Source organism: Triticum urartu, chromosome 4, assembly GCF_003073215.2.
Source record: "Triticum urartu cultivar G1812 chromosome 4, Tu2.1, whole genome shotgun sequence".
Lineage (NCBI taxonomy): Eukaryota > Viridiplantae > Streptophyta > Magnoliopsida > Poales > Poaceae > Triticum > Triticum urartu.
In genome coordinates this window covers 546,671,435-546,743,523 of record NC_053025.1, presented here as the reverse complement: position 1 = coordinate 546,743,523, position 72,089 = coordinate 546,671,435, and the positions used below count along the sequence as shown (strand labels likewise).

At 46.1% G+C, this 72,089-nt stretch overlaps 2 protein-coding genes across 2 annotated transcripts; one reads left to right on the top strand and one right to left on the bottom strand.

The window, feature by feature from the left end:
* Positions 1–34,309: 34,309 nt before the first annotated feature.
* On the top strand, positions 34,310–36,341 carry LOC125554092 (cyclin-D5-3-like). Its single transcript, XM_048717700.1, has 5 exons — positions 34,310–34,965; positions 35,057–35,143; positions 35,278–35,566; positions 35,651–35,805; positions 35,896–36,341. Exons 1-5 carry the CDS (start codon positions 34,669–34,671, stop codon positions 36,115–36,117), a joined length of 1,050 nt encoding a protein of 349 aa, XP_048573657.1. The 5' UTR covers positions 34,310–34,668; the 3' UTR covers positions 36,118–36,341.
* Positions 36,342–44,833: 8,492 nt separating this feature from the next.
* On the bottom strand, positions 44,834–51,478 carry LOC125552571 (calcium-transporting ATPase 10, plasma membrane-type-like). Its single transcript, XM_048716173.1, has 7 exons — positions 50,875–51,478; positions 49,249–49,303; positions 47,212–49,163; positions 46,967–47,125; positions 46,499–46,670; positions 45,751–46,049; positions 44,834–45,418 (listed from the first exon to the last, which is right to left on the bottom strand). Exons 1-7 carry the CDS (start codon positions 51,049–51,051, stop codon positions 45,170–45,172), a joined length of 3,063 nt encoding a protein of 1,020 aa, XP_048572130.1. The 5' UTR covers positions 51,052–51,478; the 3' UTR covers positions 44,834–45,169.
* Between the last annotated feature and the right edge of the window lie 20,611 nt (positions 51,479–72,089).

Below are 72,089 nucleotides of genomic sequence, written 5' to 3'. Positions count from 1 at the left end.
TTTTGCTTTTATACTAACTAGAAGTCTAAAATTGCCTAAAGAATGAGAGGAAGAAGAGACCACCAATACCTAACAGTTGAAGCCATTTGTTTTAACCACCGGGTCTACTAATGAGAATGCAGAGCAGCATGTATATATTTTAGGAGTGAAATCACTACAAAGCTTGACGTTTGATGGTTTGATGGGCCTGTTGTTCATAGATATAATTTAAGCTAATAAAAAATGTAGCTATTTCAATATAATTGCAAGAAAAAATTGGCATCGTTTGTTTGACATCGACGCTATATTTAAGAATCGATACACTTTGGTCCTGCATTTCTTGCACGTGCATTGTTCTCTTCGCCCCCCCCCCTATGTTGAAATCCTGGCTCCGCCCTTGTATGCAAGGAAGAAGAAAGAAATAATAGCAATCTCAACATAATGAGAGGTAGTTTAGGAACATGTAAATTTGTACAACCATATTTTCCTCTCTCATAATAATTACATGTAGGATCATAATCAAATTCAACAATATAGCTATCACATAAAATATTCTCTACATGATCCACATGCATGCAAAGTTGACACTCTTCCAAAATAGTGGGATTATCATCAAATAAAGTTATGACTTCTCCAAACCCACTTTTAATATTATTGCAAACATATTCATCATGAGGCTTAAATAAATTTTCAAGGTCAGAAGAAGAATCACCCCAATCATGATCATTACAATAAGTAATGGACATAGAAAAATTTGCATCCCCAAGCTTAGGGATTTGCATATTATTAGCACAATTGACATTAACTTAATTTATAATGACATCATTGCAATCATGCTTTTCATTCAATGAGCTATCGTGAATCACTTCATAAATTTCATCGCAATTTTCAGATTCACGAATTTCAAGCAAAACTCCAGAAAGATAATCTAGTGTACTCAACTCACTAGTAATTGGTTCATCATAATTGGATCCTTTAAAATATTAGCAAGTGGATGAGGATCCATAAACTTTTTGGTTCCTGGTTTTCAATAAACACACAATTATACCAAGAGAACGAGCAAACAAACCAAATAAGACATAAAGGCAAACAAAAAGACGAACGAAAGAAGGGCAAATATTTTTGTAATTCTCTGAAAAAGTTTTAGAAGTGGGGGACAAGAAAACGAGAGGAAAATGGCCAATAAAGTAATGCAAGATATGAGAGTTTATGATGGGTACTTCGTAGGATTTATGTAGATCTCCCCGGCAACGGCGCTAGAAATTCTTCCTGCTACTTCTTGAGCTTGCGTTGGTTTTTTCCTTGAAGAGGAAAGGGTGATGTAGCAAAGTAGAGATAAGTATTTCCCTCAGTTAACAACCAAGGTATCAATCCAGTAGGAGATACAAGCAAGTCTCCAATCAATGCACCTGCACAAACAATCAAACACTTGCACCCAACGCGATAATGGGGTTATCAATCCCTTCACGGTCACTTGCAAAGGTGAGACCTGATAGAGATATATATATAAAAGATTACTAAAACGTAAAACAAAGTAAAAGTAAATAAATTGCAATGAGATATTTTTGGGTTTTTTGGTTTATAGAATATATGATGGAAAATAGACCTGGGGGGCATATGTTTCACTAGAGGCTTCTCTCTTGAAGGAAAATAATACGGTGGGTGAACAAATACTACCGAGCAATTGATAGAAAAGCGCAAAGTTATGATGATATCCAAGGCAATGATTGTGAATATAGGCATCACATCTGTGTCAAGTAGACCGAAATGATTCTGCATCTACTACTATTACTCCACACATTGACCGCTGATACGTCTCCAACGTATCTATAATTTTTGATTGCTCCATGCTATATTATCTACTGTTTTGGACAATATTGGGCTTAATTTTCCACTTTTATATTATTTTTGGGACTAACCTATTAACCGGAGGCCCAGCCCAGAATTGTTGTTTTTTTTGCCTATTTCAGTGTTTCAGATAAACGAAATATCAAATGGAGTCCAAACGGAATAAAATCTTCGGGAATGTGATTTTCTCACCGAACGTGATCCAGGAGACTTGGACCCTATGGCTCCCGGGTCTATTCTCATCATATCAATCTCCATCACTTTTATATTGTTTTGCTATTTACTTTGCTTTTACTTTTTACTTTGCATCTTTATATCAAAAATACCAAAAATATTCTATCTATCAGATCTCACTCTCGTAAGTGACCGTGAAGGGCTTGACAACCCCTAATCGCATTGGTTGCGAGTAGCTATCACTTTGTGCAGGTACGAGGGACTTGAGCATGGGCTCCTACTGGATTGATACCTTGGTTCTCAAAAACTGAGGGAAATACTCATGCTACTCTGCTGCATCATCCCTTCCTCTTCGGGAAAACCAACGCAAGCTCAAGACGTAGCAAGAAGGATATCTGGCGCCGTTGCCGGGGAGTCTACGCAAAAAGTCAATATACCAAGTACCCATCACAATCCCTATCTCTCGCATTACATTATTTTCCATTTGCCTCTCGTTTTCCTCTCCCCCCAATTCACCCTTGCCGTTTTATTCGCCCTCTCTCTCTATCCTCCCTCTCCATTCGCCTTTTTGTTTGCCCGTGTGTTAGAGTGCTTGTCGTCATGGCTAGTATCATATCTTCTCCATTGTCTCCCGAGAGTGAAGTTCTAAATTTTAAACAAAGGGAGGGAGAAAATCTAAAAGATGCTTGGTACAGGATTTGCAATGCTCAAAATAGATCTACCAGGAAACAATCTACCTTAGTTCTTCTCCGCAATTTTTATGTAGGTATTAATCCTTGGAATAGATATATCCTCGATACCATTACCAGAGGGAACTTCTTGGGTAGCCATACTTTTGATTCTTATAATGCTATGTTATATTTATTTGGCTCACCACCTCTTTTGGTTAATGGAACCATGTTAACTTTGGAGCATGTTATGCAAAGACTTGAAATTATTGAAAATAAAGTTGCTACTATTGAATCAATTGAAAATATAGATAAAAAGATCCACAATCAAATCAGTCAATATGGATCTAAGGTAGGAATGACTTTGAAAAATATTAAGGAAAATGAACCCATAGTTAATGAGAAGATGAACTTAGATTCTACTATAATTGATAAACTTGAGGGTATCATTACAAATTTTGGAACCGCTTTTTCTTCCGTAAATAATACTCCTAGTCCTCCTACTAAAATTGCCAAGCTCATGTATGTTCCTAAAAATAAGGGTGAATCATCTAGTAAGGAAACTGCTGATCTTAAATCTATAAGTATTCATCCCAATCTTTTTGCTATCATTAAAGAACCATTTATTACAAATGAATTTTTCGATCTTGTGCCTAAAAGTTTGATAATTAATAAAAATAAAGAAATTCCTAAAGATGGTAGATGCCTAATTGAAGAATTTCCTACCAAAGATGGCAATACCTAGATCTATCCTTGCTTGTTATGCCTAGCTAGGGGCGTTAAACGATAGCGCTTGTTGGGAGGCAACCCAATTTTATTTTTATTCCTTGATTTTTGCTCCTGTTTAGTAATAAATAAATTATTTAGCCTCTGTTTTGGTTGTGTCTTTTGTGTTTAATTAGTGTTTGTGCCAAGTAGAACCGTTGGGAAGACTTGGGGAAAGTCTTGTTGAACTTGCTGTAAAAACAGAAACTTTAGCACTCACGAGAACTGCTGTCATTTTTATTTTAAGAGTGATATTTAGTTAATTATTTTTGAAGATGATTAATAGATAAATTACACACGTCCAGAAATTTATTTTAGAATTTTTGGGGTTCCAGATCTTGCGCTAGCTACAGATTACTACAAACTGTTCTGTTTTTGACAGATTTTGTTTTTCGTGTGTTGTTTGCTTATTTTGATGAATCTATGGCTAGTAAAATAGTTTATAATCCATAGAGAAGTTGGAATACAGTAGGTTTAACACCAATATAAATAAATAATGAGTTCATTACAGTACCTTGAAGTGGTCTTTTGTTTTCTTTCGCTAACGGAGCTCATGAGTTTTCTATTTTGAGTTTTGTGTTTTGAAGTTTTCAAGTTTTGGGTGAATTCTTTTGATGGATCATGGAACAAGGAGTGGCAAGAGCCTAAGCTTGGGGATTCCCATGGCACCCCCAAGATAATCCAAGGACACCAAAACGTCAAAGCTTGGGGATGCCCTAGAAGGCATCCCCTCTTTCGTCCACTTCCATCGGTAATTTACTTGGAGCTATATTTTTATTCACCAACATGATATGTGTTTTGCTTGGAGAGTCTTGTATTATTTGTGTCTTTGTTTGTTAGTATGCCACAATCATCCTTGCTGTACACACCTTTTGAGAGAGCCATACATGAATTAAAATTTGATAGAATACTCTATGTGCTTCACTTATATCTTTTAAGCTAAGTAGTTTTGCTCTATGAGCTTCACTTATATCTTTTGAGCTAGATAATTCTGCTCTATGTGCTTCACTTATATCTTTTGAGCTAGATAATTTTGCTCCATGTGCTTCACTTATATCTTTTGAGCTAGATAATTTTGCTCTATGTGCTTCACTTAGATCTTTTAGAGCACGGTGGTGGATATGTTTTAAAGAAACTATTGATCTCTCATGCTTCACTTAAATTAATTTGAGAGTCTCTTAATAGCATGGTAATTTGCCTAATAACAATATGCTTGGTATTCAAGATTTGTGAAACTTTCTTTTGAGTGTGTTTAATACTAAGAAAAGATTGAAGCATGATAATTGTTTTGAGATATGGAGGTGATAATATTAAAGTCATGCTAGTTGAGTAGTTGTGAATTTAAAGAATACTTGTGTTGAAGTTTGTGATTCCCATAGCATGCACGTATGGTGAACCGTTATGTGATGAAGTCGGAGCATGATTTATTTATTGATTGTCTTCCTTATGAGTGGCGGTCGGGGACGAGCGATGGTCTTTTCCTACCAATCTATCCCCCTAGGAGCATGCGCGTAATACTTTGCTTTGATAACTTCTAATTTTTGCAATAAGTATATGAGTTCTTTATGACTAATGTTGAGTCCATGGATTATACGCACTCCCACCCTTCCACCCTTGCTAGCCTCTCTAATACCGCGCAACTTTCACCGGTATCATACACCTACCATATACCTTCCTCAAAACAGCCACCATACCTACCTATTATGGCATTTCCATAGCCATTCCGAGATATATTGCCATGCAACTTTCCACCATCTAGTTCATCATGACACATCCATCATTGTCATATTTCTTAGCATGATCATGTAGTTGACACAGTATTTGTGGCAAAGCCACCGTTCATAATTCTTTCATACTTGTCACTCGTGATTCATTGCATATCCCGGTACACCGTCGGAGGCATTCATATAGAGTCATACTTTGTTTTAGTATCGAGTTGTAATCATTGAGTTGTAAATAAATAGAAGTGTGATGATCATCATTCAATAGAGCATTGTCCCAAAAAAAAGCAAGGCCAAAGAAAAAAAAAGAAGGCCTAAAAAAATAAAAAATAAAAAAGGGGCAATGCTACTATCCTTTTTCCACACTTGTGCTTCAAAGTAGCACCATGTTATAGCAAGTCTCATATATTGTGCTTCAAAGTAGCACCATGTTCTTCATATAGAGAGTCTCATATGTTGTCACTTTCATATACTAGTGGGAATTTTACGTTATAGAACTTGGCTTGTATATTCCAATGATGGGATTCCTCAAATTGCCCTAGGTCTTCGTGAGCAAGCAAGTTGGATGCACACCCACTAGTTTCTTTTGTTGAGCTTTCATACATTTATAGCTCTAGTGCATCCGTTGCATGGCAATCCCTACTCACTCACATTGATATCTATTGATGGGCATCTCCATAGACCATTCATACGCCTAGTCGATGTGAGACTATCTTCTTCTTTTTGTCTTCTCCACAACGACCATTCTATTCCACCTATAGTGCTATATCCATGGCTCACGCTCATGTATTGCGTGAAGATTGAAAAAGTTTTGAAAAAGTTAGAGTATGAAACAATTGCTTGGCTTGTCATCGGGGTTGTGCATGATTTAAAGACTTTGTGTGGGGAAGATGGAGCATAACCAGACTATATGATTTTGTAGGGATAACTTTCTTTGGCCATGTTATTTTGAGAAGACATAATTGCTTTGTTAGTATGCTTGAAGTATTATTATTTTCTATGTCAATATAAACTTTTATCTTGAATCTTTCTAATCTGAATATTCATACCATAATTAAGAAGATTTGCATTGACATTATGCCAAGTAGCACTCCGCATCAAAAATTCTCTTTTTATCGTTTACCTACTCGAGGACGAGCAGGAATTAAGCTTGGGGATGCCTGATACGTCTCCAACGTATCTATAATTTTGATTGCTCCATGCTATATTATCTACTGTTTTGGACAATATTGGGCTTTATTTTCCACTTTTATATTATTTTTGGGACTAACCTATTAACCGGAGGCCCAGCCCAGAATTGCTGTTTTTTTGCCTATTTCAGTGTTTCGGATAAACGGAATATCAAACGGAGTCCAAACGGAATAAAATCTTCGGGAACGTGATTTTCTCACCGAACGTGATCCAGGAGACTTGGACCCTACTGCAAGGGATCAAAGAGGTGGTCACAAGGGTGGGGGGCGCCCCCCCCCCCTAGGACGCGCCCCCCTGCCTCGTGGGCCCCTCGGTGCTCCACCGACGTACTCCTTCCTCCTATATATACACACGTACCCCCAAACGATCAGAGCAGGAGCCAAAAACCTAATTCCACCGCCGCAACTTTCTGTATCCACGAGATCCCATCTTGGGGCCTGTTCTGGAGCTCCGCCGGAAGAGGGCCGTCATCACGGAGGGCTTCTACATCATCCTATCCCCTCCGATGAAGTGTGAGTAGTTTACCTCAGACCTTCGGGTCCATAGTTAGTAGCTAGATGGCTTCTTCTCTCTCTTTGAATCTCAATACAAAGTTCTCCCCCTCTCTTGTGGAGATCTATTCGATGTAATCTTCTTTTTGCGGTGTGTTTGTTGAGACCGATGAATTGTGGGTTTATGATCAAGTCTATCTATGAATAATATTTGAATCTTCTCTGAATTCTTTTATGCATGATTGGTTATCTTTGCAAGTCTCTTCGAATTATCCATTTGGTTTGGCCAACTAGATTGGTAGTTCTTGCCATGGGAGAAGTGCTTAGCTTTGGGTTCGATCTTGCGGTGTCCTTACCCAGTGACAGAAGGGGCATCAAGGCACGTATTGTATCGTTGCCATCGAGGATAACAAGATGGGGTTTATTTCATATTGCATGAATTTATCTCTCTACATCATGTCATCTTGCTTAAGGCGTTACTCTGTTTTTAACTTAATACTCTAGATGCATGTTGGATAGCGGTCGATGAGTGGAGTAATAGTAGTAGATGCAGAATCGTTTCGATCTACTTGTCACGGACGTGATGCCTATATACATGATCATGCCTAGATATTCTCATAATTATGCTCAATTCTATCAATTGCTCAACAGTAATTTTTCACCCATCGTAGAATGCTTATGCTCTTGAGAGAAGCCACTAGTGAAACCTATGGCCCCCGGGTCTATTCTCATCATATCAATGTCCATCACTTTTATATTGTTTTGCTATTTACTTTGCTTTTACTTTTTACTTTGCATCTTTATATCAAAAATACCAAAAATATTCTATCTATCAGATCTCACTCTCGTAAGTGACCGTGAAGGGCTTGACAACCCCTAATCGCGTTGGTTGCCAGTAGCTATCGCTTTGTGCAGGTACGAGGGACTTGAGCGTGGGCTCCTACTGGATTGATACCTTGGTTCTCAAAAACTGAGGGAAATACTTACGCTACTCTGCTGCATCATCTCTTCCTCTTCGGGGAAAACCAACGCAAGCTCAAGACGTAGCAACCGCTATCCAGCATGCATCTAGAGTATTAAGTTCATAAGAACGGAGTAACGCCTTAAGTAAGATGACATGATGTAGAGGGATAAACTCAAGTAATATGATGAAAACCTCATATTTTTACCCTTGATGGCAACAATACAAATACGTGCCTCGCTATCCCTACTTTGTTACTGGGTGAGGACACCGCAAGATTGAACCCAAAACTAAGCACCTCTCCCATTGCAAGAAAAACCAATCTAGTTGGCCAAACCAAATTGATAATTTGAAGATAAATACAAAGATATCAAATCATGCATATAAGAATTCAGATAAGATTCAAATAATATTCATAGATAATCTGATCATAAATCCACAATTTATCGGATCTCGAGAAACACACTGCAAAAGAAGATTACATCGGATAGATCTCCAAGAACATCAATGAGAACATGGTATTGAGGATCAAAGAGAGAGAGAGAGCAAGCCATCTAGAAACTAGCTATGGACCGGCAGATCTGTGGTAAACTACTCATGCTTCATCGGAAGGGCAATAGAGTTGATGTAGAAGTCCTCCGTGATCGAATCCCCCTCCGGCAGGGTGCCCAAAAGTATTTTGGTGGACGCTTCTAGTTGTTTGGGAATATTTCTGAATTTATAGGCCAAAGATTAGGGTTGGAGGACTCCCATGGGGCCCACAAGCCAGGGGCGCCCCCCTAGGGCGCGCCCTGATGGCTTGTGGAGCGCTCGGGACTCTTCTGACTTCCTCTCCAAGTCCTTCGTGTGTCTTCTAGTCGAAGAAAAGTCGTCGTAAAGTTCCGTTTGGACTCCGTTTGATATTCCTTTTCTGTAGAACTCAAAAACAAGGAAAAATAGAAACTGGCACTCGGCTCTGGGTTAATAAGTTAGTCCTAAAAATAATATAAAATAGCATATTAATGCATATTAAATATCCAAAACAAATAATATAATAGCATGGAACAATAAAAAATTATAGATACGTTGGAGACGTATCAGTGGGTCCCACTAGGACCCACTCACTTATCCTAGACTCCCACTCCCTTCTTCCTCGAAAAAATCACTTGCTTGCTCAAACCCGTGTTCTTGTTCATTTCGCTACAAATTTGATCTCCTTGCTCGGAACTCCATTTCCAAAACTGTTTTGGGAGATTGTTCTTCGGTATGTGACTCCTCCAATGGTCCAGTAGTTTTCATTCCAGTGCTTTACATATTGGAAATTTTTGGTGTTGTAGCGACCTTGTTCTTGAGCTTGCATGTCAAATTTATATGGTCTAAAGTAGTTTTGATGCATTATATAGCCTCTAGATGCTTGTGGGAGTAGTTGCTATCATTATTGTTGAGTTGGTTCACTTTTATTTTGAGTCACTAAAAAATTCAGAAATATTTTAGAGGAAGAAAATGCTTACGAAAATATTCCAAGGTGGTTCCTCCAGCAAGAGCTCTCCTAGGCTTGCTATACGTGAGCCAGATCTCGAACCTCCGCGGGAAGCCCTTGTGCGACCGTGTGAGTGGCTGTCAGATTCTTTTTTGACTCAAGTCGGCATTAAGGAGGAGTTTAACATGTACGTGCATAATGCTGGATTGATGGAATTCGTATCAGATAAGTGCCCACAGTTCTACAACCTCACTGATACTTTTGTGCAAAAAATTGCTTATGTGCCTCATCGAAACTCTCATGTTGTGTTCTTTAACCTATATGAAAATCCTTTTTGCTTAGACCTCGAGGAGTTTTGTGAAGCATGTAGAACTCCCTATTGGGGGGTATCCACTGAACCTTGTAAATCTGATTGCAATGAATTATTGTTGAATATTAGTAGGGGAGAAATTAGAGTCATAACACAAGCTACTATAGGGAGCATCCATTTTCCTGCTATACATTATTTTGCTCTATTCATAGGAAGATGCATAAATGGTAAACAAGACCCTAGCCATCTTTGTGCCCCTGATTTGAGCATTCTTAAGAGTGTTGTACTGAGCGATTAACAATTTAACATGGGGTTACTATTGCACGCCGTTTACACAACAATGCCTTAGTGGGTGATTTCTTTGGTGGAATTTATGCCACTTGCTTAGCTGCTCATCTATGGGCACCCATTAAGGAAAATGATGCCATGTTGCCACCTGTTTTCTGGATTATGATGCTATGGTACGCCACCAGTTCCTTGAGAGGGACGACCCTCCGCTCAGATACAGGCTAATCTTTAACAGATGTTGTGTCTTCCATATTACCTTGCCTGCTCCCTCCTTCTATAATTTCTAGGAAAAACGGTAGACACTTCATACTTGAGGAGGAGATCGAGGAGTACGAGAGGGCGGTAGAGACCGCCTGCCTTGAGGCAGCACGCCAAGCAGTGGCAGCTGCATATCAGTACAACCCAAACTTTGATTACGGGTATTACTCTGGCTACGAGGGACCGTAGACCTAGGCCAAAAGCCTAAGATTGGGGGAGTACATATTTCTCAACAACATTACATTCATGTACCACACATTTCATTCAAGTTGTCGGTGCTCATCCTTTTTCATTGTATATCTGTGTTAGCTTTATTTTCACTTTCTTCTTGTGTGTTTGAAAAACTTTGAAAATCCAAAAATATTTCCCGTTTCTTTTCAGTTTTCCTTTCTTATTTAAGTAGTTTGTAGTATTAAAAAAAACCCAAAAATATTTCTCGTTCTTCTTTCACTTGTTGGGAGCTTTCCTGTGTAAATAGTTTTTCTTGTTTTCATTTTTCTTTAATTTGCTTTCCTTGAGAAAAATAAAAACTCCAAAAATATTTCAGTGTGCTTCTATGAATTTCTTTTCTTTCCTTTGGGTTGAGGAGAAGACCAAGATGAACATGTTGAGTGGCTCTCATATGCATTATTGTTGATCTAACAAAGAGCCCAATTACCTTGTCTTCTCCCCTGAATAAAATGTTTACAGATTCCAGCTTAGTCCACGACACACTTGCACTATTATTTTCATATCATTCGGTCATGCAAGTGAAAGGCGATAATGATGATGATTCGATGAAGTGATTGAGGTGAAGAAAAGCTGGTATGAACTCATCTTGTTTTTGTTTTTGTAAATATGTTTAGCTCATCGCTCTTGATTCAGTATTATTATGAGTAAACATATTTGTGATGACAATTAGAGATTATGGTTTCTCATGCCATGCTTAATTACCTAGGAGTGGATAATGATTTATCTTGAGTGCCAACATGCATTAAAATGGTTATGATGTAGTATGATAATATGGTATCCTCCTCTGGATGTTTCGAGTGGGTTGACTTGGCACATGTTCACGCATGTAGTTGATTCGAAACCAACATAGCCTCCACGATATTTATCTTCATGGTGTTCGATATCCTACTCATGCTCGTATTCAACGTTAATTATTCTCAATTCATGTTTATGACTGTTTTCGCTCCCTCGCTGGTCGCTTCTCAATCTATTTGCTAGCCATCGCTTGTACTAAGCGAGAATACTGCTTGTGCATCCACATCCTTAAACCCAAAGTTGTTCCTGATGAGTCCACTATATCTACCTGTTGGGGAATGTAGTAATTTCAAAAAAATTCCTACGCACACGCAAGATCATGGTGATGCATAGCAACGAGAGGGGAGAGTGTCGTCCACGTACTCTCGTAGACCGTTAAGCGGAAGCGTTATGATAACGCGGTTGATGTAGTCGTACGTCTTCACGATTGACCGATCCTCGGCACCGAACGTATGGCACCTCCGCGTTCAGCACACGTTCAGATCGGTGGCGTTCCGCGAACTCACGATCCAGTAGATCTCGAGGGAGAGTTCGTCAGCACGACGGCGTGGTGATGATGTTGATGAAGCTACCGTTGCAGGGCTTCGCCTAAGCACCGCTACGATATAACCGAGGTGGATTATGGTGGAGGGGGGCACCGCACACGGCTAAGAGATCAACAGATCAATTGTTGTGTCTTTGGGGTGCCCCCTACCCCCGTATATAAAGGGGGGAGGAGGAGAGGGCCGGCCAAGGGAGAGGCGTGCCCAAGGGGGGGGGGCAATCCTACTCCAAGTAGGTTTGCCTCCTCCCTTTCCTATTCCAAGAAGGAGAAGGGGGAAGGAGGAGGTGGAGAGAAGGAAGGAGAGGGGGGCCGCCGCCCCTTCCCCTTGTCCAATTCGGATTGGGGCATGGGGGGCCGCGCGCCACCTCCTGGCTGCCCTCTCTCTTCTCCACTAAGGCCCATAAGGCTCAATAGCTTCCCGGGGGGTTCCGGTAACCCCCGGTACTCCGTTATATGTCCAAAACCTCCTGGAACCCTTCCGGTGTCCGAACATAGTCATCCAATATATAGATCTTTATCTCTCGACCATTTCGAGACTCCTCGTCATGTCTGTGATCATATCCGGGACTCTGAACTACCTTCGGTACATCAAAACACAAAAACTCATAATACCGATCGTCACAGAACTTTAAGCGTGCGGACCCTACGGGTTCGAGAACTATGTAGACATGACCGAGACACGTCTCCGGTCAATAACCAATAGCAGAACCTAGATGCTCATATTGGTTCCTACATATTCTACGAAGATCTTTATCGGTCAAACTGCATAACAACATACGTTGTTCCCTTTGTCATCGGTATGTTACTTGCCCGAGATTCGATCATCGGTATCTCAATACCTAGTTCAATATCATTACTGGCAAGTCTCTTTACTCGTTCTGTAATGCAACATCCCACAACTAACTCATTAGTCACATTGCTTGCAAGGCTTATAGTGATGTGCATTACCGAGAGGGCCCAGAGATACCTCTTTGACAATCAGAGTGACAAATCCTAATCTTGATATATGCCAACTCAACAAGTACCATCGGAGACACCTGTAGAGCACCTTTATAATCACCCAGTTACATTGTGACGTTTGGTAGCACACAAAGTGTTCCTTCGGTAATCGGGAGTTGCATAATCTCATAGTCATAGGAACATGTATAAGTTATGAAGAAAGCAATAGCAGTAAACTAAAACGATCAAGTGCTAAACTAATGGAATGGGTCAAGTCAATCACATCATTCTCTAATGATGTGATCCCGTTAATCAAATGACAACTCATGTATATGGTTAGGAAACATAGCCATCATTGATTCAACGAGCTAGTCAAGTAGAGGCAAACTAGTGACACTCTGTTTGTCTATGTATTCACACATGTACTAAGTTTCCGGTTGATACAATTCTAGCGTGAATAATAAACATTTATCATGATATAAGGAAATATAAATAACAACTTTATTATTGCCTCTAGGGCATATTTCCTCCAGTCTCCCACTTCCGCTGCTCTCCGGACCGTCCGATGGGGATCGTACGACTCCGAGACGGTCTCAAACCCACCAAACCCTAGCCCCTACCTATTTAAACACCTCCCCTTGCCAGATTTGGAAGCCTAGTCCTCCACCTACCTCTAGCCGCCTCCCTCCTCGCATTCCGCGCCCATCCACCTGCGCGCCGCCACTTGGCGGATCCAGGTGAGCCAGCGCTGCCGTCAACCGTCGCAGCCGCCGCCCTCCACCAGTCCCAGCGCGCCACCTGTCCACCCAAGGTCGCCCGCAGCCAACCCCGTGCTGCCACCTCGTCCGCTCCATCTCCCCACCCCGCGCGGCCCGACGCAGCCCGCAACCGGCCCGCCCGGGCCCGACCGCACCCACCGTGCTGCTGGCGCCGACCCAGCTGTCTCGCTCCTCCCGCTCGATCCAGAGGGGATCGAGAGCCCGTCGTCGCCCGCTGCACCAGCTCCTTCGCCCCGCTCCTCGCGCCTCTCGCCGGTGTCGCGCCTCCCCGCCGGAGTCTCCCCCCGCGAGCGCCTGCCTCCGCCGCCTAGCGCCTCTCCGCCAGCGACCTCGCCTGCTCGTCGCCGCGCCATCCCATGCCGCCTCGTTCCACCTCCATCGCCGCCCGCTTGGCGCTGGAACACGCCACCCAGCCACCTCCTATTCGGATCCGGTGGCTCCCCGCGACGCCACCGCACCAGAGGTCTCGCCGTCGCCATGGCCGCGCCCGGCCTTCGTCGTTGCCGCTTGCGTCAACCGAGTCCACGTGGGCTGGACCCTGGCGGCCCAGATCTGCCGGCCCACCACTCTGCTTCCACTTTCGGGCTGAGGCCCAATGTGAGCACCAAATCCAGCCCTCCTCTCTGTTGGGCCAGACAGATTCGGCCCATTACATTTTTTTCAGTTCCAGAGGTTTTTCCTATTTATCCAAAGATGTTAGTTTTACAGAAAAGACCCTCATGTTCATACATTTAATATCTCACAAACTATGCATCACATGTAAAAACTTTATATATGAAATATGACTAGAATTTCATCTAGTTTCATAATATCCAACTTTCATGCATGTTTGAAATGTTTAAACTGTTGTTTGCATGTATTTGCTCATATGCCATGTTAAAATGATTTAATTCATAACTAAATAACCGTAGCTCCAAACTTAACAAACTTTATATGAAAATGGGGTAGAAAAATGCCTAGTTTATCATGGTGGCTTTACTTTACATGTTTAATAACACTAAAATTGTGTTTAGGGCAGAACAGTACCAAATCCATATTTTGCACATGAGGATTTTTCTGGATTTGTTGTTTGTTATATCCGGCCTCATTTAAACTTGCCTAGATAGGTAGTTTTCCTTTGCTTCAACTCTTGCCATGTTAATCAACATTTAATATTGTTGGGTACATAAACGAGATCGAACTAAATAACTTGAATGTGGTGTTCCATCAATATGCAACTCATTGCATATTGAGCTCCACTTAACTTGTAGTGTTGTTTCTGCACTTTGCCATGCCATGCTTCATTAAACCGGACATGCATCATACTTGGTTGTGCATCATGCCATGTTGATGTGATGTTTGTTTACTATGTTTTTTGCTTCTTTCCGGTGTTGCTTCTTCGGGTTAGTTCCGATAATGTCGCGTTTGTGAGGATCCGTTCGACTACGTCTATTTGTCTTCTTCATGGACTCGTTCTTCTTCCTTGCGGGATCTCAGGCAAGATGACCATACCCTCGAAATCACTTCTATCTTTGCTTGCTAGTTGTTCGCTCTATTGCTATGCCGCGATACCTACCACTTGCTTTATCATGCTTCCCTTTTTGCCATGTCAAGCCTCTAACCCACCTTTCCTAGCAAACCATTGTTTGGCTATATGTTACCGCTTTGCTCAGCCCTTCTTATAGCGTTGCTAGTTGCAGGTGAAGATGAAGTTTTGTTCCATGTTGGAACATGGATATTGTTGGGATATCATTATTATATCTTATTTACTTTAATACATCTATATACTTGGTAAAGGGTGGAAGGCTCGGCCTTATGCCTGGTGTTTTGTTCCACTCTTGCCGCCCTAGTTTCCGTCATACCAGTGTTATGTTCCTTGATTTTGCTTTCCTTACACGGTTGGGTGTTATGGGGACCCCTTGACAGTTCTCTTTGAATAAAACTCCTCCAGCAAGGCCCAACCTTGGTTTTATCATTTGCCTCACCACCACCTACTTTTCCCTTGGGAGTCACGCTCTCGAGGGTCATCTTTATTTTAAACCCCCTCGGGCCAGTGCTTCTCTAAGTGTTGGTCCAAACTAGAGTCCTTTGCAGCGCCACCTCGAGGAAACTTGAGGGCTGGTTTTAGTTGTACGGAGCACTCATCCGGTGTTGCCCTGAGAATGAGATATGTGCAACTCCTATCGGGATGTCGACGCATCGGGCGGTCTTGCTGGTCTTGTTTTACCATTGTCGAAATGTCTTGTAACCAGGATTCCGAGTCTGATCGGGTCTTCTTGGGAGAAGGAATATCCTTCGTTGACCATGAGAGCTTGTGATGGGCTAAGTTGGGACACCCCTGCAAGGTTTTGAACTTTCGAAAGCCGTGCCCGCGGTTATGGGCAGATGGGAATTTGTTAATGTCCGGTTGTAGAGAACTTGACACTTAACTTAATTAAAATGAATCAACCGCGTGTGTAGCCATGATGGTCTCTTTCCGGTGGAGTCTGGGAAGTGAACACGGATCTTGTGTTATGCTTGAACATAAGTAGTTTCAGGATCACTTCTTGATCACTTCTAGTTCACGACCGTTGCTTCTCTTCTCACTCTTATTTGCGTTTGTTAGCCACCATATATGCGTAGTGCTTGCTGCAGCTCCACCTCACTACCCTTTCCTACCCATAAGCTTAAATAGTCTTGATCTCGCGGGTGTGAGATTGCTGAGTCCTCGTAACTCACAGATACTTCTAAACAGTTGCAGGTGCCGAGGATACTAGTGTAGGTGATGCAATCGCGCTCAAGTGGGAGCTCAATGAAGATCTTGTTCGTTGTTTTGTGTCTTTCCGGTTGATCAGTAGTGGAGCCCAGTTGGGACAATCGGGGATCTAGCATTTGGGGTTTTCTTCTTTTATTTTGGTTCCGTAGTCGGACCTTGATTGTATTCTGGATGATGTATGTTTAATTTGTATTTGTGTGAAGTGGCGATTGTAAGCCAACTCTTTATCCCTTTCTATTCAGTACATGGGATTGTGTGAAGATTACCCCTCTCGCGACAAACCTACCATGCGGCTATGCCTCTAAGTCGTGCCCCGACACATAGGAGATATAGCCGCATTGTGGGTATTACAAGTTGGTATCAGAGCCTTCCCCGACTTAGGAGCCCCCTGCTTGATCGAATCGCTGGCGTTGTTGAGTCTAGAACAAAATGTTTTGAGTCTTAGGATTATATATATCGGAGAGTAGGATTCTTTTTACTCCTCAGTCCCTTCGTCGCTCTGGTGAGGCCTCCTGACGTAGAAGTTTTGACTCTTCTCTCCTCAAATTTCACTAAAAAAATTAGGATCACGCGGATATCTTGGAATCGTTCCGATGGTTTTGTGACGAGAACATTGTTCTTGGTGCCTCCTAACATTTAGGGGTTGTGGCAGTGTCCCGGGGAGTTGAGCTCCGAGGTGTTGTCGTCACAATTTTATCGTTGCAGTTCTGGAATACCTGAGTTCGCCGACATCGAAAATATCTTTTATGCAGTTGTTAGTGAGATAACCTCGACGCCACCCAGTACTAGGGCGGGAGTTCGGGAGTATTGTCATAACTCGTATAACGGATGCTTTTCGAAGGTTGAGGTAAATGATTTCCGAAGGTTTCTTGGTTATGTGTTGAAGGATGGATACAGCTGGATGTAGGTATTGTTAGTTTGGGTGAGATATTATGCTTCCCCTGTATCCCCAACACCTGATTGCATAACCAGAAAGTTTCGGGAGTTTATAAGTGGGAATTCAAGTAGCTCCAAGAATATCTTTCCAACAGAAACATGATACGATATGGGATCTATCATATGTTTGTTCCGGCTTATTCTGCAAGCCAATCCTTTGTTTTATTTTGGTTTGTGGTATTCGAGTTGCTTCAATGTCAAGTGTTGATTCCATACCTTTCCTAAGCGGTGTTCTCATATTCCTATGTGAATACTAACCCTTCTTATTTATCGAGATTGTCATCTTAATTCTATTTCCAACCGGTGTGTTTCTCTTCAAGATGATCCTATCATTTTTCCCATTCGCAAGATCCAATCTCAGTTTTCGTCAATGGTGTTTGTTTCATCCGTCTCGAAGTTGTCTTTGTTTTCCCGCCCACCCACCCTTTTTCTTCAAGGATTCAGATTTCTTAATCAAATATCCATTTTATTCATGTGAAGTCTCTTCGTTCTTTTCTGTCAATGTTCTAACCCGGTGGTTCTCATGAAGATGCTCTACAAGTTCATCATTCTTCGTTCTTTTTTCTTCTCTGGTGGATCCAACTCAAGCTTTCAGTGTTGATCTTATTTCTTTCCTCGTTTCAAATGTATTCTCATGTCGGGCACCTCTTAATCATCAACCTCTTGCTATTTTTATATCCGGAGTGTTGAAGATATCTCAGAAGATTTGTGTCTCCATTATCAATCCGATCAAGATATCTCGAGGTTGTTATCTCATTCTAGCCATTTAATTCAACCGGCGCAATCTTTCTTAAGTTGTTCAACGGTGGATATTTTGAGTGGGCCCTAACCCACAGGTCTTATCCAGGATCTTACCTGACTCTTCTATTTTTCGGAGCTACTATCAAATTCTTCTCCAAGTTGACGTAAGAATGAATTATCATCAGTCAAATGTCTTTCTCCAAGATCATTCAAATTCTTTTCATTGTCGGTTCAACCTTTCTAATATTCATCCCGGAGTATCTCAACAATTCATGGTGGTGTTTCTCATCATCATTCTCAACATCTGAAGACCGAAGAAGATTTTCTCTTAAATCTTGTCCGTTCTATCAGAGATGCGTAGTTCAAGCTTGATACCATCCTCTCATAATTGTTTTTGATTGTGAGAATTCTTTTCACCCATCTGGAGCATTTCATGAGTTGTTTCCATTTCTTTCTTCCAAAGCCCATCATCTCAGAATTATTCATTCAACTTTCAGCTCTCGTTCTCCAAATCTTACCGGTGCATCATTCAAATATTCTCTAATCAGCTCGTGATCTATTCGCTCACATGCATATAAATTCCCTCAAGTGTCTTCATTCGTTCTCTAATTCTTCCCGATGTTTCACTATCTTTTTCCTTGGTCGTTTTTAATTCTTACGGTGGTTCGTTCAAGAGTTCTCTTCCTTGGTTATCATATCAATTCATTCGTTCCTTTCCAATCCTATCGGTGGTTCGTTCAAGACCTTCCCAAGTTTGCGCCATATCTATCTTAATCCTTTCAACGAGAATAAGTAGTATGCCAAATCTGTTGCTTATCATCAATTTAATTGATGAAGGATAAGCATAATGTAATTCTTATTCTTGTTTCATCCAAGTGATTAATTCTTTATTTAGGAGGTTCATCAAGATTCTTGATTTCTTTTGTTCATCTTTCTTTTCCGTATTTCCAAGTTTTTCCGCATTATCTCGTCGCGAAGCTCCATCTAAATCATCGCAAGGCTTCACCTTGTGTTTTCAACTTCTCTTTCCTTTCGTTTGATCATCCTTTCATTACCGGAGTTCTTCATGGAGTCTCTACATGATGGTTCATAAAGGATTTAATTCCTTCTCGAAGTGTTCATCGAGATTCTTTTCAGAGGAGTTCAAGCATTCTTCATCTTGCATTCCAAAGTGCAATTCTTTCTACCTTATCTTTTGAGATGGTGTTATGTCATTTTTGACAATTTCTATGTGTTTCATGATTCACAAGTTCAGGAATGGGATATTTAAAACCATTACTTTCTTCCTTGGAGTTATCTTGGTATAGATTTCACCTAAAGCCTTCCATTGGGAATGTTGCTCTTTGTGATGATTACCTATGATCCAAGTTCTCTTATCACCTCGGTGGGAGAAGCTTTCTATCTTTTCTAGCTCTCAATCAAATCTTTTTCCCGTGAGTGGCAGGTTGTCACCTCATAATTTTGATATGTCTTCCATTAGCCCACATCAAGCTTATGCTTTCGTTGTTGATAATCCAACAACTCCGTTCAACCTTTTCTTCGTAAGCATGCTCTTTCAATTTTATTTGCGAGAGTTGTCATTCTTCTTCTCCGTTCTTTTCTTTCCAACTATCTAGTTTTCCATTCATTTGTTCCGGAGGCATGGTGATGTTGCTCTCTTCACCCATCATCCCATTTTTGTTAAAGATCATGCTCTTTCCTTTGCCTATCCATTCAACCGGAGCGTCGTGTCCTACATTCAAGTTCTTCCCTTTCTATCAAGTTTTTGCCTCCCTTCTCAACCGGACTGGCGTCTGAAAGCTTTCCTACACCTTGTGCCATTCTTTCAATAGTTCCGGAGGCAGTGTGTTGTTGATCTCTTCAAGTATCCTCACATCTTGTCAAGTTCATGTTCAATTCCTTCCATTTTCAGTCGGAGTGCTGCCGAAATTGTATCAATTTTATTCCTTCTTCATCTCGTTTTTACCGGAGTGTTTGCATGTACGTCTTGTCCATTGCAACAATTTTCTTATGTCTTTCAACCTACAAGGTTCTAGTAATGTTCCTTGTTCCTCTTTCCTAACAAAGTGTTTTCAACTTCCTTTATCTTCATTTTATTCTTTCTTTCAATTTGTTCAGCCTCGCAAGGTTCTTTGGTCTCACTCGTTTGTCAAAGAAGCAACTTAGCCTTACCTCTTCTCTTCCTCTTCCGTTTCCCTCCGGTGCCATCCTAGATCTCGGGATGAGATCCTCTCGTAGTGGTGGAGTGTTGTAACGCCCCGAGACCGTTGCGCCAGGTGTCTTCCAGTTATTTACCGTCGTTGCCATGTCATTCGCTTGCGTGTTGCATCTTATCATGTCATCATGTGCATTGCATCATCATGTTTTCAAAACTTGCATCCATCTCGGTCTCCGTGTTCCTTCCGTTGTCTGTTCTGAGCCCAGACACACTTGCACACGCCCACGGCACGTCCGAAATAGTATTTTTTTTAAGTGGCCAGAAAATGTTCTCGAAATGGGTTGAGAGTTGGCATGCGGTGTTGTTATGTTGTCAGTAGGGACGCCCGCCAAGTTTCATCGCATTCGGAGTCCGTTTGACGCCCCAAGAGATAACTATAGCGGCAATAGTAGTCGGTCTATCGTCGGACGTTTTCGGTCTCCGGAAACCGTGCCGGGCTGCATCTCTCCCCCCTCCTACACAGCCCATCTTGCCCTCCTACACTTCACCTACTCTCCAGACTGTCCGATGGGGATCGTACGGCTCCGAGACGGTCTCAAACCCACCAAACCCTAGCCCCTGCCTATTTAAACACCTTCCCTTGCCAGATTTGGAAACCTAGTCCTCCACCTACCTCTAGCCGCCTCCCTCCTCGCATTCCACGCCCGTCCACCCGCGCGCCGCCACTTGGCAGATCCAGGCGAGCCAGCGCCGCCTTCAACCACCGCAGCCGCCGCCCTCCACCAGTCCCAGCGCGCCACCTGTCCACCCGAGGTCGCCCGCAGCCAAACCTGTGCTGCCACCTCGTCCTCTCCACCTCCCCACCCCGCGCGGCCCGGCGCAGCCCGTAGCCAGCCCGCCCGGGCCCGACCGCACCCACCGCACTGCTGGCGCCGACCCAGCCATCTCGCTCCTCCCGCTCGCTCCAGAGGGGATCGAGAGCCCGTCGTCGCCCGCTGCACCAGCTCTTTCGCCCCGCTCCTCGCGCCTTTTGCCGGTGTCGCGCCTCCCCGCCGGAGTCTCCCCCTGCGAGCGCCTGCCTCCGCCACCTAGCGCCTCTCCGCCGGCGACCTCGCCTGCTCGCCGTCGCACCGTCCCACGCCGCCTCGTTCCACCTCCATGGATATTGTTGGGATATCATTATTATATCTTATTTACTTTAATGCATCTATATACTTGGTAAAGGATGGAAGGCTCGGCCTTATGCCTGGTGTTTTGTTCCACTCTTGCCGCCCTAGTTTCCGTCATACCAGTGTTATGTTCCTTGATTTTGCGTTCCTTACACGGTTGGGTGTTATGGGGACCCCTTGACAGTTCGCTTTGAATAAAACTCCTCCAGCAAGGCCCAGCCTTGGTTTTACCATTTGCCTCACCACCACCTACTTTTCCCTTGGGAGTCACGCTCTCGAGGGTCATCTTTATTTTAAACCCCCTCGGGCCAGTGCTTCTCTAAGTGTTGGTCCGAACTAGAGTCCTTTGCAGCGCCACCTCGGGGAAACTTGAGGGCTGGTTTTAGTTGTACGGAGCGCTCATCCGGTGTTGCCCTAAGAACGAGATATGTGCAGCTCCTATCGGGATGTCGGCACATCGGGAGGTCTTGCTGGTCTTGTTTTACCATTGCCGAAATGTCTTGTAACCAGGATTCCGAGTCTGATCGGGTCTTCCTGGGAGAAGTAATATCCTTCGTTGACCATGAGAGCTTGTGATGGGCTAAGTTGGGACATCCCTGCGGGGTTTTGAACTTTCGAAAGTCGTGCCCGCGGTTATGGGCAGATGGGAATTTGTTAATGTCCGGTTGTAGAGAACTTGACACTTAACTTAATTAAAATGAATCAACCGCGTGTGTAGCCGTGATGGTCTCTTTCCGGCGGAGTCCGGGAAGTGAACACGGATCTTGTGTTATGCTTGAACGTAAGTAGTTTCAGGATCACTTCTTGATCACTTCTAGTTCACGACCGTTGCTTTGCTTCTCTTCTCACTCTTATTTGCGTATGTTAGCCACCATATATGCGTAGTGCTTGCTGCAGCTCCACCTCACTACCCTTTCCTACCCATAAGCTTAAATAGTCTTGATCTTGAGGGTGTGAGATTGTTGAGTCCTCGTGACTCACAGATACTTCCAAATAGTTGCAGGTGCCGAGGATACCAGTGCAAGTGATGCAATCGCGCTCAAGTGGGAGCTCGATGAAGATCTTGTTCGTTGTTCTGTGTCTTTCCGGTTGATCAGTAGTGGAGCCCAGTTGGGATGATCGGGGATCTAGCATTTGGGGTTTTCTTCTTTTATTTTGGTTCCGTAGTCGGACCTTGATTGTATTCTGGATGATGTATTTTTAACTTGTATTTGTGTGAAGTGGCGATTGTAAGCCAACTCTTTATCCCTTTCTATTCAGTACATGGGATTGTGTGAAGATTACCCCTCTTGCGACAAACCTACCATGCGGCTATGCCTCTAAGTCGTGCCCCGACACGTAGGAGATATAGCCGCATTGTGGGTGTTATAGTAGTGCTCCCACTCACTTTCTTGTAAATGCAGGCTTCATCACAAGTCTGTATAAAACCATATGCTTTGATCACTTTATCAAAGCATATATTCCAACTCCAAGATGCTTGCACCAGTCCATAGATGGATCGCTGGAGCTTGCTCACTTAGTTAGTACCTTTAGGATTGACAAAACCTTATGGTTGCATCATATGCAACTCTTCTTTTAAGAAATCCATTAAGGAATATAGTTTTGACATCCATTTACCAGATTTCGTAAAATGCGGCAACTGCTAACATGATTCGGACAGACTTTTAAGCATCAATATGAGTGAGAAAATCTCATCGTAGTCAACACTTTGAACTTGTCGAAAACATTTTTTTGCGACAATTCGAGCTTTGTAGATAGTTACACTACTATCAACGCCCGTCTTCCTCTTGAAGATCCATTTATTCTAAATGACTCATTGATCATCAGGTAAGTCAATCAAAGTCCATACTTTGTTCTCATACATGGATCCCATCTCAGATTTCATGGCCTCAAGCCATTTTGCGGAATCTGGACTCATCATCGCTTCCTCATAGTTCATAGGTTCGTCATGGTCAAGTAACATGACTTCCAGAACAGGATTGCCGTACCACTCTGGCACGGATCTTACTATGGTTGACCTATGAGGTTCTGTAGTAACTTGATTAGAAGTTTCATGATCATCATCATTAGCTTCCTCACTTACTGGTGTAGGAATCATTGGAACTGATTTCAGTGATGAACTATTTTCCAATAAGGGAGAAGGTACAATTACCTCATCAAGTTCTACTTTCCTCCCACTCACTTCTTTCGAGAGAAACTCCTTCTCTACAAAGGATCCATTCTTAGCAATGAATGTCTTGCCTTTGGATCTGTGATAGAAGGTGTACCCAACTGTCTCCTTTAGGTTTCCTATGAAGACACATTTCTCCGATTTGGGTTCGAGCTCATCAGGTTGAAACTTTTTCACATAAGCATCGCAGCCCCAAACTTTAAGAAACGACATCTTAGGTTTCTAGCCAAACCACAGTTCATATGGTGTCGTCTCAACGGATTTAGATGGTGCCCTATTTAACGTGAATGCACCTGTCTCTAATGCATAACCCCAAAACGATAGCGGTAAATCAGTAAGAGACATCATAGATCGCACCATATCTAGTAAAGTACGATTACGACGTTCGGACACACCATTATGTTGTGGTGTTCCGGATGGCGTGAGTTGCAAAACTATTCTGCATTGTTTCAAATGAAGACCAAACTCGTAACTCAAATATTCTCCTCCACGATCAGATCATAGAAACTTTATTTTCTTGTTATGATGATTTTCTACTTCACACTGAAATTATTTGAACTTTTCAAATGCTTCAGATTTATGTTTCATCAAGAAGATATACCCATATCCACTCAAATCATCTGTGAAGGTCAGAAAATAACGATACCTGCCACGAGCCTCAACACTCATCGGACTGCATACATCAGTATGTATTATTTCCAACAAGTATGTCACTCGCTCCATTGTTCCGGAGAACGGAGTCTTAGTCATCTTGCCCATGAGGCAAGGTCGCAAGCATCAACTGATTCATAATCAAGTGATTCCAAAAGCCCATCAGCATGGATTTTCTTCATGCGCTTTACACCAATATGACCTAAACGGCAGTGCCACAAATAAGTTGCACTATCATTATTAACTTTGCATCTTTTGGCTTCAATATTATGAATATGTGTATCACTACGATCGAGATTCAATAAACCATTTATATTGAGTGTATGACCATATAAGGTTTTATTCATGTAAATAGAACAACAATTATTCTTTGACTTAAATGAATAACCGTATTGCAATAAACATGATCCAACCATATTCATGCTTAACGCAAACACCAAATAACATTTATTTTAGGTTCAACACTAATCCCGAAAGTATAGGGAGTCTGCGATGATGATATATCAATTTTGGAACCACTTCCAACACACATCGTCACTTCACCCTTAACTAGTCTCTGTTCATTCTGCAACTCCCATTTCAAGTTACTAATCTTAGCAACTGAACTAGTATCAAATACTGAGGGGTTGCTATAAACACTAGTAAAGTACACATCAATAACATGTATATCAAATATACCTTTGTTCACTTTGCCATCCTTCTTATCCGCCAAATACTTGGGGTAGTTCTGCTTCCAGTGACCAGTCCCTTTGCAGTAGAAGCACTTAGTCTCAGGTTTAGGTCTAGACTTGGGCTTCTTCACTTGAGCAGCAACTTGCTTGCCGTTCTTCTCGAAGTTCCCCTTCTTCACTTTGCCTTTTTCTTGAAACTAGTGGTCTTGTCAACCATCAACACTTGATGCTTTTCTTGATTTCTACCTTCGTCGATTTCTGCATCACGAAGAGCTTGGGAATCATTCCCGTTATCCCTTGCATATTATAGTTCATCACTAAGTTCTAGTAACTTGGTGATAGTGACTAGAGAATTTTGTCAATTACTATCTTATCTGGAAGATTAACTCCCACTTGATTCAAGCAATTGTAGCACCCAGACAATCTGAGCACATACTCACTGGTTGAGCTATTCTCCTCCATCTTTGTAGGCAAAGTACTGTCAGAGGTCTCCTACCTCTCGACACGGGCATGAGTATGAAATACTAATTTCAACCCTTGGAACATCTTATATGCTCCGTGGCGTTCAAAACATTTTTGAAGTCCCGGTTCTAAGTCGTAAAGCATGGTGCACTAAACTATCAAGTAGTCATCATACCGAGCTTTGCCAAACGTCCATAACATCTGCATATGCTCCTACAATAGGTCTATCACCTAGCGGTGCAGCAATGAGGATAATCCTCAGATCACGGATCTAATCCGTATCATTGCTACTAACATCTTTCAATTTATTTTTCTCTATGAACATATCAAAAAATAAACGGGGAAGCTATGTGCGAGTTATTGATCTACAACATAGATATGAAAATACTATCAGGACTAAGTTCATGATAAATTTAAGTTCAATTAATCATATTACTTAAGAACTCCCACTTAGATAGACATCCCTCTAGTCATCTAAATGATCACGTGATCCAAATCAACTAAACCATGTCCGATCATCACGTGAGATGGAGTAGTTTTCAATGGTGAACATCATTATGTTGATCACATATACTATATGATTCACGCTCGACCTTTCGGTCTCCAGTGTTCCGAGGCCATATCTGCATATGCTAGGCTCGTCAAGTTTAACCCGAGTATTTCTGCGTGTGTAAGACTGTCTCACACCTGTTGTAGATGAACGTTGAGCTTATCACACCCGATCATCATGTGGTGTCTCGGCACGACGAACTTTGGCAATGGTGCATACTCAGGGAGAACACTTTTACCTTGAAATTTAGTGAGAGATCATCTTATAAAGCTACCGCCGAACTAAGCAAAATAAGATGTATAAAAGATAAACATCACATGCAATCAAAATATGTGACATGATATGGCCATGATCATCTTGCACCTTTGATCTCCATCTCCAAAGTACCGCCATGATCTCTATCGCCACTGGCATGACACCATGATCTCCATCATCTTGATCTCTATCAACGTGTCGTCACATGGTCGTCTCGCCAACTATTGCTCTTGCAACTATTGCTATCGCATAGCGATAAAGTAAAGCAATTGTTTGGCGCTTGCATCTTATGCAATAAAGAGACAACCATAAGGCTTCTGCCAGTTGCCGATAACTTCAACAAAACATGATCATCTCATACAACAACTTATATCTCATCACGTCTTGGCCATATCATATCACAACAAGCCCTGCAACAAACAAGTTAGACGTCCTCTACTTTGTTGTTGCAAGTTTTACGTGGCTGCTACGGGCTGAGCAAGAACTGTTCTTACCTACGCATTAAAACCACAACGATAGTTCGTCAAGTTAGTTTTGTTTTAACCTTCAACAAGGACCGGGCGTAGTCACACTCGGTTCAACTAAAGTTGAAGAAATTGACACCCGACAGCCACCTGTGTGCAAAGCACGTCGGTAGAACCAGTCTCGCGTAAGCGTACGCGTAATGTCGGTCCGGGCCGCTTCATCCAACAATACCGCCGAACCAAAGTATGACATGCTGGTAAGCAGTATGACTTGTATCGCCCACAAACTCACTTGTGTTCTACTCGTGCATATAACATCTATGCATCAACCTGGCTCTGATACCACTGTTGGGGAACGTAGTAATTTTAAAATATTCCTACTCACACGCAAGATCATGGTGATGCATAGCAATGAGAGGGGAGAGTGTCCCCGTTGGTACTCAGGTATATGTTTGAAACCTCCCGGAACCCTTCCGGTGTCCGAACATAGTCATCCAATATATCGATCTTTACGTCTCGACCATTTTGAGACTCCTTGTCATGTCCGTGATCATATCCGGGACTCCGAACTACCTTCGGTACATCAAAACACAAAAACTCATAATATCGATCGTCACAGAACTTTAAGCGTGCGGACCCTACGGGTTCGAGAACTATGTAGACATGACCGAGACACGTCTCCGGTCAATAATCAATAGCAGAACCTAGATGCTCATATTGGTTCCTACATATTCTACGAAGATCTTTATCGGTCAAACTGCATAACAACATACGTTGTTCCCTTTGTCATCGGTATGTTACTTGCCCGAGATTCGATCGTCGGTATCTCAATACCTAGTTCAATATCATTACTGGCAAGTCTCTTTACTCGTTCTGTAATGCAACACCCCACAACTAACTCATTAGTCACATTGCTTGCAAGGCTTATAGTGATGTGCATTACCGAGAGGGCCCAGAGATACCTCTTTGACAATCAGAGTGACAAATCCTAATCTTGATATATGCCAACTCAACAAGTACTATCGGAGACACTTGTAGAGCGCCTTTATAATCACCCAGTTACGTTGTGACTTTTGGTAGCACACAAAGTGTTCCTCCGGTAATCAGGAGTTGCATAATCTCATAGTCATAGGAACATGTATAGGTTATGAAGAAAGCAATAGCAGTAAACTAAAACGATCAAGTGCTAAGCTAACGGAATGGGTCAAGTCAATCACATCATTCTATGGTTAGGAAACATAACCATCATTGATTCAACGAGCTAGTCAAGTAGAGGCAAACTAGTCACACTCTGTTTGTCTATGTATTCACACATGTACTAAGTTTCCGATTAATACAATTCTAGCATGAATAATAAACATTTATCATGATATAAGGAAATATAAATAGCAACTTTATTATTGCCTCTAGGGCATATTTCCTTCACTACCTATATGCAATATTACCCTGCCGTTCCAAGTAAATTTGCATGTGCCATCTCTAAATATTCAAATGAACATCTGTTTTGTGTGCCCATACCGCTCATGGAGCGACAGGGGGTGGTTAGTATCCTCCATGCTAAGCAGGTTATTCTCATGATGAGTGTTTATTCACCTATCCTTGCATGAGAGGGGCTGGTAATCGGGATGCCCAATCCCATGATTAAAATTGCAAAAATAATGAAACAAACTCCCTCGGAAAGTTGTTGGTATGGAGGGCACCCAAGCTTTCGGCTAGCCATGGCTTGTGTTCGTTGGTGGAGGGAGAGTAAACTTTACTTTTTATTGCTTGGGAACCGCTGCTAATTTGTTTAGCATGGAAGATATTGAAAACACTCGGTCATGACGTTGACAGGAAAGGCATACCTCCCAAAATTATATTTATCTCTGTTTTAAGCTTCGAGCTCTGACAGCTCTACAAGTCCCTGCTTCCCTCTGCGAAAGGCCTATCCATTTATTTTTATGTTATTTTACTTTTATTGTTGAGTCATCATCTTCTCATTTAAGCACCAGTTGGGGAGCACTATTGTCATTATTATGCATTGAGTATAGTTAATGTTGAGTGTGACATGACTGGATCTTTTGTACCATGAATTACAATGTTTGGTCGCTTCTTAAACTTCAGAGGTGCTTTGCATTTATGTTTTGTGGTCTCAGAAAGAGCTAGCGAGATACTATGTTATCATATTATATCATGATTGTTTTGACAAATTGTTGGAATCCGAGATATCTTATTATTGCTCGCTAGTTGGTTATGTCATTGGTATGAGTAAATGTGAGACCTAAATGTTATCATGAATATGGTTAGTTCATAATCCTTGCTGAAAACTTGAACATTAGTTAAACATGTTTACAACAACAAGAACAAAAAGAGTTTGTAAAAGTTTTTCTTTATCATTTTCAGTTTGTCAACTGGATTGCTTGAGGATAAGCAATGAGTTAAGCTTGGGGGAGTTGATATGTCCCAAACGTATCTACTTTTGGAAAGGATCGATATAGTTGACTAGAGGGGGGGTGAATAGGTAACTACAAAATTTTAACTTTTCTTAACAAATTAGGGTTAGTAACAAAGGTTGTTTAGATGTGCAACTAGGTGAGCAACCTATATGATGCTAACAAAAACAACAAGAAGTGCAAGCAAAGGATACAGCTCAACAAAATCTTGCACAAAGTAAATGTAAGGGATAACCACAAGTGGAGCCGGTGGAGACGAGGATGTGTTACCGAAGTTCCTTCCCTTTGAGGGGAAGTACGTCTCCGTTGGAGTGGTGTGGAGGCACAATGCTCCCCAAGAAGCCACTAGGGCCACTGATACGTCTCCAACGTATCTATAATTTTTTATTGTTTCATGTTGTTATATTATCATTTTTTGGATATTTTATAATCATTTTATGGTACTAACCTATTGACATAGTGCCAAGTGCCAGTTGCTGTTTTTCGCATGTTTTTTACATCGCATGAAATCAAATATCAAACGGAGTCCAAACACCGCGAAACTTTTTGTGGATTTTTTAAGAACCAGAAGACCACCAATGGGCCAGAGCAGCACCTGGGGGTGCCCCGAGGGGGGCACAACCCACCTGGGCATGCATGGCCCCCCAGGCGTTCCCACCTCAGTGGCTTCCCGCACCCCCTTTTTGCCCTATAAATTCTCAAATATTCCAGAACCCTTCGGGGTTAACCCAGATCAGAAGTTTCGCCGCCGCAGGCCTCTGTAGCCACCGAAAACCATAAATATAGATGGAGGGAGTGGTGAGTATATTTACCATAAATATGCATCCTTTAATGAATTTTAATATGTATTAACAATACTAAATAAACACAAGGTACAGATACACACAACTTCATGCAACGAAAAATGTAAAGATACACTCTGTATAAAACAGGCACCACAAACATCATGGATTGAAACTGGTATTAATATGAGCCTTCTCGTAGTATCACTTCTCAGGAATACGGCATGTATGCTGCCACGTTGACATACGTTCGAGATCCAGTCACAAATATCGTAACAACGATCACCAGTATGCACATAGACTATGCGTAATACGTATATACACTCCCCAACTGGGCAAGGCAGAGTTTGTCTGGTCAGCAGTACCCGCAGACCACGCCACTCGTCGTCTGGTGCTAAACCGTTTCAGTCTGCAACCATTTCAAAAATTTAATTAGGAGCTTGGTGGCCGATGGGATGACTAACAATGATTGATTGGGGTTGGGGGCTTCTCGACTACTAGGGCTTTCCTGGGCTAAGTTTTCTTTAGGCATAATTCCTATATGGTAATGAAACAAATCTCAAAATTCCAGGTGTGCGACGTCCCTCCCGACACACTCTATAGCTATGCCGTTGGCTCACATAGAGGATGCCAAGGCAACGGCCCCGGGGTTACATCAGATGTTGTAGGTCGGCTCAAGCACACGTGGATTGGCAGCGGCCAAGTTCACGTTGTGGCATGGGTGTCCCCCTGATGGCTGTGGAAGTCATCTATGGTGGGAAGACGACCCACTCTTTTGGTAATCACGGCCATGGGAACCACCCTATGAGCGTTAATTTCAGTTTTCTGACAACATCCATTAATCCCCCGGGCTCACACGCTCCTGCATCCAGCCCTTGATGCTTATCAATCTTGTGTACTTGAGTCCTTGACCCTGTCTCATGAGCCCTTTTCTTGCATCCAACACTTCTACAAGTCTCACTGTAAGTGCCTCACACAATTGTGTCCTTGGTTCTTTTTAGATCAATGAATCACATTGTACATTCGTTTTGAAATCAAGTTGTTTTCCCAATACCAAAGACCGAACCAAATTGACTGAAGACCAAATAAAGCAAATAAAGGAAACGCGAAGTTAATCCGGTTGTCGATGTGGAATGACTAGACAGAACAAACCGTACATACTAACGCCGAGACTTACACATATACTCCCTCCGTTCGGAATTACTTGTCTTGAAAATGAATGTATCTAGAACTAAAATACGTCTAGATACATCCATTTCTGCGACAAATAATTCCGAACGGAGGGAGTAGATGGAGGGAGTGGTGAGTATATTTACCATAAACATGCACCCTTTAATAAGTTTAATATGCACTAACAGTACTAAAGAAACACAAGATACAAATGCACACAACTTCATGCAAGGAAAAACGTAGAGATACGCTCTGTATAAAACCGGCACCACAAACGTCATGGATTAAAACTAGTATTAATATGAGCCTTCTCATAGTATGGTTCTCAGGAATACGACATGCATGCAGCCACGCGGACATACGTTCGAGATCCGGTCATAGATAGCGTAACAATGATCACCACTACGCAGTACGTCGATACACTCCCCAACTGGGCAAGGCAGAGTTCGTCCGCCAGCAGTATCCGTGGACCATGCCACTCGTTGTCTGGTGCTAAACTCTTTTCATCTGCGACTGTTTCAACAATTTATTTAGGAGTTTGGTGGCCGATGGGATGACTGACGATGATTGATTGGGGTTGGGGGTTTCTTGACTACTAGGGCTTTCCTGGGCTAAGTTTTCTTTGGGCCTAATTCCTACATGATAACGAAACAATTCTTAAAATTCTAGGTGTGCCACGTCCCACCCGACACACTCTCTAGCTACGCCAGTGGCTCACATGGAGGATGCCAAGGCAGCGGCCCCGGGATTACGGCGATGTTGTAGGTCGGCCAATGCACACATGGATTGGCAGTGGCCAAGTTCACGTCGTGGCATGGGTGTCCTCTGATGGCTGTGGAAGCCGTCTATGGTGGGAAGACGACCCACCCTTTTGGTAATCATGGCCATGGGCACCACTCTATGAGGGCTATTTTCAGTTTTCTAATCCGATACCGAATCACTAGTAAGTCCTTAGCAACAGACAACGTCCATTAATCCCCCGGGCTCACACGCTCCTGCATCCAGCCCTCGATGCTTATCAATCTTGTGTACCTGAGTCCCTGACCCCGTCTCCCAAGCCCTTCTCTTGCATCCAACACTCCTACAAGTCTCACTGTAAGTGCCTCACACAATTGTGTTCTTAGTTCTTTTTAGATCAATGAATCACATTGTATATTTGTTGTGGAATCGGTTTGTTTTGTCAATACCAAAAGATAGAATGAATTAACTGAAGACCGAATAGAGAAAAAAGGGAAATGTGAATTAAATTTGGTTGTCGAATATGGAATTGCTAGACCGAATAAACCGTACAGACTAACGCTTAGACTTATACGTGTAGATGGAGGGAGTGGTGAGTATATTTATCATAAATATGCATCCTTTAATAAATTTAATATGTATTAGTGGTACTAAAGAAACACAACATACAGATGCACACAACTTTATGGAAGGAAAAATGTTGAGATGTGCTCTGCATAAAGTCGGCACCACGAATGTCATGGATTAAAGCTTTGTTAATACGAGTCTTCTTGCAGTACCGCTTCTCAGAAATACGGCATGCATGTAGCCATGCTGATGTACATTCAAGATCCGGTAACAAATAGCGTAACGGCGATCACCAATATGCACGTAGACTATGCGTAGTACGTAGATACACCTCCAACCGGCAAGACAGAGTCCATCTGGCCAACAGTACCCACGGACCACGCCCCTCGCCGTCTAGTGTTAAACCCTTTCCGTCTGCGATTGTTTCAACAATTTAATTAGGAGCCTGGTGGCTGATGGGATTACTGACGATGATTGATTAGGGTTGGGGGCTTCTCGACTACTAGGGCTTGTTTGGGCTAAGCTTTCTTTGGGCCTAATTCCTACATGATAACGAAAGAAATATCAAAATTCTAGGTGTGCCACGTCCCACCCGACACACTCTTTAGCTACGCTGCTGGCTCACATGAAGGATGCCAAGGCAGTGGCCTTGGGGTTATGGCGAATGTTGTAGGCTGGCTCATGCACACGTGGATTGGCAATGACCAAGTTCACGTTGTGGCATGGGTGCCCCCTAATGGCTGGGGAAGTTGTCTATGGTGGGAAGACGACCCATCCTTTTGGTAATCACGGCCATGGGCACCACCCTATGAGGGCTAATTTCAGTTTTCTAACCCGATACTGAATTACTAGTAAATCCTTAGCAGTAGACAACATCATTAATCCCCCGGGCTCACACGCTCCTGCATCTAGCCCTTGATGCTTATCAATCTTGTGTACCTGAGTTCCTGACCCTGTCTCGTGAGCCCTTGCATTGCATCCTACAAGTCTTAGTGTAAGTGCCTCACACAATTGTGCCCTTAGTTCTTTTTAGATCAATGAATCACATTGTATTTTTTTCTTTTATGAAATCGCTTTGTTTTGTCAATACGAAGACCGAACCGAATTGACCGAGGGTCGAATAGAGAAATAAAGGAAACACAAAGTAAATTCAGTTGTCGGATACGGACAACTGATTTTTTGGAAGACGATGGCTGGACCGAACAAATCGTACAGACCAATGCCCAGACTTATACGTGTAGATGGAGGGAGTGGTGAGTATATTTATCATAATATGCATCATTTAATAAATTCAATACGTATTAACCTTACTAAAGAAACACAAGATACAGATACACACAACCTCATGCAGGAAAAATGCAGAGATACCCTCCGCATAAGGCCGGCCCCGTCTCCTGTGCCCTTCTCTTACATCCAACACTCCTACAAGTCTCAATGTAAGTGTCTTACACAATTGTGCCCTTTTCTTACATCCAACACTCCTACAAGTTTCAATGTAAGTGCCTTACACAATTGTGTCCTTTTCTTACATCCAACACTCCTACAAGTCTCGATGTAAGTGCCTTACACAATTGTGCCCTTTTCTTGCATCCAGCACTCCTACAAGTCTCAATGTAAGTGTCTTACACAATTGTGCCCTCAGTTCTTTTTAGATCAATGAATCCAAGATTAATTCAATGAATCATACTACATATTTTTGTGAAATTGGTCCGTCTCGTCAAGAGACCGAACCGAATTGATCATGGGCCGAATAGAGAAAAACAGGCGGTTGGTAAATATGGAGGACTGTATTTTCGGAAGGCCAAAATGACCGAACCAAACAAACCGACTAATGCCCGAACTTACACGTATGGGCGGAGGGAGTAGTGAGTATATATTTACCATAAACATGCATCCATTAATGAATTTATTAATATGTATTATAACAGCACTAAAGAAACACAAGATACAGATACACACAACTTCATGCACGAAAAATGTAGAGATACGCTCTCCATAAAACCGGCATCATCATGGGTTAAAGCCGGTATTAATACGAGCCTTCTCGCAGGATCGCTCCTCAGGAATACGGCATGCATGCAGCCATGCTCACCTACGTTCAAGATCCGGTCACAAAGAGCGTAGCCAGTATGCACGTAGACGATGCGTAGGTACAACCCCCGTCTGGACAGAGCAGGGTCCGTCCGTCCAGGCAGCAGGACCGGCGGACCACGCCTCTCGTCGGCTGGTGCTAAACCCTTTCCGCCACCACCGCTGGCGCGAAACCCCGCACGCATCCGTCGTCCAGTCGAGCCTTCCCACAGCCCACGCGCCACGCCACCTACGCCTCAACTTCCCATCCATTTCTCCCTCTCCATCTCCCTCCCCGTCTCTCTCTCTCCAATCCGTCTCCCTAACTGCAGATTTGTCTCCCCTTTCGCCGCGCGCGGGCGGGGCGAGGGAGGAAGGAATCCTTTTCTCCTTTCTGTTCCGCCTCCTCCTCCCAACTCATCCGCCGCGCCGCGCGCCTCCTTCCCTTCCGCCGCCGCTAGATCCTTTTCCTCGCCTTTTCTTTCCTTTTCCCCCGCGCATGCACGGGGACGGGGTCCTGTGACCGATTCGCCGGCCGGTCAGACCAATGGGGGACGCGTCCACCTCCGCAGCCGCCCCCGCCACGCCCACCTCCACGCTCATCTGCCTCGAGGACGGCAACGACCTCTTCCTCGACGACGACGACAGCCCCGCCGGCGGCCTGGCGGACTCGCGCCTCGCCGCCGCCGACGGGCTCCTGCTCCTCGACCGCGACGACGAGTACGCCGCGCTCATGCTCTCCAAGGAGGGCGCCGGCGCTGGCGGCGGCGGCGGCGCGTGCGGCGAGGAGCTGGACGAGTGGACCAAGGCCGCGCGCGCCGCGTGCGTCGACTGGATTGTCAAGGTGCTGCCTCGCGCCGTCTTTTCCCAGGCGAAATTTGTCGTGCAAAACCGGATCTTTGTTCAATGGTTTCCATATGCGTGCTTGTTGGCAGACGAACGCGAGGTTCCTCTTCAGCGGGAAGACGGCGTACGTCGCGGTGACGTACCTCGATCGGTTCCTGGCGCAGCGGCGAGTCGATGTACGTACTGTAATAATTAATCACCCTGCGCCGCCATTGCCTTCCTCCTCTGCTCTGCTCTGTTCTGTAATGCCGCGCCGCCGAGTGTTCGATGTAATGCCTGACCTCCGCATTGCCGTTTTCGGGGGATCCAGCGGGGGAAGGAGTGGGCCCTGCAGCTGCTCTCGGTGGCCTGCCTGTCGCTGGCGGCCAAGGTGGAGGAGCACCGGGTGCCGCGGCTGCCGGAGTTCCGGCCGGACGAGTACGACTTCGACAGCGCCTCCATCCTGCGCATGGAGCTGCTCGTCCTCGGCACGCTCAACTGGCGGATGATCGCCGCCACCCCGTTCCCCTACCTGAGCTGCTTCGCGGCCAGGTTCCGGCACGACGAGCGCAGCGCCATCGTCCTGCGCGCCGTCAAGTGCATCTTCGCCTCCATCAAAGGTCAGACCAAAGGTTCCATTCCATTAATCCACCGGGTCGAATCGGATCATACTAACAAGAGCTCTCGTGTGCGTGTGCCCGCAGCGATGAGCTCGGTGGAGTACCAGCCGTCGACGATGGCGCTGGCGTCCATCCTGGCCGCGCGCGGCGGCAGTGAGGGGACGGGGACGGGGACGGGCCCGAGCCTAGAGGAGGAGCTCAAGGCGATCCTGGGCTCATCATGGCAGCAATTACACACGGTAAGCCCCCATCATAATAGCCCCGCCCTTTTTGGAAATCTGTTGGTGAAAAGGGGCAATGATGAGTAAATGCTCTCCTCCGTGGCACAGGGGCATGTGTATTCCTGCTACAGCCTGATGATCCAGGAGGAGGACAGGTCCACGCAGTCGGGCAGGGAGGTGGCGGCTTCCTCCGGCGTCTCCGCGGCCGCCCCCACCGGCAGCCCGGGCACCTCCGTCGCCATGGCCGACGACAATAACGCCATTGCCACCGCCTCGGCGGACAACAATAAGAGGAGACGGGTGCATTCGCCTCAGCCTCAGCGCCAGTAGGAGGAGCTGGATGGATGTTTTGGCCGGAGTTCAGCTCGCGCTCTGGTCTAGCCGCTGCTGATTTCTGTCGCCCCCCTGGCCTTAGCCCTTTTTTTCATTAGCTCGAGCAGTGATTTTGGTGGTGGTGGCGGTGGCTAAATAGGGGGCAGGACTTGATTCTTGTGATTGTGCAATTATTGCAGCTGATTGGTAAGTTAGGATCGGAAAGATTTCGGTTTTCAGGAGATCTTTCCCGTCCCCGGCTTAAAAGGGCACTGTAAAGACGAGAGAGAGAGGCAGAGAGAAAGGCCACGCAGCAGCAGTAGCACCCAGCTGCAAAGAGCTCTCAGCTCAGCTCAGCTCAGCTCAAAGTGAGGAGAAAAGAAAAGAAGAGAGAGAGCAACAAAGCCTAGGCATGAGTGGGGGGAGCCATTTTTTCCCTTCCTTTGCGTATGTGTGTGTGTGTGGATGGTGTGGGAGCTAGCTGGACCTGTCCTCTCTTCCCGTCCTCATCTGGGCACTCCATCAGTGAGCAGTGGCAAATAATACAGCAACAGCTAAGCCGATGTTCATTCATTCATTAAGATGATGATGGCCTGGTTGTTCGGGTTTGCTCTCTGTTGGGTCATGCCATTTTGGCTCATTGCCATTGCCATGCCACGCTCTTGAGATGCCGAAACAGAGTGTGCCCTCCCCTCATCTGCCAGCCCCGTGCGCACTTGCTGCTTGAGCAGTGGGGGTGGGCGGTTGGGTGCTGTGTCTCGCTGTCATTTGCGGGTGAAAGCAACTGTGCCCTCGCTTGCGAAGCTTGCTGCCAATCTCGTGCGGCCATTGGCCATTGCGCGCCCTGCCGCCAGGTCGCCGCTGCGCTGCTATTTGCAACAATGGCTTGCTGTTCTCGGCGGTGTCTGGCACTGCCTTCCCCTCTCTGACTGAACCCACTGTATGTGTTTGGGTGGTGGTGGCAGCATCAGGCAATGCAAAATTACTGCTTGCTTGGACAAGCCAGGGGCAGGTGGAATGGGGTTCTCTCTTGGGGTCCTCTCCCTCGCCAGCTGGTGAGGCGATTCTGATGCCCTCTCGAACAAACTGTGTGGTGTTCGTTCCGGTGAAAATTTTCAAGTACGAGGGCCGTGCCTGTGTCAGGATCTTGACCCAAGAAACCACCCCGCCTTGCACGATCAGACGCCTCTGGCAGGCTGCGGATGGGTGACCAGACATTGCGCTGCCGCTGCGTCTCCTTTCTTTCTTTCTTTCTTTTAGCCTTCGTCGATGCAGTCTAAAGCAGCAGCAGGGCGACATGACATGGTTCAAGTTTTTGGGTCCGGCGCGCGACCCCATCCTGTCCGGATACATCCGTTTGAGGTAAAACAGACAAACCAGACTGCCCACCGTGCGGGTGCAAAAGGCTACTTTTAAGGTGAAACGGACAACGCGCGGATGGACGGAACGTGTGCACTTGTCCTCCCCTGACTCGCCCATCGGTGGCACAAAGCACAATCGCGTCGACCCATTTCGCGTCATTTCCCTCAAAACCCTCCCACGTCCCGCCCACCACCCTTCTCGTCCATGGCTGATGCCCCGCCGAAATTCGGCGGCCAGGCTGTCGACCCGTCCGGAAAGGTGAAGAAGAAGAAGGCGGCGGCCAAGAAGAAGCCGCGGTCAGAACTCACGTCGGCCGAGCTCGCGAAGCTGGACGCGGAATCGGCCAACAGGAGGGCGGCGGCCAAGGGCATGAACGTCGCGGCCAAGTTCGCCACCGAGCGCGATGCGTTGGAGGCCGCGCGACGCAAGGCCGACGTCAAGGAGAAGGAGGACATTGTCAACAAAGCGCACACCCTCCTCATGCTTGGGATTTGTTGTCCGGCGGGTTTCTCGACAGCGGCCATCGGCCCGGCGAGCACAGGCTTGTCAGTCGCCAGGCCTCCGCACTGCCCCTCGCCGACATCGCGGACCATGCCTTTGTCGCCCGGTTTTCCTCTGCCAAGGCATGAAGGACAGACCTGTTTCTCGGGATCGCCGGACGTTAGCGTGATCGCGCCATCAACCCGCGCCCCTCGTCAGTCATCGACCTCAACGTCACGCCGGGGTCCGGCAGCGGCGATCGATCGTCCGTCGAGATGCAAAGAAAGCAAGCACGACCACCGTCTACGGGCACCATGTCGGTGCCCCGCGTCCTGTTTGACGAAATGTCAACACCAACGCCAACGGTCAATGACCCCTTCTACAACCAGTTCATGGAGAACGTCATCTATGAGGGTGGGCATGGCTGTGCCTACGATCCTGACGAGACCCAAAGTCAGGATGGTCGCGGCCAGTACGTTGCCGATGAAGACAATGAGGCCCACGACCATGCTGACTACGACCATGGTGACTCGTGGCATGAAGATGATGACATCTATTACGAAGGTGATGATGAAGAAGAAGAGGAAGGCATTGATATTGGGGGCGACCCATTGTTCATCGACGAGCTCACCCAAAGAGCGGAAGCACAAAAGAGGAAGAAGAGCATTCGTACGGGATCATACTCACAAGAGGAAGACAAGTTGATTTGCCAAAGTTGGATGGAGATTGGCCAAGATCCGAGGACCGGTGTGCAACAAAAGGGACTTGTTTTTTGGACAAGTGTTCATAAAACATTCTATGAAAGAAAGTTGTTTGCGCCCTACCAATTTGCGAGCGACCGTGGCATCACCTCGATTCAAAAGAGGTGGTTGTTCATCCAACAAGAATGCAACAAGTATTGTGCCGCACTTAAGAGCGTTGAAGCACGACCCGTGAGTGGTCTCGGCATTGGGGACATGATATGCTCTCTTATCTTTCGTTGCTACGGCCATGAGACTTCGGCCTTCTATATGTTTGCATGTTCAATTGTTGTTGATCGTGTAGGCATTTCAATCTTTGGAAGCATTCAAGGCCCGGCACAATGACAAGCCATTCACTCTTACGCATTGTTGGGCGCTCATCAACAATTGCCCTGAGTTCAAAGATCAATACCGTGAACTTCAAAGGAAAAGAGGCAAGAAGACGATCGCGTTGGCCGGAGGTGGATATGGTGAGGCGTCGAAGAGGCCGAGGGGCAAGACCAACTCCAAGACTGACAACATACGTGATGCGTCATCCATGGCCTTGCATGAAACTTTGCAAGGCATGATGTCTCAAAAGGACGTGAGGGACGAGAAAAAGCAACAAAGCAAGGATGAGCAAATGAAGCAATACCTAGAGCTTCAAAGGAAGAAGCTTGAGATGGAGGAGGCCAAGAAGAGGAAGATTGACATGGAGGAGGTGTCACGGCAAAGGCTGCTCGACATCGAGGCCGCCAATGTCACGGTCAAGCAGAGGCAGCTCGACATCGAGGCCACCAATGTCGCAACCAAAGCAAAGGAGGTGGCCCTAGCGATCATGAGCGTGGACTTGACCAAGATGAGCGAGAAGACGAGGAGCTGGTTAGAGGCCAGGCAGAAGGAGATGTTCGACGCCGACGGCCTGAACTAGGTGGTCTGTTCGGCCGTGGCCGTTCATTTTGGAGGCTGGCTGTAATGCCCCGAGACCGATGTGCCAGGTGTCCTCCGCTTATTCGCTGTTGTTGCCTTGTCATTGCTTGTGTGTCATGCATCTCATATCATGTCATCATGTGCATTGCATTTGCATACGTGTTCGTCTCATGCATCCGAACATTTTTTCCCGTTGTCCGTTTTGCATTCCGGCGCTCCTATCTCCTCCGGTGATCCTTTCTACCTTTCTTTCGTGTGTGGGGGTTAATCATTTCCGGATTGGACCGAGACTTGTCATGCGGCCTTGGTTTACTACTGGTAGACCGCCTGTCAAGTTTCGTGCCATTTGGACTTTGTTTGATACTCCAACGATTAACCGAGGGACCGAGAAGGCCTCGTGTGTTTTGCAGCCCAACTCCCTTCCAATTTGGCCCAAAACCCACCTAAACCTCCTACATCATCTCGGTCGTTCGATCACGATTGCGTGGCCGAAAACCGCACCTCATTTGGACTCTCCTAACTCCCTCTACCTATAAATATGTGCAACCCTTCCCAAAAATTCGCGGACGAAACCCTAGTCTTCTTCATCCTCGTGCCGCCGGACATGTCCGCCGCCCGCTGCCACCTTGCTCCGTCCAATCGGAGCTCGCCACGTCACTCCGCCGCCGCCAGCCTATCGCGCGCCACCACCTCACCATCTTCTCTCTCCCCGCGCCGCTGCGGCCCTGCGGGCCCGAGGCCGGCCCGCCCAGCCCATCTGGTCGCCGCCTCCCGCGCCTGGACGCCCCGCGCCGCCCCGAGGCGCGCGCCGCCACGCTTCACCCGCCGCGCCGGCTCGCCGGATTGCCGCCCCGTCGCCATCGCCAGTGGCCAGCTGCTGGAGCCCGCCGTGCGATGCCTCCGCCGCCGCCGACACCAACCTCGCCGGGCGCGAGCTCGCCGCCGCCATCGCCGGCCTCTCCAGCCTCCTCCTCCCGGCCGGATCCGGCAAGGGCGCCAAGTCCGGCCGCCGCGTTCATCCATTCCGGCGAAGATTCAGGCGAACCTCGAACGGCGTGCCCGAAACCCTAGATCTGGTTCTCGGAGTGGTAATTCCCCGAGTTTTCCATGTTTCAAATGCCCATGTTCATTGTGCCGTAACTTTGCATCCGTAGCTCTGTTTTGCGCGTGTAGCATATTAAAATGTTCGTCTCGAAGAGTACATCATTTCAACTCATTGCATCATTTTCATTTCAGTTTATATTGATGCCCGAAATGCTGTTGGAAGAGAGCTATTTGAGTTAATTGTCAGATCTGTTGCACCAAATAGCTATTTGTCATTTTTGCCATGTTTAATGTGTGCATGATATGCTCCGGAGCTCTACATGTGTTTTGTTATGTGCTTTGCCATCTTTCCAGAGGTGCAATCCATGTATTTTTGTGATGTGTCTGGTGACTAGCACAAGCTTGCAAAGTGGTGCATTCGTTAATGCTGATTTCAGGGACTTAGCAATTCCACTAAGTCCTTGATCTGTTTTTATTAATATGTCATATGTTCATATTGTTTCCTAGTGATCCGTGCCTCTTTTGAGGATGATCAGTAAGGATGATTTGTTAATTTTGTGGTGATCTATCCATCCATGTCTTTGTTTGCATTTATGGAGCACCCTAGCTTGAGTCAATCAAGCTCTACTTTTGCTATTTTGTGAATCTGTGCAGATTGTCTACTTGTTAGCGATTTTGCCGAAGATGTTGAAGTTGATACGTGCATGCTATGTTGTTGTTCTTGCCATTTCTAGCTTGTATAATGTGTATACTTGATGTGTCTATGCTTAGATTGTCAGGCCTTACTCTGTAGTGAGTGCATCGAGGTCGTGAACATGTCTACTTGATATCTGTTTTGCATGCTCCAGTTTTTCTCTGAGTCTGTGATCTGATGATGTTTTTGTCATGTTCACATGCTTGCAATTGTATTTTCTGATCCCTTTTGGCTCAAGGTCACTAAGGGACTTTTGTTAAGTGTTTTGAGTAGCTGCATGCCATGTCTTGCTTTGCCATGTTATGTTCCTATAGCATCTAGTTTTCATGCTCCAAAGTGCGCTACCTGATATGAAATTCCAGGCTTGTGTTAATTTCACTAAGTCTGAAACCTGTTTATCAATTGCACTTTTGTCATGCTTGTTTGAACCTGTTAATGGATGTATTGGCCGTATCTCAGTGTTCATCTTTTGTCAAGCATCATGAATGGATCCCTGCCATGTATTTTGTTGTCATGTTTGAGTGATGTAGCATGTTTAACTTGTTGCATTTAGATGGCTACTTGCTGTTTATCACAGATCGGTGCCATATTTGTTTTGCTTGCCATTTTCAAACCGTGCATCCGATTCTGGTAATCTTTATATCGATTTCAACCGAAATCACCTCACCTTTCCAGTGGCACTCTTGGATTTCCAAATTGAGGCCAGGTTCAATCATTCCTTTGCAAATCATGCATATGCATCGCATACCGCATCCCGCATATCATATCATGTTCATGTGTGGTTTGTTTACTATGTTGTGTGCTTCTTTCCGGTGTTTGCTCCTTCGGGTTGGTTCCGGTAACGTCGCGTTTGTGAGGACCCGTTCGTCTACGTTCGTTTGTCTTCTTCATGGACTCGTTCTTCTTCCTTGCGGGATTTCAGGCAAGATGATCATACCCTCGAAATCACTTCTATCTTTGCTTGCTAGTTGCTCGCTCTTTTGCTATGCCTATGTTGTGATACCTACCACTTGCTTCATACCTCCTATATTGTTGAGCCAAGCCTCTAACCCACCTTGTCCTAGCAAACCGTTAATTGGCTATGTTACCGCTTTGCTCAGCCCCTCTTTATAACGTTGTTAGTTGCAAGTGAAGATTGAAGTTTGTTCCTTGTTGGAACATGGAGATGTTGTTCCTTGTTGGAACATGTTTTACTTGTTGGGATATCACAATATATCTTATTTAATTAATGCATCTATATACTTGGTAAAGGGTGGAAGGCTCGGCCTTATGCCTGGTGTTTTGTTCCACTCTTGCCGCCCTAGTTTCCGTCATATCGGTGTTATGTTCCCAGATTTTGCGTTCCTTATGCGGTTGGGTTATAATGGGAACCCCTTGACAGTTCGCTTTGAATAAAACTCCTCCAGCAAGGCCCAACCTTGGTTTTACCATTTGCCACCTAGCCTTTTTCCCTTGGGAGTCGCGCATCCCGAGGGTTATCTTTATTTTAAACCCCCGGGCCAGTGCTTGTCTAAGTGTTGGTCCAACCAGAGCACCGTGCGGGGCCGTCCCTTGGCAACTTGGGTTACGTTGGCTCCCGTACGCTTAGCTTATCCGGTGTGCCCTGAGAACGAGATATGTGCAGCTCCTATCGGGATTTGTCGGCACAGCGGGTGGTCTTGCTGGACTTGTTTTACCATTGTCGAGGATGTCTTGTAACCGGGATTTTGAGTCTGATCGGGTCTTCCCGCTAGAAGGAATATCCTTCGTTGACCGTGAGAGCTTGTGATGGGCTAAGTTGGGACACCCCTGCAGGGATTTGAACTTTCGAAAGCCGTGCCCGCGGTTATGGGCAGATGGGAATTTGTTAACGTCCGGTTGTAGAAAACCCGAAGTTGACCTTAATTAAAATGCATCAACCGCGTGTGTAACCGTGATGGTCTCTTTCCGGCGGAGTCCGGAAAGTGAACACGGTGTTGGAGTTATGCTTGACGTAGGTTGTTCTAGGATCAGTTCTTGATCATACTTTTATCGACCGTGCTTTGCCTTCTCTTCTCGCTCTCATTTGCGTATGTTAGCCACCATATATGCTAGTCGCTTGCTGCAGCTCCACCTCATACCGTTACCTTACCCATAAGCTTAAATAGTCTTGATCGCGAGGGTGCAAGATTGCTGAGTCCCCGTGGCTCACAGATACTTCCAAAACCAGCTTGCAGGTGCCGATGTAACCGTGCAGATGACGCAACCAAGCTCAAGGAGGAGCTCGATGAAGATCTTGTCCTTTGTGTTGTTTCGTACTAGTTGATCGGCAGTGGAGCCCAGTTGGGGTCGATCGGGGACCGTGTCGCATTTGGGGTTCTTCTTTTATTTTGGTTCCGTAGTCGGACCTTGATTGTATTTGAATGATGTAATGCTTTATTCATGTATTGTGTGAATTGGCGATTGTAAGCCATCTATGTATCTCTTTCCCTTATGTATTACATGGGTTGTGTGAAGATTACCTCACTTGCGACATTGCTTTCAATGCGGTTATGCCTCTAAGTCGTGCTTCGACACGTGGGAGATATAGCCGCATCAAGGGCGTTACACTGGCATGGGTGTCAGCCGCTGGCTGTGTGCCGGCGAGAAACCTATTCATTTCGGAGGTTGGCCGTGTTGCCGGCCGCTGGCTGTGTTGCCGATGAAAAAACTATTCATTTTGTAGGCTGGCTCTATTGTCGGCCGCTGGCTGTGTTGCCGACGAGGACGTGGAGACGGTTGTGTTGCCGGCGTGAACTAGGGCCGCTGGCATGAACTAGGACGTGGTTTATTCTAAAATTTGGGTTTAAAAAGGGAGACGGACAGAATGCGTCCATGCATTAGACGCACGGCCACCGCATCCTAGAAATGGTTCAGACACGACCTCATTGCCCGCCCCAAACGAATAGAATCTAAGTCAAACGGACCTCAAGGTCGTGCGCTGGAGTTGCCCTTACTGCCTTTGCTCGGCTGTCTTGTGCCTGGCTGGCAGCCGGTAAAACACACACAAAAAAAAACAGGTCGGCAGCTATTGGCTGACGCTGTTGGAATTTTATCTATCCCAAGTGGCCGCTGCTTCCTGCCGCCTTGTGCTTGTGCTTGTGCGGCAGTAGGAGTTGTTGTGGTACACACGATGCTTGCCTTGACTGGTCAAAAACATTTGGTACGGGCGCCGGGCGACAGCAGTGATGGAAGCAAGCTGCCTCTGTGTCAATCGCCTGTGATGCGGAGATAAGGCTGGGCGCCAAAAGAAGCTAACCGCCAATCCCCCTATGCTGCTGCACAAGCACCCACACTGTTCTGTTGTGTACTGTATCTGCTCAATGCTTACGACGGTGGCATTTGGATTGCAACAGATCCCTGGTCAAAGTGGCAACTTCCAAAGAATCACGCTTCAGTGTCAGTCACACCGGACAAGAAGAATGATTGAGATTTTCATCAAAAAATTTGGAGCTAAATTTCTGGCACTGGACGTCAAACAGGCACAAAGATGGCAAAAAGGAACAGATGTCTCAAGTACTTTAGGTTGGTGCAAGCTTATATCAAATGATGCATATACAATTTCAAGTTCCAACATAAACAACATGAAAAAAGAACTATCAAGGGTCTATTAAAGCACTTTTGAAGAATCGAGCCCACAGTCTTGGCTCATCCTCTAAAGATCAAATGCAAAAGAAAAAGAAGGCCATAGACTCAATTCACCTAGATAAATAAAACGGATTAATAACAGCAGAAAGAAGAGTTTCTTATGCTCACGACAGCGCCCAAACTGCGTTGGCATCGCCGTCAGCCTGTAGTCCTACCACCTCACTTCAGTTCCTGACTGCAAATTAGCTGGCGTCTCCTACTGAGAACCCACCGGGAAGAGCTTGACTATCGCGGCGATGGGCATGCCTATGAAGCCGATGACAATGCAGGAGAACCACTCCCTGAGCGACAGAGGGGTGGTGTTCGCAAAGTCGCCAAGGAACTGTACTATGATGATCTGGAATACGACCGTGCTGCCGAGCACCGCGACAAACACGTTGTTGTCTAGAATGCCTTTGAATACATTTATCCTCTCCATCTCTCTGGAGCTCACCTCGTTGAACACCTGCATAACGAAAACTTCAGCTCATTTTCGCACACTGTCACCCAGAAAAACTAGTATGGTTCTTTTTTTCATTCAAAATTATTATTTGGTAATGAAGTCGTCAGACTTTGTTGCCTTGGTAAGTGTTCATAGTTTGCCATATTATGATAGTGACAGAGAAGCATTATAGTCCTATTAATAAGGATGCATTCATTGTATTTCTTATATTTAGTATTTTTGCTGAAACCAGTGCCTGGTTGATAAATAAATGGCATTATTGGAGCGGGGAACAGTGAAATCCTAAAAGACTCTTTCGCAGAAATCAAATGAATGCAATAGAAACTTCGACTTACCTGGCAGAACACAAAGCAATTGAAGATGAGCGTGTTCAGGACTAGATCGGAATTATCACCCTTAAGTTCAAACAACGTCTTTCCTTCGGTCTGCAGATACCAAATTACAAAGAACTGGTAGATTGCCTGTCCCATGATGTTCCTCCACATAATGTTGCTAATGAAGTTTCCTTTCCTTCCAACGGGAGTCCTCTTCATCAGTTCATCGTTTGGAGGTTCTGTGGCCAATGCCAATGCTCCGAGTGTGTCCATGATCATATTGACCCACAGCAACTGAACAGCAGTGAGGGGAGCACTCCCTGAATTGACAAGTAGAAGTATGAAAAACAGTGAAATGCACCTCACAAAATAAACTATGGAACTAAAAATTTGCTACATTAATATAGTTTCCAGGTGTAGCTTATCTTAATACTGTCTTAAAGGAATATTTGTATCACAATTTATGAGTTAAAAACTTGAAAAAAAACATGTAGCAGTTAGTTCCATCAGGAGTTGGTTTATGATAATAATTGGAGCATGAACCAGCACTAAAGGTAACATACAAAATGACTGATTAGAATTCAACTGTAGAATGTTATTTTATTTTTTACAGAATCAAGCTGATGCGGTAAAACCCCTCCCTTTAATCAAATGAACTGATTTAGTGTTCAGTTCTTGAAGGTTATTCAATTTTTACAGAAATCAGCCTATGTTCTTTCTTTACAGGTTATTGCCAGCTTAAATGAGCGCATCAAAGTTTCAGGTATACCTGTCAAGCAGGCTGACGAGAAGTTCACAACGAGGGCAACCACGTTGACTGTCAGTTGAAACTGCACAAACTTCTGAATGTTGATGTACACAGATCGACCCCATTTGGCAACTGTGACTATGGTGGAGAAGTTGTCATCAAGAATGATGACATCGGCACTCTCTTTCGCAACCTTCAAACAGATAGCAAAATGAGGCATACTGGAACTAAATAAGGAATGGCTTGAGTGGACAAGTAATTGACTGTGCAAATCATGATGTACAAGGCCTTATAGATGCTGCAGTGGCATAATGATAGATCATAAACATGCTGACACACTACTAGGTAGTAGTAATTACATTGGAAGACACTCAATGAGTCATAGCTAGGCATGTCAAAGAATTTTATAGTATTTTATATATTAAATTGACATGACTATTTTTCCCCATACAAGAGATAATATTAATAATTTTTGCTCTGTGAAAATACCTCAGTTCCAGCAATGCCCATCGCAAGTCCAATATCAGCCTCATGAAGTGCAGGTGCATCATTTGTCCCGTCACCAGTCACCGCAACAACTTCTTCATGTGTAGTCCGGAGATTCTTCACTAAGGTGTGCTTGTCAAGTGGTGAAGACCTAGCCATTACCTGATATGATACATATAACAACAGTATGTTGACAAATGAAATCCAGAAATGATAGGCAAGATAAATGGCAACAGCAGTAAACATACCTGTATCTTTGGTATCAATTTGAACATTTCTTCTGCACTCTTAGTTCTAAAATCTGGGCCTTCAATGGCAAGACCACCTTCAGTCAGAATGCCACATTCCCGGGCAATTGCCTTTGCTGTGTTAATGTTGTCGCCTGTGACCATCCTGACAGTAATACCGGCTGACCTGCAGATGGCGACGGATTCCTTCACACCCGGGCGCACTGGGTCTTTAATCCCAACAATGCCAATGCATGTGTACCCCTCTTCAGGAATCGCATCATTAGCTGAGAACCCTTCTGCAACTTCAATGTAAGCAAGGCACAGAGTGCGAAGTGCCTCATTTGCAAAGCTCTCGATCGTGGCATTCAAGTGAGCAATAGTTGCACTGTCAAGGGGGACGGCATTGCCTTGATCATTCAGGTACTTGCTGCAAGATGCCAATATGATCTCTGATGCACCTTTGCAGTGAGCACGGAATGCGCCCCCTGGCAGCTGGATGACCACTCCCATTCTCTTTTTCGCTGAGTTAAATGGCTCGACTTTGAGGAGGGTGGTTGCTTTTCGCACTGCCTGGAAATCTCCACCGAGTGACAGGCCAAGCTCTAGAATTGCTGTCTCTGTTGGTGTGCCCAGTATTTCGCGTTTGCCATCCTGGTTGATGACAACATCGCCACCAGTGTTGTTAAATATGGACTGCGAGAGCATTGTCATGACAGAATCCGGTAGCTCAGAGAATAAGCTCTTGGTGTTTGAAGATTTATCCACTTCTTTAATTTTGCCACAGATGCAAGCCTTGACGACAGTCATGTGATTCGTTGTGAGTGTGCCAGTCTTGTCGCTGCAAATGGAGGTTGCTGAGCCCATGGTCTCACAGGCTGCCAGGTGTCGGACAAGTGCCTTGTCATTCATCATCTTCTTCATGGCAAAAGCAAGGCTCAAGGTCACGGCGAGCGGTAAGCCTTCAGGAACTGCTACGACAACAATGGTAACAGCAATAGCAAAGAACTCAAGCAGCTCCAGTGCATCATCTCCACTCCAACTCAAGTACGAGCCATCCATGATCTTGCGTCGGAACAGGCTTTCAGTGAGCACTGCAAATGTGACAACAGCAAAGACGAGGCCTATTTTGCCAATGATGGTTGCAACGCCGTTCAGCTTGACCTGCAATGGCGTCTCATCATCCCCTCCTTCACTGAGGGTGGCCATGAGTTTACCCCATTGAGTCCTCATGCCGACTGTTGTCACAAGCATCTTGCAAGAACCATCCTGCACTTTAGTTCCTGACAAAAGGAATGGGTTCTCGGCATTGACAGCAACTGGTTCACTCTCCCCAGTCAGGCTTGATTCATTAATCAGCAATGAGAATCCTGATACGAACAAACCGTCAGCTGGTACTTGATCACCAATGGAAAGGTGCACAATGTCACCAACGAGAAGCTCGTATATCGAGAGCTTCTGCCGGTACCCACTCCGGGTGACCTGCACCGTGATCTTCTTCTTCTCCTTGTCAAGGTCCTTGAACTGCAGGGATTGCCGGTAGTCGCTTGTCGCAGTGACAAACACAACCAGAAGAATACTAGCCACGATGCCGAGGCCATCATGCGCGCCCTTGGGCCACCCCTCGGTGGCAATGCCGACGACAAGCGAGAAGAAGGCACATGCAGCAAGGATCATGAGTGTCATGTCCTGGAGCGCCTCCCAGACAAAGACCCAGAAGCTGCGGGCCTCCGTCTCGGCGAATTTGTTGATGCCAAAGATCTCCTGCCGGGATGCAAGCTTGTCCTTGGATGTGCTGACGCCATCCGACTCTGAGGTAGACACCTTTGATAAGAGGCCCTCAGTGCCGCCATGTGCTTTCAACTTCTTGATGTCGTGGCTCTCGACAACAGAGCTCAGTTCCTCAGCACAGATGCCATAGCCTGCTGCCTTGACAGCAGCAGGGACTGTGTACTCGCTCTGGGGAGCGAGACCTGTGAAATTGTGTTGGTGGTAAGATTGACTGGTTGAAATCCAGAAGGAAAGGGATAATTATTGTACGCTCTGGTATCATCATACCATGGATGAACTGAAGCGCAGCCTTTGAAACAAGCACAGCAACACGCAGCTTCTCCTGAAATAGGTATTGGTGTGGAGTCAGTCTCAAGAATAACAACTGTTCTCAGATTGCTTGAAGCTGAACATGGCATACAGATGTACTCCCTCCGTTTCTAATTATAAGATGTTTTAGATATTGCAATATGGACTACATACGGATTAAAATGAGTAAATAAACACACTAAAACGCTTCTAGATGCATGCGAATCTGAGAAAATAGATAGAGAAAAGCTAAAACATTTTATATCTAGGAACGGAGGGAGTAGTAAAAAGCACCAGAGAGAAATGACAGTTGCAGCAGCTATAACTAGAATCCACTTGTTTATTGAAGGGCAACTTTGTTGGTTTATAACTTTATATTCACAGGAGTTGCAGCAGCAAAAAAACAACTCCACCAGATCTTCTATATCTAAATAGCTAGCCCCCACTAACATATTTCTCTCAACATGCAAGCACGCCACATCATCAAGCAACATGCATGGCAAAAGGCCCACCACAACATGCATTCATGCACATGAAAATGTCCACCTCAACATGTAAACATATATTAGATATTTTACAATACATTAATCAAACACAATAAAGCATATGGATTTGCAATTTTAGTTTTCGTAGTATCACTATTCACGTTCCATAGAAATCACATATCATCGAAATGTATTGCAAATATTCCCGCAACAACGTGCGGGGTATCATCTAGTATTTAAAAAGACGACAACCCGTGGTCAGACCATCAGAGAAGACCAAAAATATAGGATTGTGTTCTTCTAGAATAAAATAATCCATAATGGAGATTCCCTTTTTTAACAAAAAAGATCCGCTAGAAGCATCCACGTCACGCAATGCTGCGTTTTTCACAAGGCTCTAGGCCTACTTCATTCATCTGATAATTGTTCTAGCAAATGGCAAAAATCAACTATGGCAAGTTAGATACACTACATAGAAATCCAGAAGTATATAGTGCAGGAAAAGTAGTAACTTTTGGTTATATTTTACTACATACGGTATCTTGATTTTCTTAACAACAGGCCTATTCTGAAACTTTTGACATACGTGCATTAATGACAGTGATATAATTTCACTCTAAACAACACAGAATAATAATTACAGACTCGCTCCAAACAGATGCGTCGAACAACTATAGGTGCATTGCAGATCAAGATCTGTGTATATTATTTGCCATTGCCCTCTCAGATGTCTAGTGTCATGGCCTAACTAATGTTTGCTTTTTGGGACGAACCTCTGCATCACAATTTTCTGATAAGAAGGTATATGCTCTACTACCAACTATGGCCTGTGCAGCCTGCGCTTTCTATGCGTGCCAACCAAAGGTTGGGGGAAACGCCTGACAATGGCAGGCGCGAGCGACCGCGACAGAAAACAATACATGAGAGATGCAAAAGGGCGAATTAAATTGATTCTCTTCTAGAGTTCTTGGTTCTCCAACCAAAAACTAATTCTCCGTTCCAGAGTTCTTGGGTCTCCCTTTCGCAAATAAAAAGAAAGAGTTCTTGGTTCTCCGGCGAAATTACTACCGTAGATGGAAATCGAGGACGGGGAGGCGTATGTATGTGCGTGCGTGCGTACCTGGTTGGTCCGCTTCATGGCGGCGGCCTCGGAGCGCTTGCCGAGGTTGGCGGTGAAGCGGAAGCGGCGCTTGGGGTTCTTGACGACGCCGACGACCTTGCGCCATCGGCCCAGCGCCTCGTGGGACGAGTGCTTGGGCTTGACGCCCCCGAAGTTCTCGTTGAGGTAGCTCTCCATGGCGGGCGTCCCTGCTTGCTCTCCCTGTCAAACCAACCAAGGAAGCCCTCTCCGATCTCCCACCACCACCACCAGCTCCGCCGTGCCTATATATTAGCACGCGGCTCCTCGCACCGGCATTTTCCGGGAAGGAAGCGCGTGGGGGGCCGTCGTTGACGCGTCGTGGGTACGTGGGTCCGACTCCGGTGCTGCCTCGACGGGCGATACTTTCATGGAAGTGGCGGTATTCTGTCCTTGGGGGTGGCCGATTTCATGGAAGGTGACGAGTTTTTTAGGTAGGAGCGGTGGTGGATCCGAGCGAGGGAGGAAGAGGGGAGGCGCGACGTGTGGGAGCGAGCGAGGGGAAGGGAATTAAGCGGGTGGTGCTTCCTTGCTTTGCTCTGGTTTGGGGAAAGGAGCGTGGATTCAGGGGTCAAACGGAACGGGTCTCCGGGCCGATGAACGCTGCATGTCTGTCTCTCCGCGTCTGGGCCATGATTGTTGCGGGAAATTTACGGTGGGTTCGGCGAGTGGGACGGGAAAGCAGGGGAGACGGGGACAGTGCTGTTCACGGAGTGAGCCTGTGGCGGAACCACGCGCATGCTCTTCAAGTTCTGCTTTTCACCAAACAATTTAACAATTTCTTTTTTTTTGTTTGCGGGAAAATTTAACAACTCCTTGATTGTATTTTTTCTAGAAGCGTCCAGTCTATTTATCAAACATCGTGACAGTACAAAGAACATGAAATAAAAAAAATCAAATCCATGTTCGTAAACTACCTGACAAGGGCAACAAGCGCCGGAGCGAGCCACAGAGCATAGATAGTCAGGAAGTAGTCGTATCAAGACCCCAAAGGACCACACGAGAGCAACAACCGTCGTCGATGAAGAAAAGCATAGATCGAATGGGTCCAACCCGTGGGCACATGAACGCAGACGAACGAAGATTGACAAGGATGAGTATGCAGATGAAATGGCGATAATGCAGGCGGTCCTTGGAGACCTGGAGCGTGCAGAAAGAGCATTTTCTTTAATTTCAAGGGATTGATCAATGGTCACCGAGTGTTGAATCGGAACAGGGCACAAGGGCATTTCATGTTAATGGGTGACTACTTTACCCATATGCCGTATTTGCACACAATTTTCGCCGACCCTTTTAGATTCGGGGAAATGTGTTTGATGGTCTTTGCAATGGTGTCCAGGCCTACGATGCTAATTCATCTTGAAGAAGGATGTCATAGGAAGAACTGGATTCTCTGGTGCACGGTTGCACTACGGATGCTTGCATATGCCATGGCCACAAATTCAGCGGTCGAGTACCTCCGGAAGTCTAAGAGCATGTACGAAGACTCAATGGTCAGATTTGCTATTGCAGTCAGAGTGTCTGGACCTCGGTACTTGAGAGAACCAATTGTTACAGACACCGAAAGGCTCATGACACTCTCGGAAATAAGAGGATGGTCATCGGATCTCTTGATTGCATGCACTTCAGATGGAAGAACTGCCCATATGCTCTACAATGGCAACATCAGGGCCATGTTAAGAAGCTCACCATCATTCTTGAAGCTGTTGCATCACAGGACCTCTGGATTTGGCAATCTTTCTTTGGCATGTCTGTTTCTCGCAATGACATCAATATATTGCAGCGGTCTCCATTGTTTGCTAGGTTGACAGAAGGACAAACTCCTCCGTGCAAATATATTGTCAATGGGCATGACTAATACGTGGCTAGTACCTGGTTGACAGTATCTACCCTCTATGGGTGACTTTCGTCGAGACCATCTCTGTGTTAGTCGGTCAGGAAAAAGCTCACTTTGCCAAAGGACGAGAAGAAGCTAGAAATGATGTGGATAGGGCATTTCGAGTACCCCAAGTCTGTTTTGCAGTTGTTTGAGGAACTGTAAAAATATGGGATCCAGAGACCTTGTAGGGGTGATGACATGTCGTGTTACCATGCACAACATGATCATGGAGGATGAGGGTGAAGATCCTATTGAGGGTCTGGAATTTGAGAACATGGGTGATCTTATCCAACTTCCACATCAGAATTCAATCATATTTGATAGGTTTGTCCAATTAAATCAACAAATTCGGCATCGAGCAACTCATGAGCAGCTTAAGTTTTGGCGTTCAAGATGCCATGAGTGCGCGGGCTGGGACGGAAAAGGAGCGGAGACACAAACAGTGCCTTCGGTGGCGTTTGTGGTCGCACAACACATGTGTTTTAGTTCCAAGTAAAAAAACAAACTGGGGGTATCCTCAAAGTGGACCTTTAAATCGCCCGTATACATCTGGATTGCATTGTTCCGACGCAGTTTGCCATCCAACAGCGCCCCGCATCGTTCCATGGACCAATCCCCTTGTTCGTTTTCCCGGAAAAACGGAAGCAAGCTAAGGGGGCTTTGTGGGAGTATGGACCGTCATCACGTGGGACTCCGACACCCCAACCCACCAAAAACCACACCTGGACCCCACGTCTCCATTTGTTCCCTCCTTCTCGGCATCTTCTTCCTCCCTTGCCGACGTCGCCACTCTACCACCCTAGCCCCCCGATAAGCCATTTCCGGACCTCCACCGCCTCCGTCACTCCACTAGATAGCCACGCCACTGGTCCACACCTCTCGTCCGTCCACCGCAGGTACTGTCGTGGTTCTAAGTCTGACAGTAATGTAGGGGGGTAGGTATGGAGAGGCAAGATCTTAGCTATGGAGAAGTTGTAAGCACGCGAGGTTTACGAGTTCAGGCCCTTCTCGGAGGAAGTAATAGCCCTACGTCTCGGAGCCCGGAGGCGGTCGACTGGATTATGCGTGTATGAATTACAGGGGTGCGAACCATTTACACTGAGGAGGGGGTGGCTTGTATAGAGTTCGCCGGACCCCTCCGGCCCTCAGTTATGAAGGGTTTTAAATACATTAAGGTCGGGCGTTACTGGTAACGCCCCTAATAAAATGCTATGATGGCCATAAAGGCTACTTAATAACCGACCGTTAGCATGCGGAGTGCCTTTAGGTCTCCTGGCCGTCGAGTAGTTTGGTCTTGGTCGAGTGATTGCTTCTTGGTCGAGTGTCTTCGAGTCTGTCGAGTGGAACACCTCCAAGTCGATTGAAAGGTGATTTCTTCTAGAGATGTCCTTGGGTAGGGTAGTTAGGACAGGTCCATGACCCTACCCTAGGTACATAGCTTCATCATTAGCCCCCGAATGGATCGAGGTTTGAGTGGGGAAGGAGTTGAGAATTTCCCCGACTCATTTTTCATGCTGTGAGCACATCTGGTTTCGGATCAACGAACCTGGGTGATGATAGCAACTTCTTTTTCGGTCGCCTTGATCCATTCTTAGTTTTTTGTCGAGTGAGTTTCTTTGCTTGAGAGGCTCCGAGTGACGGTGCGGAGGAGATCTTCGGTCTGACAAGTTGTTCTGCTGCCCACAGATTTCGCGGGATCCGAATTTTGGGAAGCGCACGGGACGGGGGGGCATAGTAATCGGATGGGATAGGGCGGAGCCGCCTCGATCCCCGCGCCACCTTTTTCGCCACGTATCACGCGCGCGATTGTTACGGGAGTTGACAGGGCCGCCCGGGCCTACCAGTCAGCCACTCAGAAGCGGCCTCATATAAGGCGTTGGACCGGGGTCTCTCGAACAGTGCGTCCCCATTATCTCTTCTCCTCTTCATGCTCCTTCGTTGCGCTTGCTCTCGCCCCAGTGCCATCGCTCCGTACGCGTCGCGCCGGCGACGATGGGGACGGCGGCTCTGGAGCGGGCAAAGAAGGCGACGGTGAGGTCGAAGGGGAAGGTGACCAGTCGGGGCGGATCCTCCTCGCGAACCGGCCTGCCGAAGGGCTGGATCCAGGGCGACTGGATCCGCTCAATGATCACCCAAGAAGACCTCGACGACCTAGCCGAAGAAGGGCTGATCCCCTATGAATCGGCGCGGCTTCCGGGGAAGGAATCCGAGCCGCAACCTCGGGAGGGTGAGCGCGTTCTCCTTGCCACCCACGTCGACCGTGGATTTTCCTTGCCCCCTCACCCTTTCTTTCGGGGATTTTTGAACTCCTTTGGGGCACAACTCCACCATTTCACTCCCAACACAATCGTTTATCTCGCCGCTTTCGTTTCTTTGTGTGAGAATTTCCTGGGTTGTCGGACTCACTGGGCCTTTTCAAGCACATTTTCACTTGTCGCTCCCAGACGGTGAAAAAGGCTAATCCGAGTGACAAGAGGACTCAAGTGATTCAGATGTGTGGGAGTCTTGGTGTTTAGATGAGAGGGAAAAGTTCCTTTCTGACCATGATTCTTCCCGACTCGGTTCGCGGATGGCAGTCGACCTGGTTTTACAGTAAAGACCAGTCGACGCCAGGGCAGTCGACTGGCCTCCCTCCCTTTACCATGGACCGAGTGAGGAAACCCTCCCCTTTGAAGGTGCTCCCGGAGGAGAAGGCGCAGGTGAGGGTGCTGGTCGAGCGAGTGGTCCAGCTTATCCGTGACGGGGTCACCGGTATGGATCTCTTGGAGGTCTTCCTTCAGCGGCGCATCCAGCCTCTTCAAGCCCGAGACCATCCGATGTGGATGTATTCGGGTCTTGAAGACTCCACTCGGATTCACCCGGAGGAGGTCGATGACGACACACTGGAGAAGTGGCTGTCGGGCATGACCGGAAACAAGGACAACCCCAGGGGAGCCAGGAGAGTTCCTCCATTCGACCAGTCCCATGTACCAGAGAAGGTCTGATTCTGAGCTTTTGTTTGTAATCTGAATTCACTCGCGTAGCTGTTTATACTGCGTCGACTGACTTTGTTCTCCCTGCTTTCTTTCAGGCCATTATTGAAATGTATTCAATGCCCAACGGAGAGCAAGAGCAGGACCCGGAAGGGGAGGCGAGCGGCGGCGACGGTGGCGAATGGGATTCTGACGGAGGAGGGGACGAAGAAAGCGACGACCCAAGTGACGAAGAAGAAGTCGAGTCGCCTCCTCGCAGGGAGAGGCGGTCCAAACTTGACCAAGAACGACCGAGCGCCCGTGAAAAGGCGATTGCTCAAGCTGGTCAGTCTTCGAAGCGTCCTCGGACCTCTTCGCCATCTCCAACTGAAAAAGCGTGAAAGCATCCCAAAGTCGCAGAGCCGAAGCCTCGGAAGGCGTTGCCGAAAATTAAGATTGATATCCCCGTCGCTTCCGCGTGAGTGTCTCCCTTTATATTCACTCGACGCCCTGTGGTGTTTGTTTTTCTTGTTTTAACCGGGCGAACTTTGGAATTGTCAGCGCTGCTACTTCCGGGACCTCAGCTTACAGGGACGATGATGAGGTGATGGAGGATGCGGTCACTTCTAATCTGGGTATGATTTCTGCCATACTGTCTTTATTTTGGTCGATTCAACTGCAATGTGTGCCATTGGGTGATGTGATTTTGTCGATTGAACTTTGAACAGCCCCTAACATTATTGACCTCCCTGATGATGATGATGATGAAGAGCCCGAGAGGCCTTTGACCAGGAAAAATAGGCAAGCTCCTACGAGCGAGGTGCCACAATCGACGCCGAGGGCGGAGCCAGTCGTTCAGGACGCTGGTGATGCCAATTGGGGTTCTGTTACCTTCGCCGTGCCATTGTCGAGTGCCTTGCCTTCTTCGTCGACTGCTCAGGCCCCTGTCGACCCGCCTTCAGTTTTTGCGACCCATCATGTCCCAGAGGACGAAGTGAATGCTGCCAAGGAAGCCATACGCCAGGCGGGCATTATGATGGAGAAGATGAAGACGGTGCGGGACGCCAGCCAGGCCGCCTATGATGCCAGCTCGGCTCTCCAGAGCAACGTTCAGGTTAGTTGGTCGCCGCTTGTTCTGTTAGGATATGCTATCTGAAGACTCTTTCCGAAAATCTTTGCATCTGTACACCCACTGGGTGCGTCGATTGAATTCTTGAACTAGCGGGGGCACGCTGAGTGCACCCACTGGGTGTAGTCCCCGAGACTACGGTGGACTGCTGGCAGTCGACTGTAGTCTTTGTATTTTGTAGAGTGTAAACCGAACTGGTGGTTTGTCTCTTCCACTCGGTCTGGTCGAGTGGGATTAGAACCGGTGGGGGCACGCCAAGTGCACCCACTAGGTGTAGTCCCCGAGACCGCGGTCGACTGCTGGCAGTCGACTGTGGTCTGAGTTCTACTTTCTCTCCCCTTGTTTTTTTACCCCTGCACTCGACTTTGGCGGGCCGGTCGAGTGGGATCAGAACCGGTGGGGGCACGCAAAGTGCACCCACTGGGTGTAGTCCCCGAGACTATGGTGGACCGCGGGCAGTCGACCGTAGTCTTAGTACTTATTGTCTTTGTCGTTTTTCACTGTAAAATAACTTCTCCTCTTTGATTTCAGAAATCTTGTGATCTTGGAGCTCGTTTTGCTGACTTGGAGAGACAGCAGATCCAACTGAACCTTGAGTTGGAGCTGGCCAAGACAGAGCTGGCCAAGACGAGTTTGTCGACTGGTCTATCTTAGGCTTGAGTACCCTTCTGCTCTTTCTGAATCAAGCAATGTTTCTTTGCAGAAAAACTAAGAGAAGCTCTGGTGAAGAAGGATCAGGATTTGGCTGCTGCTCGAAAGGAAGCTGACGACAGAACCGCTCTGGCTGAACAGAAACTGGCTTCGGTCGGCCAGTTGGAAGAAGAGAATACCAAGCTGAAATCTGCTCTGAACGAAGCCAACAAGGAGTGCTCGCGCTGGAAGAAGGAGAACCTCAACCTGTGCGAGAAGATGGAAGGAATCGCTCGCAGGAGGGACGATCCGGAGAGCTATCTGAGGAGCCTTGCCAAGAAGTTGTTCATCAAGCTTGAAGGTGCACATTTTGTTCCGACTGATTTTTTTTGTGTCGACTCGGCGTATGACAATTGACTTATCCTTGGATCGTGAATGTAGAGTTTTGCCAGAACTTCGAGGAGGAGACTGGGCGGATCGAACCAGGTTTGGATCCAATCAATTCTCCCGTGAAAGATGAAACTGCCATGAATCTACTCCGACTGGAATACCGCATCGACGGTGTCGTGGACTACTTGGCTCGACTGAAGGTTGCCATGTCACGTATCGACCCGGAACTTTGGCCAGAGGCCACGCTCCAAAATGATCTTGAGTCCCTGATGACTCGACTTAACGAAATCCCTGACCGAGTGCAGGAGTGGACGAAGTCTTCTGCCCGGTGTGGCGCTGATGTGGTTCTGTCTTTGGTTCGTGTCCACTGCAAGGAGGTGTGACAAGATAAACTGGCAGCAATCAAGATCGCCAGCACCCAAAAGCATGACTTCCGAACTTTTATGGAGACTTTCATCGCTGCAGCCACTCGGATCGCCGACGGCGTTGACCTGGACGAGTTCGTCGAGCCTGCCAGCCCTCCTCCTGCGGAGTGAACAAACTTTTATGCCTCACCTTAAATTTGCCTCGGAATGCCGAGTGGTTTTTATAACCGTTAAACTCTTTCGGGCTGAATGCCCGAGCACTTCGATCTGCGGTCCGAAACCTTTAAGATTTATCTGAACTTGGTTTATCGTTGAATATCTTCATGAATCCCCCGTCGAGTGGAAATCGTTCTTCATTCGATACAACTTTTGTATTTGTGGCGCAGCTCCGAAGGAGAAGGTAGCAGTCGACCTGCACCTCGTCGTCCTTGCGGGTCGGCGATGGAGCGCTCATTGTATTTGTGGCGAAGCTCCCCAAGGAGGAGGTGGCAGTCGACCTGCACCTTGTTACTACAGAGCGGGATGGAGCGCACTTTGTATTTGTGGCGAAGCTCCCAAGGAGAAGGTAGCAGTCGACCTGCACCTTGTCGTCCTTGCAGGTCGGCGATGGAGCACTCATTGTATTTGTGGCGAAGCTCCCCAGGAGAAGGTGACAGTCGGCCTGCACCTCGTCACTGTAGAGTGGGATGTGTCTTGTACTTAGGCGACTACTTGGACTGCAGCTAAGCCCCCGAGTGGGAGGGTCGTTCACCACTCGGTAGGATTTTCAAATACTTAGGCGAGTACTGGACTGCAGCTAAGCCCCCGAGTGGGAGGTTTGCTCACCACTCGGTAAGATTTTCAAATACTTAGGCGAGTACTGGACTGCAGCTAAGCCCCTGAGTGGGAGGTTTGCTCACCACTCGGTAGGATTTTCAAACACTTAGGCGAGTACTGGACTACAGCTAAGCCCCCGAGTGAGAGGACTTAGGCGAGTACTGGACTGCAGCTAAGCCCCCGAGTGGGAGGATTGCTCTCCACTCGGTAGGATTTTTTCAAACTTAGGCGAGTGCCGGACTGCAGCTAAGTCTCCGAGTGAGAAGACTTAGGCGAGTACTGGACTGCAGCTAAGCTCCCAAGTGGGAGGATTGCTCTCCACTCGGTAGGATTTTTAAATACTTAGGCGAAACGGGTTCGCAGCTAAGCCCCCGAGTGGGAGGCTGGCTCACCACTCAGTAGGAAATTATTTTTACAAACTTAGGCGAAACGGATTCGCAGCTAAGCCACCCACTGGGGGATTTCTTACGCAAAAAAAAACAATAACAATCGCTGGGAAAATTATAACGCTCTTGTCTTTGATAAATAAACTACAGGAGTTTTTTTTCTTATTACATCTCATCCGAGTGAGAATTCAAGTATAAAAGGGGCGGAGTAGCTCCGCATTCCAAGCTCGTGGCTCATCAATCTGGTGATCGACATTATAGAGGTGATACGCTCCATTGTGGAGGACTCTGGTGACTATGAAGGGGCCTTCCCAAGTAGGAGCGAGTTTGTGTGGTTTCTGCTGATCCACTCGGAGGACTAAGTCTCCTTCTTGGAAGGCTCGACTCTTCACATTTCTGGCATGGAATCGACGCAAGTCTTGCTGATAGATGGTCGATTGGATCATGGCCATTTCTCTTTCTTCTTCCAGGAGGTCGACTGCGTCCTGCCGGGCTTGTTCTGCTTCTCCTTCAGAGTAGAGCTCGACTCGAGGGGCGTTGTGAAGCATGTTGCTCGGCAAGACTGCTTCGGCTCCGTAGACCAGAAAGAATGGTGTTCTTCCGGTCGATCGGTTCGGGGTCATCCTCAATCCCCAAAGAACTGATGGAAGCTCGTCGACCCATGCACCTGCTGCGTGCTTGAGATCGCGCATCAATCGAGGTTTCAGTCCTTTGAGAATTAGGTCGTTTGCTCTTTCCGCCTGTCCATTCGACTGAGGATGAGCGACCGAAGCATAGTCGACTCGTGTGCCCTGAGAGGCGCAAAAGGCCCTGAATTTGTCGGAATCGAAGTTTGACCCATTGTCAGTGATGATGCTGTGCGGAACTCCATATTTGAATATCAACTCTCTGATGAAACTGATAGCAGTGCAAGCATAAAGATTCTTGATAGGCTTAGCTTCAATCCATTTGGTGAACTTGTCGACTGCTACTAGCACATGAGTGAAGCCGCTCCTGCCCGTTTTCAGTGGTCCAACCATGTCCAGCCCCCAAACAACGAAGGGCCAGACGAGTGGAATGGTTTTCAGAGCTTACGCGGGCTTGTGCGACATATTGGAGTAATACTGACATCCTTCACATTTGTCAACTATCTCTTTCGCCATTTCATTTGCTCTTGACTAGTAAAATCCCGCTCGGTATGCGTTAGCCACAATGGTCCGAGAGGATGCATGATGACCACAGGTCCCCGAGTGGATATCATCAAGGATCATCTGACCTTCTTCTGGTGTTATACACTTCTGACTGACTCCAGTCGTGCTTTCTCTATAACACTGTCCCTTTATGACTGTAAAGGCCTTGGATCGACGGACGATTTGTCGAACCTCTTCTTCGTCCTCTGAGAGTTCTTTCCTTAGGATGTACGGATGTACGGTACTGTCCAGTCGGGAGTGATGACCAAGACTTCCATGATCAGGTCGACCATAGCTGGAACTTCAACTTCAGTCGGATCCGTGGCACTTTTTGGCTGCGGGGCCTCTTCAGTGAAGGGATCCTCCTGAACTGATGGTGTGTGGATGTGTTCCAAAAACATATTGCTGGGAATGGCTTCTCTTTTGGAACCTATTTTTTCCAAATCATCAGCTGCTTGATTTTTCAGTCAGGGTATGTGATGAAGCTCTAACCCCTCGAATTTCTTCTCCAGCTTTCTCACTGCATTGCAATAACCAGTCATGGCTGGGCTTCTGAAGTCCCATTCCTTCATCACCTGATTAACCACCAAATCTGAGTCGCCATAGACCATGCGACGGACGCCGAGTGAAATGGCCATGCGCAACCCATATAAAAGTGCTTCATATTCCGCCTCGTTATTGGAGGAATCAAAGTGGATTTGAAGAACATATCTGAGCTTATCTCCTCGGGGGGAGACCAACACCACCACGGCACCGGAACCATTCAGCATTTTGGAACCGTCGAAGAACATGGTCCAATGCTCCGAGTGAACCTGAGTCGGCAGTTGCTGTTCAATCCACTCGGCGACGAAATCTGCTATTGCCTGGGACTTGATAGCCTTCTTTGCCTCAAACTTGATATCTAGAGGAAGGAATTCAATCGCCCATTTTGCCACTCGACCAGTTGCATCTATGTTATGCAGGATCTCTGAGAATGGAGCGTCACTGACGACTATAATGGAATGATCAGAGAAGTAGTGAGCAACTTTCTTTATGGTCATATAAATCCCATATACAAGCTTCTGATAATGAGGATATCTTTGCTTCGACGGGGTCAAAACTTCAGAAATATAATATACTGGGTGCTGAACTTTGAAGGTTTTTCCTTCTTCTTCCCGCTCGACCGTAAGTACCGTACTGACGACTTGTCCCGTGTCTGCAATGTAAAGCAGCAAAGGCTCCTTGCTGATTGGGGCAGCAAGCACCGGCTGGGTGGAGAGTAGAGCTTTGAGCTCTGCAAATGCTGCATCAGCTTCGGGAGTCCACTCGAACTTGTCATACTTCTTCATCAATCGGTAAAGAGGGAATGCCTTTTCACCGAGACGAGATATGAATTGAATTAAAGCGGCCAAGCAACCAGTAAGCTTCTGGACGTCGTGCACTCGCACGGGACTTTTCATTCGGAGTATAGTACCGACTTTTTCTGGATTGGTGTCGATTCCCCGTTCGGAATCGAGAAAACCGAGTAATTTTCCGCCAGGAACTCCGAATGTGCACTTTGATGGATTAAGCTTGATATCATACCTCCTGAGGTTGGCAAAGGTTTCAGCAAGGTCAGTCAGCAGGTCGCAACCCTTCCGTGACTTGACCACAATATCATCCATGTATGCTTCCACATTCCGACTGATTTGAGTGAGCAAACACTTATAAATCATCCTCATGAATGTGGCTCCGGCATTCTTGAGGCCGAACGGCATGGTAACATAACAGAAGCACCCGAATGGAGTGATGAAGGCTGTTTTGATCTCGTCAGGTCCATACAGACGGATCTGATGGTACCCGGAATAGGCGTCTAAAAAAGACAGTCGCTCACATACCACAGTCGAGTCGACTATCTGATCGATGCGGGGGAGAGGAAAATGATCTTTCGGGCAGGCCCGATTGATATGTTTAAAGTCAATGCACATGCGAAGTGACTTGTCCTTCTTGGGGACCATGACAACGTTGGTGAGCCACTCGGAGTGGTAGATTTCTCGGATGAACTCCGCTGCTAAGAGCCGAGCCACCTCCTCGCTAATAGCCTTTCTCTTCTGGACAGCGGACCGTCGGAGATGTTCCTTGACAGGTTTTACTTTTGAGTCGACTCTTAGGCGGTGCTTAGCCAGCTCCCTGGGAACACCCGGCATGTCAGAAGGCTTCCATGCGAAAATGTCCCAGTTCTCACGGAGGAACTGGATGAGCGCTTCTTCCTATTTGGAGTCGAGTGTTGTTGAGATATGAGTTGGAGCAGCGCTGGGATCGGTCGGGTGGATGTGAGCTGTCTTCGTTTCGCCAGACGACTGAAAAGATTATTCTGTAGCGGGCTTCTTGGCTCACAACAAATCACTCGGGTTTGTGGTCTTCTGGTATTCCTGCAGCTCCACCACTGCCATCTGAGCATCAGCGATCTTTGAACCTTTCTAAAAACATTCTTCCGCTTTCTTCCGATTGCCCGTAATAGTGATCACACCTTTGGGGCCAGGCATCTTCAATTTGAGATACACATAACATGGTCGGGCCATGAAGCGTGCATAAGCCGGCCTGCCCAAAATAGCGTGATAGGCACTCTGAAAGTCTACAACTTCAAATGTCAACTTTTCTCTGCGGTAATTCTTGGAATCACCGAAAACCACATCAAGAGCAATCTGGCCGAGTGATTCAGCCTTCTTCCCAGGAATGACTCCATGGAAACTCATGTTGCTGGTACTGAGTCTGGACATCGGAATGCCCATCCCTTTCAATGTCTCAGCATATAATATGTTTAAACCACTGCCACCATCCATCAAGACTTTGGTCAGTCGAGTGCCTTCAACAACTGGGTCGACCACCAAAGCTTGCCTCCCAGGGGTGGCGATGTCCGTTGGGTGATCGGACCGGTCGAATGTTATGGCAGTCTGAGACCACTTCAGATAACTGGGTGTCGCCAGAGCAACCATATTCACCTCTCGGTTGATAACTTTCAGTCGACTTTTGCTTTCAACATCAGCAAAAATCATCAGGGTGGAATTAACCTGGGGGTATCCATCGTCACTATCTTCCTTGTCCTCAACTTTGTCCGACTCCTTTTCCTTATCTTTGGGCTGCTTGCCCTGGAACTGCTGGATCAAGAGTCGACACTGTTGAGTGGTATGTTTCGGGTAAATGAAATTACCCTCTTCATCTTTCTTGGTGTGGACGAGACATGGCAAATCCAACACATCATTTCCGTCCTGGTCTTTAACTTTCTTGGGGTTCCAAGGTCCTTTGGGTTTCCCTTTAAACTTTCCTTGGGTTACAGCCAAGGCTTCCCCAGGAGCAGCTGGCTCGGCTTTCCGCTTCTGTTTCCGATTGGAATTTCCTCCGGTTTCTTGAGCGACTGACTTGAGCTTGCCACTCCTGAGTCGATCCTCATCTTCACCATTACCGTACTTGGTGGCAATCTCCATCATCCGATTCAGATACATATCTCCGGTCCGACCAAATTTCAGATTCAGTTCTCTGTACTTGACACCTTCTTTGAAGGCACAGACTGCTTCGTGGTCAGGCACATTCTCCACCGTGTGATGTAACGTGATCCATCTCTGGATGTAATCCCTCAAAGTTTCATTCGGCTTCTGCACGCAAGACCGCAGTTCCGTCAGCCCTGCCGGTCGCTTGCATGTTCCTTCAAATGTGGTGACAAACACTCGGGCGAGATCTTCCCAAGTGTAAATGCTGCTGGGTGCTAACTGGTTCAGCCACGCTCTGGCCGAGCCCTCCAACATGAGAGGCATGTGCTTCATGGCCACTTCGTCATTGCCGCCGCCAATCTGGACGGCCACTCGGTAGTCTTCAAGCCAAGTATCAGGCTTGGACTCACTAGTGAACTTACTAACTCCAGTCACCAACCTGAAGTTGGGAGGAATCACAGCGGCCCTGATGGCTCTACCAAAGCACTCTGGCCCCGAAACATGTGCTCTGCTGCTGGTAGGTGCATCTCTGTCGTGACCTTCTCGGTGAGCTCTGTTCCTGTCGACCAAACCTTGAACGAGAATGGATCTCGCATCAAAGCCTGGCTCCCTGGAGTCGACTAGAATCCTTCGCCCAACACTACGAGGGCGCGTGCCATCCTACTGTCGAGGCGCATAGGACCCGCTCCTCGGGGGAGGGGTGGGCACTCGACGTCGATCGTCGCGATCGAATCGGTGATCATATTGCTCACGGTTCTCGTACTGATTACGCCAGTCCCCACGTCCCTCACGCCTCGGGGGCGATCTTAGGCTATGAGCCGACTGGACTGTGTTTGCAGCAACGGATCTACTGTGAATCCTGTTCCGCGACTGAGAAACAGTGGAATTCTGGTCTCCTGCTGCCTGGAGTAACGCTCTGATCTGCAGCAAGCCTCTACCAGCCTCCGACTGGGAAGGCTGAATCGACTCTGCTATACGGGCTGCAGCTGCTAAATTTTGAATCGGAGTTCGATATACCTGCGGGGGCGGAAAGAGCTGACGTCGACTGGATTCGGGAACCCGTTGTCGCGCATGCTCGTCGAGTGCTCGCTGGAGGTTCTCCAGTCGAGTGCGCTTGGCCAAGTTTGCGAGGCGCGCGTCCTCCAAGGCATGAGCCTCATGGGTTTCTCCGATGATAGGAGTGTGCAGCGCATCCATGTTCCGGCGACGAAGTTCTTCTCTCTGCAGCGACGTGAGAGGCTCGGGAAGATATTCCTCATGGGGACGCAACGGGTCGCCTCCACCCACGCCTCCGTCAGTGCGGGGAAAACCGGGAGGACTGGGCAGTCCATCGACCATCAGAACCTCCGGCGCCGGATCACTGCTGTCGCACTCGGATGCGGTCTCCGTAGAGCCAGTTGACAGATCGAACAGGCCGTAGAGGGATTCATCGGGCTCGATCGCCGCGATTTGAGGGGTGGCCGACTAGCGCGCCACCGCGTGTCTCACCCACCGCTGAAGTCTCGACCGACCGGAGCGCTTGCGCCGGCGGGAAACAGGGAGGGAGGACAACACAGGAGCCGACCGGTAGGGGGTCGACAGTTGCCGCAAGAGAACGCCGCAGACGCACGCGCTAAAGTGCGTTGCCCCGCGGGCGGGGAGTGCGTCCACGTCGAGCGGAGCCTCCTGAAGCCAAGCGAAGTCGTCGGCGATGAACGTGAGCGCGCCGAGACGGATCTCGCGGCCCTCCACCAAAACTCCGCCAGAAACCATGATGATTTGGATCGGAAAAGATCGCAACTCCTCCAACAAATCGCTAAAACACCGACCCCAAGGTGGGCCCCAACTGTCGTGGTTCTAAGTCTGACAGTAATGTAGGGGGGTAGGTATGGAGAGGCAAGATCTTAGCTATGGAGAAGTTGTAAGCACGCGAGGTTTACGAGTTCAGGCCCTTCTCGGAGGAAGTAATATCCCTACGTCTCGGAGCCCGGAGGCGGTCGACTGGATTATGCATGTATGAATTACAGGGGTGCGAACACTTTACACTGAGGAGGGGGGTGGCTTATATAGAGTTCGCCGGACCCCTCCGGCCCTCAGTTATGCAGGGTTTTAAATACATTAAGGTCAGGCGTTACTGGTAACGCCCTAATAAAATGCTATGATGGCCATAAAGGCTACTTAATAACCGACCGTTAGCATGCGGAGTGCCTTTAGGTCTCCTGGCCGTCGAGTAGTTTGGTCTTGGTCGAGTGATTGCTTCTTGGTCGAGTGTCTTCGAGTCTGTCGAGTGGAACACCTCCAAGTCGATTGAAAGGTGATTTCTTCTAGAGATGTCCTTGGGTAGGGTAGTTAGGACAGGTCCATGACCCTACCCTAGGTACATAGCTTCATCAGGTACCATCCGCCCCTATGTGGGGTCACTGTGCCTGACAAGTGTTTGGTAAAATGGCGGTGATAATATTTTTGTCCCTTCTGTGAAGCAATGGATTCGGACATGGAGTACATGTACGAGCACTGTGTTGAGTTGTCCCACGTGGAGAATTATGCGGATGAAAGGGCGATGATGCAGGCGGTCATTGTAGGCGCTAACGTGAGGAAGAGCATGCTCTTACTTTCAAGGGATCGACCAAGGCTCATCGAGTGCTGAATCGTAAGGCATTTGACAATGTGGACGACTACTTTGTCCCCAATGCCCTATTCGCGGACAATTTTTGTCAGCGCTTTTGGGCAAATAAATGTCTTCGGTCACCTCTACAATTGTGCCCTGTCCTACGATGGCTACTTCATCTTGAAGAAGGATGTCGTAGAAAGGATTGGATTCTTTGATTACTATAAGTGCACGACTGCATTTCAGATACTTGCATATGGCACGACCGTAGATTCGTCGGACAAGTACCTCCAGATGTATGAGAGTATATGCAGAGACGCCATGGTTAGATTTGCTACTGCAATGGTCGAGGTGTTTGACCTTAGTACTTGAGGGAACCAACTGTCACAGACATCAAGAGTCTCTGGGCAATGCCCGAAGAAAGAGGGTGGCCAGATTTGCTCAGATATCATGTGATTCCATGCACTGAAAATGAAAGAACTGCCCCAAAGCTCTACAAGGGCAATACGAGAGCCATGTTAAGAAGCCCACCATCATTACTGAAGCAGTTGCATTACAATACCTCTGGATTTGGCACGCTTTCTTTGGCATGCTCCGGTCTCACAATGACATCAATGTGCTGCAGTAGGCTACATTATTTGCTAGGTTGACTGAAAAGTAAGCTCCTCCTTGCAACTATACTATCAATAGACATCAGTACAACGCATGGGCCACTATCTAGTTGACGGTATCTATCCTCCGTGGGCTACCTTCGTGATGACCGTCTCTGGGTCAGTTGGTCAGAAAGATCTCAGTTTGCCCAAAGGTAAGAAGGAACTAGAAACGATGTGGAGAGGGCATTTGAAGTGCTCCAAGCATGTTTAGGTGTTCGTGGATCCGCAAAACATTGAGATCCGAAGACCTTATGGGAGGTGATGACATGTTATATGATCATGCGCAACATGACCGTGGAGAATGAGGGTGAAGATGTTGCTAGAGTCTGAAATTTGAGTACATGAATGATCCTATACAATTTCTAGATCAGAATCCAGCCACGTTTGATGAGTTTGTTCAAATGTAGCAACAAATTCAACATCGAGCCACTCATGAGCAGCTCGTGGAATATTTGATTGAGCATCTGTGGGCGGTTAAAGGGGACGATTAGAACATATGTACGAGTTGAATTCAAGTTGACTATTTATTTTAAATTTTAGTTGGATTGTAATATTTAAATTAGAACTATTGGCGCATTTGAATATTTTCACTATCAAAGAATTTATATGCTATTATTTTGAGCTCGTGGACTTAGAAAAAATATAGACGGACATTTAGGGGACAATTGGAACATATGTGCGACTTGAATTTAAGTTGGACTATATATTTGAAAACTTAGTTAGATTGTAAAATTAGAGTTAGAATTACTGTCGCATTCGAATATTTTCACTAATCAAAGATTTGATACACTATTATTTTGAGCTCGCAGACTTAATTTTTTTAGGAACAGACGTCTAGGAGACAAAGTTGGATGACCATCTCCCATAACACTGTATGCGGACCAGTCGAGACCAATCCATAAACAAATACAGTGTGTGTTGGAGATGCCCCAATTCCTAGCCTGAGAATGATGGCACAAACTTGTGAAGAATTTGTTTGATTTGCAACTTTGACCTTTCAAACGTACTAGACTTCGTCCTAACTTTCGGCATGCAAATTTTTACCCAATTCGTTGAGCTTTTCTGCCGACATATTTTGACTTGGAGAAATTATTATTACTCCCTCTGATCCAAATTAATTGACGCATGCTTACTACAACTTTGTAAAACCTAAATTATTATTATGTAAATTATCTCCATCTCGTGACCTGCTATCCTCTCGCGTCGCCCCCTCGAGGGCGACAATGGAGGCCTCAACCTCTGACGACAGCGACCCCCCTCCCTCCGTAGCTGCCGGTGGCCGGCATCGGGCAAAGCCCGTTCGTGTGACCGCGGCGACTGAGGGCCTCTCCTCCCTCTCCCGGATCCACGGGCAGCGTGGGCACGGCCCTCCGGCCGGCGCTTGGTGTGCTGGTGGTGGGGTTAGATCGAATGTAGGAGGGTGTGGCCGGACGTGGCTAGTGGTGGCAGTGACGTTCATCCTAGATCCCGAGGCGGTGACGCTCGGTGAAGCTTGATACGTCCATTTTGCATCATGCTTTTATATTGATATTTATTGCATTATGGGCTGTTATTACACATTATGTCACAATACTTATGCCTATTCTCTCGTATTTTACAAGGTTTACATAAAGAGGGAGAATGCCGGCAGCTGGGATTCTAGGCTGGAAAAGGAGCAAATATTAGAGACCTATTCTACACAACTCCAAAAGTCCTGAAACTTCACGGAAGATGTTTTCCAAATATATAAAAAATACTGAGAGCAAGAACTTCACCAGGGGGGCCACACCCTTCCCACGAGGGTGGGAGGGGGCGCGCCCCCCTACCTCGTGGGCCCCCTGGTGGCCCTCCGGTGACCATCTTCTGCTATATGGAGTCTTTCGATGGGAAAAAAATCATAAGCCATCTTTTCAGACGAAACTCCGCCGCCACGAGGCGGAACCTTGGCGGAACCAATCTAGGGTTCTGGCGGAGCTGTTCTGCCGGGGAAACTTCCCTCCCGGAGGGGGAAATCATCGCCATCGTCATCACCATCGCTCCTCTCATTGGGAGAGGGCAATCTCCATCAACATCTTCATCAACACCATCTCATCTCAAAACCCTAGTTCATCTCTTGTATCCAATTCTTGTCTTCAAGTCCGGGATTGGTGCTAGTAGGTTGCTAGTAGTGTTAATTACTCCTTGTAGTTGATGCTAGTTGGTTTAATTAATGGAAGATCATATGTTCAGATCCTATATGCATATTAATACCTCTCTGGTTATGAACATGTTTATGCTTTGTGAGTAGTTACTTTTGTTCCTGAGGACATGAGAGAAGTCTTGCTATTAGTAGTCATGTGAATTTGGTATTTGTTCGATATTTTGATGAGATGTATGTTGTCTCTCCTCTAGTGGTGTTATGTGAACTTCGACTACATAGCACTTCACCATTATTTGGGCCTAGAGGAAGGCATTGGAAGTAATAAGTAGATGATGGGTTGCTAGAGGGACAGAAGCTTAAACCCTAGTTTATGTGTTGCTTCGTAAGGGGCTAATTTGGATCCATATGTTTCATGCTATGGTTAGGTTTACCTTAATACTTTTGTTGTAGTTGTGGATGCTTGCAATAGAGGCTAATCATAAGTGGGATGCTTGTCCAAGTAAGGGCAGTACCCGAGCACTGGTCCCACATACCAAATTATCAAAGTACCGAACGCGAATCATATGAGCGTGATGAAAACTAGCTCGACGATATTCCCATGTGTCCTCGGGAGCGCTTTACATCTTATAAGAGTTTGTCCAGGCTTGTCCTTTGCTACAAAAAGGATTGGGCCACCTTGCTGCACCTTATTTACTTTTTTTTACTTGTTGCTCGTTACAAATTATCTTATCACAAAACTATCTGTTACCACTTATTTCAGTACTTGCAGAGAATACCTTGCTGGAAACCGCTTATCATTTCCTTCTGCTCCTCGTTGGGTTCGACACTCTTACTTATCGAAAGGACTACGATAGATCCCCTATACTTGTGGGTCATCAAGACTCTTTTCTGGCATCGTTGCCGGAGAGTGAAGCGCCTTTGGTAGGTGGAATTTGGTAAGGAAAAATTTATATAGTGTGCTGAAATTTACTGTCACTTGATATCATGGAAAGTAATCCTCTGAGGGGCTTGTTCGGGGTATCTTCACCCCGACCAGTAGAACAAAGAGTTGCTCCTCAACCTACTGAACCTAATGAAAATGAAGATGAAAATGCTTGCTTTGAAGTTCCTTTGGGTATGATAGAAAAACTGCTAGCTAATCCTTTTCTAGGAGATGGAACAAAACATCCTGATGAACATCTGATATATGTGGATCAAGTTTGTGGATTATTTAAGCTTGCAGGTGTACCCGGAGATGTTGTTAAGAAGGTCTTCCCCTTATCTTTGAGGGGAGATGCATCGACATGGTATAGTCTATGTGATGATATGAGGTCTTGGAATTACAAACGATTGAAATTGGAATTTCATCAGAAGTTTTATCCTATGCATCTTGTTCATCGTGATCGCAATTACATATATAATTTTTGGCCTCGCGAAGGAGAAAGCATCGCTCAAGCTTGGGGGAGGCTTAAATCAATGTTATATTCATGCCCCAATCATGAGCTCTCAAGAGAAATGATTATTCGAATTTTTTATGCTCGGCTTTCTGGTAACAATCGCACCATGCTTGATACTTCTTGTGCTGGCTCTTTTATGATGAAGACTATTGAATTCAAATGGGATTTATTGGAAAAAATTAAACGCAACTCTGAAGATTGGGACCTCGACAATGGTAAGGAGTCAGGTATGATACCTAGTTTTGATTGTGTTAAATCTTTTATGGATACGGATATTTTTTGTATATTTAGCACTGAATATGGACTTGACTCTGAGATAGTAGCTTCTTTCTGTGAATATTTTGATGCTTATGTTGATCTCCCCAAGGAGAAGTGGTTTAAATACCATCCTCCCATAGAAGTAAAAGTAGCTGCACCTATTAAAGTTGAAGAAAAGACTATCACTTATAATGATCCTATTGTTCCTACTTCTTATGTTGAGAAACCACCTTTCCCTGTTAGGATAAAGGATATTAAAACATATACACCTCTTGAGCAAGTTAAAGTTGAACCTAATATTGCTATTGTTAAAGATCTCTTGTCTGATAATATAGATGGGCATGTTATTTATTTCTGTAATGAAACTGCTAGAATTGCTAAACCCCGTGATAAAGATAAACCTAGACATGTGGTAGGCATGCCTGTTATTTCTGTTAAAATAGGAGATCATTGTTATCATGGCTTATGTGATATGGGTGCTAGTGCTAGTGCAATACCTTATTCCTTATACCAAGAAGTTATGCATGATATTGCACCTGCTGAGATGGAAGATATTGATGTCACAATTAAACTTGCCAATAGAGATACTATTTCACCAATGGGAATTGTTAGAGATGTTGAAGTCTTGTGTGGGAAAACTAAATATCCTGTTGATTTTCTTGTTCTTGGTTCCCCACAAGATAGCTTTTGTCCCATTATATTTGTTAGACCCTTCTTGAACACTGTTAATGCTACCATATATTGCAAAAGAGATGTTGTTACTATCGGTTTAGATGATATGACTCATGAATTTAATTTTTCTAAATTTAGTAGACAACACCGTGAAGAAGAATTACCTAGTAAGGATGAAATTATTGGTCTTGCTTCTATTGCCGTACCTCCTAGTGATCCTTTAGAACAATACTTGCTAGACCTATAATGATATGTTTATGAATGAAAGAAGGGAATTAGATGAAGTATTCTTTAAATAAGAGCCTATTCTG

Excerpts from the sequence above, each read along its gene's own strand:
- LOC125554092 (XM_048717700.1), top strand. The coding sequence starts at position 34,669 with ATGGGGGACGCGTCCACCTCCGCAGCCGCCCCCGCCACGCCCACCTCC. Across the intron at positions 34,966-35,056 it reads GCGTCGACTGGATTGTCAAG|ACGAACGCGAGGTTCCTCTT; the intron begins GTGCTGCCTCGC and ends GCTTGTTGGCAG. Across the intron at positions 35,144-35,277 it reads TGGCGCAGCGGCGAGTCGAT|CGGGGGAAGGAGTGGGCCCT; the intron begins GTACGTACTGTA and ends CGGGGGATCCAG.
- LOC125552571 (XM_048716173.1), bottom strand. The coding sequence starts at position 51,051 with ATGGAGAGCTACCTCAACGAGAACTTCGGGGGCGTCAAGCCCAAGCAC. Across the intron at positions 49,304-50,874 it reads CCATGAAGCGGACCAACCAG|GAGAAGCTGCGTGTTGCTGT; the intron begins GTACGCACGCAC and ends TACCTATTTCAG. Across the intron at positions 47,126-47,211 it reads AATTGATACCAAAGATACAG|GTAATGGCTAGGTCTTCACC; the intron begins GTATGTTTACTG and ends GTATCATATCAG.